Raw genomic sequence first — 60,948 nt, 5'->3', positions numbered from 1 at the left:
GGGCTTCTTACCCTTGCTTAGGTCATGGATCCCTTTGGCAGTCTGACCATACCTCTGGACTCTTTCTTATAGTAATGTTTTTAAGTGTATAAAATGAAAAACATGAGATTACAAAGGAATATCATCATAGTGTTATCAAGTTATATTTTTAAAAGTTCAGGGTTGCAGGTTAAGAAGCCCTGTTGGGGAAATATAACCAATACAGATAGGTAAATAAAGGATGAAGTGAGGGGTGGGATAGAAGCACTAATCAGGGGTGGCAGAAACCAGACAAATACTTCCCTAAGAACTGGAAATGACTTTAGAAATCCAACCTCCCCTTTTCATAATGGAGGAAACTAAGCTGTAGATAGTCATGTGATTTCCTTAGGGTCAGACATATAGAATAGTTAAGTGGAGGTGACTTGAACCCAGGTCCTCTGACTCTCTAGCCACTGCTCCTTGCTGACTCCTCACTGGGTACCTACATCATCTGGGTGGCAGCATCCAAAGAAGTTTGAAGTAACCAACAATCTCTGACTTCAAAGAGCTTGAAGGTTAGCTGGGGAAATGATTGGTTGACTGATGTCTTTCATCAAAAAGGACCAAAATGCTGTCACTAAATTGGGGTCCAATGTGTTCTACTGTGACTGATTTGAACAACTTTTGAGGAAAGAAGGCAGAAGTAAATGTGTAAAGAACTAAATAATTTATGGTCACACACATTTCTGGCCTGTCCACGATGAATTACCATTTAAATAGCAAATGCAATAGGACTTCAGAGGAGGGACAGATCATCATAGGACCTGAGGACTAGGGTAAAGCCACTGCAAGTCATTTCCCTTGTAAGCCACAATTTCCTCATCTCTTAAAAAAAAAGTTCTATTTTTTGTGAACCACACTGCTCAATTTCTAAGGTCCCCTTGAGTTCTAACACTCAATGAGAATCAGCAGTCTGGTGGTGAAATTGAATCTAATCAAGTGACATAAGCTTCTAGAAAACATAAAATTTTACATCATTTGTAGAACAAAGTAGAACTAAATGACATAACAGACAACAAACAACTGAAAAATGCATTTGATCTATTTTCCTTCTCAAGTCAGTCAGAGATTGTGTTATCTTTGGCTCTGTGTGTATATCACACACATGTATACACACATATAGAAATGTATTAACAATGAATTCACATATGTGTGCATACACATATACAAATGTTTCACACACACACACACACACACATATATATATATATATATATATACATACATATATATGCATGTGTGTGTGTGTGGATACATATCAGAACTGAGATGAATTTTCTTTGGGGGAGGGGGAGATTTCCTTTTTTAACCAAAACTGTGTTTTCTTTTTAATTAATAGAAGCCTATTTTCTTTCCTTCTGACCTCATTGGGAAAAAAGAAAGAAAAACAAAATCCTTTGCAATAAATATGTATCATTAAGCAAAACAAATTCTTTCATTTACTATATACAAAAATATATCTCTTATTCTATCCTGTATATCTGTCATGTCTCTGTAATGGATAACATATTTCCTCATCAGTTCTCTAGATGATGGATCTGGAAGCACGGATGGTCATTATATTGATCATAGTTGTTTGTCTTTACAAGGCAGATACTATTGTAAAAATTGTTCTGGTTCTGCTCATTTCATTCTTTATCAGTACATAAAAGCCTTCAGAATTGTTCGTTTTTATAACTTTGACACTATAGTGTAAATTTATGTAAACGTAAGTGGACTCTTTTTGGACTGCATTTCCTTGGTGCAGGAAACTGCTTGAGAGGAAACTACCTCCATAACTGCATTTGCTCCAGAACTTGGGAGTCACAGAGAGTTTCCTGGGGCACTTGTGTAGAAGTATCTTGCATAGAGATAAGAAATTGTGGTGACAGAGATTCAGTTATCCAAGGGAAATTAGAATTTCCCCCTCCCAGGAACAGAGGGAGTTATTAACCTTTTAATATACCTTAGTGATCATTTTCATTTTTCAAAAAGTGACAAAACCAACAAAGGGAAATTGTGTTCTGGATCTTTTTACTAATGACAGAAAGGTATGGTTGCTGTTAAGGAAACAATGGGAAACTTGAGTCTCCATCTTAGAGTTTGAACTAAAGAGGGAGAAAAAAAGTATTATTAGTCTTGACATGCATGCTACATTTGGGGAGATTTCAAAGGGTTCAGGGAAAGGAAAAAGTAGATACTACAGCCTAACATTTTATGGGGCTGACCTACCAAGGGGGATGAAAAGTTCTCAAGAAGTTCTAAGGAATGAAATTCTGAAGATATAGAAACAATTTAACATAGAGAAAAAAGAGGCTAATATAACTTTGAAAGAGGTCTCTGGTACATAGTATTGTATTTACCTCTGCCCAATTTAATAATATAATAACTTCTCACTCTCTTCCTTAGTTTCCCTCACTCCCATATCCAACCAACTGCCAAATTCTGACATCTCTACTTTCACAGCAACTTTCACATGTAGCATCTTTTTTTTTTTTCTATTCACATACTAAGACAGTTGCTCCTTATCACCTCTTTTTGTTTGAGCCTTTTCTGTTGTCTCCTAACTGGTCACTTTATCTCATATTTTCCTAACTCCAATCCATCTACTACACAGCTACCAAAGTGATTTTTCTTAAACTTAGATCCTACTATGTTACTCCTCAATTCAATAAATTACAGTGACTCCCTGTTGCCTCCAGAATAAAACATGAGCTTTCCACTTTGGTTTTTAATGCCTTTCACAACAGAGTGCAAATCTATGTTTCTAGCCTTAGCCACACTTTACAATCCAGAAAAACTGGTCTTTTCTCTGTTCTTCACATAAGCCACTCTATCTCTGGTCTCTTTGTCTTTGTACTATAAAGGCTTTACATGCCTGGAACTCTTCCCTCACTCCCATGTTATAAAATCCTTCAAATCTTTCAAGATGTAGTTCAGGTTTCGTCTTTGACTTGGGCTCTGACTCCTGTCCCAGTGCTAGTGCCCTCCCCCATGACTCTTTTATTTAACTGCATTATATTTGTAATCTGGAGCTCACTATTTTGTTTTATTCTAATAAATATACTCCAATATATTTACTCCATGTTTTCTCCTTCAATAGAATGAAAATTCCTTCGGAAGAGGGATTATTTTATTTTTTGTCTTTACATCCCTCGCAACAAATCCTATGCAGAAATTGTTGTAGGTGATTCTTAAATATTTGTTTATTGATTGACTTGGATAAAAGTATAGATGGCATTGTTAAGGAATTTGTCAATGACACACTGGTCTCAAAAGTATCAGACTAGAATATTGGGTCAAATCAAATAATATTACATTTAAAAGAAACAAAAGTAAAGTCTTATAACTGGGTTCAAAAAAATCAACCTGGGGTATGTATGGATAGGAAGCTGCTTATATGAAAAAGACCTAGAGATTTTAGTAGACTACAAATTCAATAAGATTCAACAGCATAATATGGTGATCAAGAAAACCTATCAACATATACTACGTGTTAAGAATGGCATGGCACTAGGAATACGAAGGAAATATTGTCCCATTGTACTCTCTCCTGGCCCAGTCACAACTGGAGTATTGTATTCCATTCTGAACACCATTTTAGAAAGGACATAGATAAAAAAGGAAGAAATCCAAAGGATAGTAACATAGATATGAAAAGCAACTTCATACCATATGAGAATCATTTGAGGGAATGGGATATCTATATATCCTGGAGAAGAATAAAAGAGCTGTCCTCAAGTAGCAGTCTTGTTCTCTTTAAACATAGAGAGTAAAACGAGGAGTAATGGATAAAAATTGCAAAGAGGCAAACTTAAGTTTTAGATAAAGAAAAACTTAAAAGTAATTCCCAAAATGTGGTGGGCTTCCTTGGAAGAGAGTTGAATTTCCTTCTTTAGGAGTCTAAAGCAAAGACTGAATATTCACTTGTCAAGTACAATATATGTGTAAGCTGCAGAGCAGAAGCTGATAGGAAAGGAGTTTCCCCACATGAAGTTTCCTGTACCAAGGAAACTGTAGATATGATCCAAATGTATTGCATAAGAGTTTCTCTTCTCAGGTCATCTTCTACCTTTCAGGTAGATTGTCATGGAAATCCCTTCTAATACTGAAATTTTACAATTCTGTGATGACTCTTTCTTTTTTAATTTATTGACAGTTTCCTAGATTGAATGAATGAATTAAAAAATAGCCAAACACTAGTATATGCAAACAGAAAAAAACCTAAGCAGCCTTTTATTTCAGATAAAATAATTGGGGGGTGAGTAGAAATGGGAGTGGGAAATAAGGCTTAAAGGAGAGTTCAGCTTCAAGGAGACTAGAAAAGCCCCAAAATCTTAATAGTGTAGCTATAGGGCTCAGGGTTCTGTGGGGTATTAAATATGTTTAAATGGATTTACTTTGAACAGCATATTTTCTGGGATTTTAAAAATTCATTTATGAGTTTTGTTAGTTTGTTGAAGAGTTTGATTTAAAATAAGTTTACAATTAACATAACTTGTTAAGTTTGTATTTTCTTCTTTTATCCCCCCCTTTCTTTTTGGTGAGGCAAATAGATCACATTTGAACTCAGTCCTCCTGACTTCTGGGTTGATGTTCTCTCCACTGCATCATCTAGCTGTCCCTAAGTTTGTATTTTCTTCAGTACATACATGCCATGGCATCACCTCCTTGATGTCATGCTCCTCTTCAAGAAACAATCTCTTCAGTTCTTCCAATAGAGAAGATATAATTAGGCTTAACTGTACCACTATAAACAAAGTTTTGTTTTATAATATTAACTGATCATATTAAATGATATAATATTATCATTTTCTCTAATTGGACTTCTCACTTGTCAATGATAAGACCTTTACTTTGGAATTACTCTATCCTCTTTTTCCTTTCCTCTTTCTGTCTTTCCTTCCCTTTTCTTCTTTTTCATGATATTATATCACTATATCACTATATCATTCTATATCATTTAGTATTTTAGTCAGATTTTGTCCACAACTGCTTTATCTTGATTTGAGAAGCATGAATTGATTGAAACACTTTTGATTTTGGCTCAGGGGCTTAATTATTATTCAAAGTTCTCCTTGAAGTATATGCAAGGAGGATTTTCAATTTTTTGAATTTGGATTTTCTCTGTAGGATTTTCAAATTTTGTTTCTCAAATGTCCAGCTCTTGTCTTCACTATGTATAGGGAATTTTACTGAGTAGAGAATTCTAGGTTTTAGATCAATGCCTCTTAATTTTGTCTATACTGTGTTCCAGTTTGTCTGATTGTCTTTCATCTTCCCTGAAAAAATCTATTGTGAAAATGAGTAATTTTGATTGTATTAAATTTTAAAAGTTTTTGTACAGACAAAACCAATGCAGCCAAGATTAGAAAGAAAGCAGAAAACTGGGGGGAAAAATTTACATCCAAAGGCTCTGATAAAGGTCTCATTTCTAAAATATATTGAGAATTGACTCAAATTTATAAAAATATAAGCCATTCTCCAATCAATAAAAGGCAAAGGATATGAACAATTTTCAGACAAAGAAATTAAAGCCATTTCTAGTCATGAAAAATGCTCTAAATCGCTATTGATTAGAGAAATAAAAATTAAGACAATTCTGAGGGACCACTACACACCTCTTAGATTGGCTAAGATGACAGAAAAAGATAATGACAAGTGTTGAAAGGGTTGTGGGAAAACTGGGACACTAATGCATTGTTGGTAGAGTTGTGGACTGCAATTTGGAGCTATGTCCAAAGGACTAGCAAACTGTGAATACCCTTTGACCCAGCAGTGTGTCTACTAAATCTGTATCTCGGAGAGATCATAAAAGAGAGAAAAAGATCACATGTGCAAAAATGTTTGTAGCAGCCCTTTTTATAGTGGCAAGGAACTGGAAACTGAGTGGATGCCCATCAGTTGGGGAATGGCTGAATAAATTATGATATATGAATGTAATGGAATATTATTGTTCTGTAAAGAAACAATGAGCAGGATGATTTCAGAAAAGCCTGGAGAAACTTGCATAAATAGATGCCAAGTGAAGCGAATAGAACCAAGAGAACATTGTACACAGAAACAGCAAGATTATGTGATGATCAACTACAATGGACTTGGATTTTTTCAACAGTGAGGTGATTCAGGCCAATTCCAATAGACTTGTGATTGAGAGAGCCATTTGCCTCCAGAGTGAGGACTATGAGGACTGAATGTAGAACACAACATATTTTCATCTTTTTTATTGTTGTTTGCTTACTTTTTTCCTTTCTAATTTTTTCTCTTTTTGATGTTTTTTTTTTCTGTTGTGCAGCATGATAAATGTAGAAATATGTTTAGAAGAATTTCACATGTTTAACCCATATTGGATTACTTGATGTCTAGGAGGGGTGGGAGGAAGGAAGGAAGAAAAATTTAGAACACAAGGTTTTGCAAGGATGAATGTTGAAAACAATCTTTGCATGTATTTTGAAAATTAAAAACTATTATTTAAAATTTTTTTGAATTTCAAAAAAAAATCACTGTGAGTAGGAACTGAATGTGGACCACAACATAGTATTTTCACTTTTCTTTGCTGTTTGATTGCATTTTGTTTTCTTTCTCATTTTTTTTCCTTTTTTGATCTGATTTTTCTTGTGCAGCATGATATTTGTGGAAATGTGTATAGAGGAATTGCACATGTTTAATATAAATTGGCTCACTTGCCATCTGAGGGAAGAGGTGGGGGAAAAGGGAGAGAAAATATTTAAACATAGGGTTTTGTAGGGCTGAATATTGAAAATTATCCATGTATATATTTTGAAAATAAAAATCTTTAATTAAAAAAAATCTACTATGATCTACCTTACATCTCTTTCTAGTCACAGTATGTGGATCCCATTTCAGACTCATATTGTCTTCTGTCTTGGTTGCTGTTGCTGGTCTAGCAGCCTCTAGTCAGTTTGCCTTAAAATAGCTTCATCACTTTATTATCTATATAATATCCCTCATGTATTGCCTTGATCACAGTCACTCCTTATTCAAAAATTCATACTGGCACCCAAGTAGAATATAAATTGGCCTTAACATTGAATCTGTCCAAAATCTAGTTCTAGTCTACCTTTATTAGTCTTACACATAGAATTCTTCTGTACTTTTTAGATAATGTTTTTTCACTATTTTCACCCTCATCCTCTGCTCTTGTCCATCTCCAAATCTTTGTCCATGCTATCCCCTATCCATGAAGTGGATTTTCCAAGCCAGTCTTCCCATATCTGTCTAGATGACTGGCCTTCTTGCAAAACTCAGTTCCAAGGATTTTTTCATTGAAACCTTCTTTGAGCATCTTAGTTAAAAAGTATCTTCTTTCTCCTTTGTATATCCTCCTCTATTTCAGTCCCACATATGCATATCTCTCGCTCTACATTCAGCTGTAAGATTTTTGACTTCATGGATTACGTTATAACCATATGTATTACAAGTACTTCACACAAAGGAGAATCATAGTAACATTTTTTTAATGGCATAAAGTGTCAGTCATAAAAATTTTTTCATCTATAAGAATTCATGGGGGCAGCAAGATAGTGTACTGGATAATATCAGCCTTGAAGTCAGGAGGACTTGAGTTCAAATCTGGCCTCAGTCACTTAACACTTCTTGGCTGTGTGACCTTGGGCAAGTCACTTAACCCCAAGTGACTCAGCAAAAAAAAAAAAAGAAAAAAAAAGAATTCATGAATTCAAAAAATGAGGTCACAAGAGGCAATTTAAAATGAATTACTTTATTAATAATATGTTGGGAAAAACATTGCTTTGCTTTTATGTCTAATAAAAGCAATTCATAAACAGTTTAAATTTTAAAAAAAGGAAAAAGAAAAGTCCACTGTGATCTTATTTTTCTTTGGGAAGTGAGTTTCTTATTTCTCCTGATAGTTTAAAGTATTTTTCCTTTAACATTGGGATGTTTAACCATAATATTTCTTGATGTTTTCAATCATAGATTATTTTTTGTTGTGGTCCTATGGGTTTTTTCTATTTGTGTTATAATTCTTAATTTTTTTTAATTAAAAATTTTTTCTTAAAATTTTTCTGGAATATGATGTTCATATTCTTTTATTTTACTAAATTTTCTAAAGTATTAGAAATCCTGAGGAAAACCATCCCTGAATGTGTATGTTTTCTAGGTTTTGGATGATTTTGTTATTTTTGAGCCTGTATTTTCAATAACCTTGTGTTGTATGTAATCCCATTCTTTGATTGCAGTATGTCTTTTGTTGCTACTTCTGTTGGATTTCTTTTGAAGTTTTCTGCCAAATTCTATATAATGCTTATTTTCTTCATCATTTCCTAGATGTTTTTGCTTTTTAAAAAGTCTTTTAATATTCTCCTGTAAATAAAAAAAAAAACCCACTTTCCTTAAGATCTCTTTTTAATTGTGATTTTCTTAGTCTTCCTTAAGATCTATTTTTTATTGTGATTTTCTTACTCTTGCCAATTCTAATTCTTGCCAAATAAATGAGCTGTTTATCCATTTGTAATGTCTTTTTGTATATTATCTTTTTCATCTGTACGGTTCCTCATCCTTTGTTTTTTTTTTTGTTTTTTTGTTTGTTTTGTTTTGTTTTTTTGCTTCCAAATGTATATCGGATTAGTATTTTTCTTAACTTTGCTCATTCCAGTTTTCATTTTCATTTTCACGTACATCTTCCCTTGTTCAGTATTTCTTTCTATTTATTGTTTTTTCTTCACTTCTATTTTCTTCTCTCCTCCCCTCTTCTCTTTTTTCATTTGTTCCTTTCTTTTTCCTTTCTTCTTCTTTCCTTTGACTAGTCCTTCCTTTCTCACCCAGGTTGGAAGTGCAGTGGCTACTTGTTCATGGGCCAGATCCCACTATTGACTATGAAAGCTTTGACTTCTTTTATTTCCAGCCTGAACTGATTTACCCCTTTTTGGATATCCTGGTGCCTCTCTGCTCCCATGCATTCACTATATTGGTGATGGATTTAGTGTAGATGCCCATTTGTTTTTAGTCCTATGGGAGCTCTGAACTTTTGAACTAAAGCAATCTGCCAGCCTTAGCCTTCCAAGGGGTAGGGACTACAGACATATGTTATCCCATCTGGGTCTATTTTTATTTTTCAGCAGTAATGTGAGTGACTAAAATGGAAATATGTTTAACATGAATGTACATGTATACCTATATTGGATTACCTGTTGTCTTGGGGAGGAGGAAAGGAAAGGAGGGAGGGAGAAAAATTTGGAACTCAAAATCTTATAAATATTAAAAATTATCTTTACATGTAATTAGAAAAGAACTATTATTAAGCACAAAAAAAAGTAATGTGAGAAGCTCCTTTTGAACTTGGACACATTGCCAGGAAAGCCTCTTTACTCTGTTGTGTCATCCTTCCTAAAACGAGGGTCATCCAATCCTGTGTTAAGATATTTGGAGACACCACTGTTTCCCAGAACTAAGACCGAGCAAGCAAGCTGTGAGCTAAGCTTGGCATAACAACAATCCTTTGTGTTCTGCATAATCTCACCATATGGCAGTGTATTGCTTTGATCAGCATCAGGTGTTCATTGAGGGATTTATGCCCCCTCTTTCCCAGGACTTGAGAGTCAACATGCAGAAGCCTAAAGATATCTTTCACCTCTCTTGACATGCTCACAATCTTTTGCTTGTTAAGTAAACCGAGCCAAGTTCTGCATTCCTGTTCCCAACACTCTTAACTCTGGTTCTGTTTGTGTCTGTGAGACAATCAACTTGAAGACTGGTCCCATAGGACCTAGGAACACCCGCATTGTCCATACTTGAGCCTGCTGTGGGAAATGCTACTCAAGACTTGAGAATGATTATGTCATGATCTAGCCCACTTGTGGTTTTATATATGTACAAAACACTACCTTGCCTAAGGATGTTAAGCTCTCTTTTTGGGGAAGAGGGAGTGGAGATATATTCTGGTTGCAAGTATTTCTTCACTTTGAAATTAATTAAACTTCTGTTTATGTCCTGACTCTTCCGTCTCTAACCCTGCTCTTTTTGGTTCTGGCCATTCCTAGGTTAGAGGCTGGTCTAGTGGATGTATGCCTTTCTTAATTATGACTCTTACTGTAATTAATATGAAATAGACTTATCTTAGTAGAATGTAAACTCTCTAAAAACAAGAATTATGATACTTTTTCTCTTTGTATTCCTAGAACCCAGCACAATATTTTTTTTTCCAAACCTATGATTTTATCAATCTAGGGGACTCCCTGTGTGAAAATATTTTCTGTAATGCAGATGTGCCTAGTAAGTATTGGTTGATTTTGGAGAGCAATTTTAAACTATGCCCAAAGAGCCACAAAACTGTGCACCCCCTTTGATCCAGCAATATTATTAGGAAGTCTATATCTCAAAGAGATTTAAAAAGAGGGGAGGACCTATTTGTGCAAACAATATTTACAGCAGTTCTTTTTGTGGTAGATAAGAATTAGAAATTGAGAGTATGTTCATCAGTTGAGAAATGGCTGAACAAGTTGTGGTAGTTGATTTTGATGGGATACAATTATGCTATAAGAAATGAAAAGCAGTTAGCAATAAGAGAAGTAAAAGAAATTAGAATATGTAATGAGGAAACAAAATTATCACTCTTTGCAGATGATATAATGATATATTTAGAGAATCCTAAAGAATCAACTAAAAAACTACTAGAAAAAATTAACAATTTTAGCAAAGTAGCAGGATACAAAATAAATCCATAATAAATCATCAGCATTTCTATATGTTACCAAGTTCAGCAGTAAGAGATACAAAGAAAAATTCAATTTAAAACATCTGTGGTTAATATAAAATACTTGTCAAGACAAAGTCAGGAATGATATGAACACAATTACAAAGCACTTTCCACACAAATAAAGTTAGATCTAAACAATTAGAAGATTATCAAGAGCTCATGGGTAGGCCAAGCTAATATAATAAAAATGACAATTCTACCTAAATTAATCTATTTATTCAGTTCCATACCAATCAAACTGCTAAGAAATTACTTTATAGATCTAGAACAAATAATAACAAAGTTCATCTGGGAGAAAAAAAGGTCAAGAATTTCAAGGGAATTAATGAAAAAAATGCAAATGAAGGTGGCCTAGCTGTACCAGACCTAAAACTAAATTATACAGCAATGATCGTCAAAACCATTTGGTACTGGCTAAGAAATAGATCAGTGCAATAGGTTGGATTCACAAGACACAATAGTCAGTGACTATAATAATCTAGTGTTTGATAAGCCCAAAGAATCCAGCTTCTGAGATAAGAACTCACTATTTGACAAAAATTGCTGGGAAAATTGGAAAATAGTATGGCAGAAACTAGGCATTAACTTACACCTAATACCCTTTACCAAAATAAGATAAAAATGGGTTCATGATTTGGACATAAAGGGTGATATTATAAGCAAATTAGGAGAACAAGGGATAGTCTAACTCTCAGATCTGGAGAGCAATTTGGAACTATGCTCAAAGGGCTGTCAAATTGTGTGCATACCCTTTGATCCAGCAATTTCTCTGCTGGGCCTGTATCCCAAAGAGATCATAAAAAAGGGACCCCCACATGTGCAAAAATGTTTGTAGCAGCCCTTTTTGTGGTGGCAGGGAACTGGAAACTGAGTGGATGCCCATCAGTTGGAGAATGGCTGAATAAGTTCTGGTATATGAATGTTATGGAATATTATTATTCTGATAATCAGGAGGATGATTTCAGAGAGACCTGGAGAGACTTTCATGAACTGATGCTGAGTGAAGTGAGTAGAACCAAGAGAACGTTGTATACACCAAAGGGAGCTGCCATCATAGATCCAATCTTCCAAGCAATTTTTTACTGTCCACACAAAGACCCCTAACCTTCCTCTCTTTCCTTTCTATGTATTACCAAGTAGCCTGCTCTCCCCAGCATAAAGAAGTCAAACCAGTCCGTCTCCACCCAGACTGATCAGGCAGGTTTGTCTACATAAGTAGGCAGCTGTGTTAAGACTGGAGGTCCTCAGCTCTGCCTCTGCCTCTCTTGGACCAGAAATCCAGGAATCCCAAAGACAGGGAAGCTAGCCTGTGGGTCTGTTTGCTCCCCAGAGCTAGATAACAGGATATCAGGAGCTCCAGCCTCTCTCGGTGGCCCATGTTCTTGAAGGGGACCCACCCCCCTAGAAGAAAAGAGCCTCAAGAGGAACAAGACAACTATAGAGATGAGTCAGGGTATGGGGCCCAGCAGGGAGGGAGCTGCCAGAGTCATGTGTTGCTCATTCAGAACCGTCATCGTCATGGTGCTTGGATGGGCCTGCCCTCTTCCTTGATATGTTCTTCTCTGCCCATCCTTGTCACAATCCTCTGAAGCACATAGCAGCAGTACTCAACGTCCTTGCTTCCGAGAACAGGTACAATAGATACTCTGCTGGTTTTTCAGTGGGGTTGTGGTTTCCTCTGAGTTATTGAGGGGAATGGGGAGTTTTGGGGGAGAGAAGGAAGGAAGGAATATTAAGGGCAGTTTGCTTACGAGTTCTTTCCAATTAACTAGTAGTGACTTGTTTTCTCGAGGGGGGAAACCTAATTATTATTGGGTATTGTCTTCCCTATTCTTGGGTACTTTTCTTAATAGAAACTTGAAACCTTTTTGTTTTGTGGTAGAAATATACTGGACTAAGGCTGGAGAATTGGGTTCAAGTCTTGACTCCTCTCCTGATAAGCTGTGTGATCTTGGGCAAGCCATTTCATGTTTAAAGGTCTTGATTTCTTCCTCTATAAAACAGGTTTTAGACTGGCATCAGGGCTTCTCAATCTAGGTTATTATATGAACTTGTTTTTTTTAATTTCATAACTATATTTGAATGCTTTTGTAATTTTACAAAATTTTACATGCTATATTTTATTTTATGTATTTAAAAACATGATTTTAAGAAAGGGTCTGTGGTGACTAAAAACCATTACATTGAATTCCCAATCCCTATATTTATGCACACCTGCATTTTTGATTTCCTTCACAAGCTAATTGTACAATAATTCAGAGTCTGATTCTTTTTGTACAGCAAAATAATGTTTTGTCATGTATACTTATTGTGTATCTAAGTTATATTTTAATATATTTAACATCTACTGGTCATCCTGCCATTTAGGGAGGGTGGGGGGTAAGAGGTGAAAAATTGGAACAAGAGGTTTGGCAATTGTTAATGCTGTAAAGTTACCCATGTATATATCCTGTAAATAAAAGGCTATTAAATAAAAAAAAAAAAAAAGAAAGGGTCTGTGGGCTTTACCAGATTGTCAAAAGGGTCTATCACTCACACACACACACAATTAAGAACTTTTGAACTAGATTATCTCTAATATATTTTGGGGTAGCTATTTGGTATTTAGAGCACCAAGTTTAGAATTGGGAAGTCTCATCTTTTTTTAATTTAGCTTTTTATTTACAAAATATATGCATGGGTAATTTTTCAGCACTGATAATTGCAAATCCTTTTGTTCCAATTTTTCCCCTCCTTCCCCTCCCCCCTCCCCCATGACAGGTAGATCAATACATGTTATATATGTTAAAGTATAAGTCTCATCTTTCTTCATTCAAATCTGGCCTCAGATGCTTTTTACCTGGATGATTCTAGGCAAGTCACTTCTCCCTGTTTGCCCCAGTCTCCTTATCTGTAAAATAAGTTGAAGAAGGAAATGGCAAAATAACTACAGAATAATTGCCAAAGAGTCTTATATGATTGAAACAGTAATATATCTTTGGACTTAAATGTTCTGTGTTCCAAAGGACCTTCCATATCTGACATTTGATGTCTTAAGGTCCCTTCCAGTTCTCATGTTCTATGTTCTAAGTTCTTACTAATGACTTTTCTGCCTCTGACATTCTAAAGCAATCCCCTTCTAATTTCACCAGTGTGTTTACTCAAAAGAATGTGAAATTTCTCTCAGATGTATGAAATTAGCATTCTCTTTTAGTCCTAGAAAATTAAGGGGACCCTGACTATTAAAAAAGTTATTTCTAAGATTAATTTCTTTTGGGATGATAAGTCAAGATTTCCTTCTCCCAAATCTTCTCTATGCTAGTATCTTAGGTGAAATCTTTGGGTTTCTTGGCAAGAACTCACCAATACAGCTGATAAGAATCTCAGAGAGTCACAATATCTTAATATTCAAAGTGACCTCAGAAGCTATTAAGATGGAATCTACTCTATGGTATCCCTAACACAGGGTCATCTAGGGTCCACTCAGTATTATCTATAATATTTTAGGAATCTTTATAAGAAGACTCATCTTCCTGAGTTCCAATCTGACCTCACATACTTCCTAGCTTTCTGACCCCGGGTAAGTCATTTAACCCTGTTTGCCTCAATTTCCCCATCTGCAAAATGAACTAGAGAAAGAAATGGCAAACCCCAGTATCTCTGCTAAGAAAAATCCAAATGGAGTCAGGGAGAATTGGATACAATGAAAGAATGATTAAACAAGAAAAATTTTAGAAAGTTGAGTATAATCTTCCTTTCTACAGCTTTTACCCATTTTTCCTCATTCTGTCCTCTGAGATAAAATGAAACGATCTTGCTTGCACATTACAGCCTGTAAGACACTTGAAAACAGCCATAAGGTTCCCTGTAAGCTTTCTTTTCTTCAGGTTAAATTTTTCTACATCTTTCAACCAGTATCCAGGACAGGAAGTAGCTTCTCTTTAGCAAAGGTCATCAGGAAATGGCAAACTTCTCCAGTATCTCTGCCAAGAAAATCCCAAATGGGATCATGAAGAGTCGGGCAAGACTGAAATGACCAGAAAACAGGAACAAAAAGGGACTGGATAGGTGGCTGGATATCAGGAACTCCAACTTCTGTGTTCACTTTTGTGAGGCCCATTGGGTATCCAGAGGGTCAGGGGCATGTAGGAGATATGGGCCGGGTAACAGGACCACACATATCATGAAGAACCAGATTTTAAGTGGAAGAGACTAGCATAAGCAGAACAACTCTCTCATTCTGTTCCTTAGACATTAAATGATTGTTCTAGATAATAGAGGCAAGAGGTAGTAGAATCGGGATTTAAATCAGGATGCTCTTCAGATCCAAGTCACCGAACTAAGGTGCTTTTGTGGCGTAAATTTAAGTTCTTGTTATCTTAGTGTGAATGACTTAATTGATTTATTTGGTGGTGTAGGGAAAAGAATTCTAGGTATCCAAGACTGTGAGGACCCTGAGCAAGTCACTGAAAAACAGCTCAAAGAACTCTATAATGTAGATATCATAAATCTTATTATTCCCATTTTTTTATCACTGGAAAAACAGACTTAGCATGGTATGATGATTAGAATGCTGGAATTAGAAGTAGGAAGAACTGACTTCAAAACTCACTTGAGAAATTTACCAGCCTAAATTTAGAGATAGAAGGGATCTTAGAAGTCACCTAATGCGCCCTCCTCATTTTACAGATGTTAGAAATAAAAACTTCAGATCCAAATCCTTGGAGTGAGTGGAGGAAGGTTATCATGTTTCTTGCAAGAAGCAGGCACCATCCTCCTTTGAGAAGGCAAACGCAGTTCACAGAGGCTAAAACCAGCAGTTATATTCCATAATCTCTCCCTTGCCTCCTCATCCCCTTTTCAGAATTAGAGAAAACCCTTCCAGAATCTATATTTCATTACATTCCCACTATATGCAGTCCTTGATGTTTTCATGTTTCCCCCTCCTCCTCTTACCATCATATGTTCAAAGATGGTGGATGTCTCCTCCTTAAGGGAGGAGCAATTAATGCACATGCGGCTTATTAACCAGCCTCATTTAAAAATTTAGCTTGCCCAGGGCATAAATCTAGGTTATTTGTACTCAACCAGCACCTGTGGTTACTGCTGTTAACTTTAGACTTTTTTTTTTTTTTACTGAGGCAATTAGGTTTAAGTGACTTGCCCAGGGTCACATAGCCAGGTCTTATTAAGTGTCTGAAGACAGATTTGAACTTAGGTTCTCCTGACTTGAGGGCTGCTGCTCTATCCACTGAGCCACCCAGCTGCCCCAACTTAAAGTCAATCTTTAATTCTTTTCAGCCAGAGTGTAGGACCCTGAAATTTATATCACAATCTTTTCTACTATGGCAACAGGGAGGGAGGCTGTGAAACAGTAACTTTTCAATTGTGGAAACAATACTTTATAATTTTACTTCTCCCATAGATAAAGAAATTGAGGCTCAGAGAGATTAAGTCTCTTCTTGAAGGTTACAAAGTCAGAATTTGAACTCAGGTCCTCTAAATTCCTGGACAACAAAGTAGAATAGTTTATAGAGTGTCAAGCCTGAAGTCAAGAAGAATTGCCTTTCTGAGTTCAAATGTAATCTCAGACACTCACTAGCTATGTGAACTTGGGCAAGTCACTTAACCCTGTTTGCCTCAGTTTCCCCATTTGTAAAATGAGTTAGAGAAGGAAATGGCAAATCCCTCCAATATCTTTCACCAAAAAATCCCCAAATGATGTCACAGAAAATCTGACACGACTGAACAACAACCTCTGACCTCCAAATCCAGCACTCTTTCCAAAGAGCTACTTAATCTCAATTTCTCCATATAGAGAATGGGAATAATGATCCCTAAAGGATTTTGATTATAGGAATGTTGTGGACATCTAATGAGACAATAATCCTTTGCAAACTTAAAGTGTTATATAAAAGTTATTTAAGTATTGTGTTAACTTATGGTTAGCATTGCTCAAAGTCACATAACTGGTAAATATGATAATTAAGACTTGAACTCAGGTCTTTTTTAGCTCTCAAGTATGGCGTTCTATCCATTACATACTAATGGAGTCAAATACATGAACGGCAACCCTTTTTAGTGCTGTAGAACTAGATTAAAACATAATTGGGGATCTTATGATGAAGAGAGCCATCTGCACCCAGAGAGAGGACTGTGGGAACTGAGTGTGGGTCACAACATAGCATTCTCACTCTTTTTGTTGTTGCTTGCTTGCATGTTGTTTTCTTTCTCATTTTTTCCTTTTTGATACGATATTTCTTGTGCAGCATGAAAATTGTGGAAATAGGTATAGAAGAATTGCACATGTTCAATATATATTGGATTACTTGTCACCTAGGGGAGGGGATGGGAAAAGGGAGGGAGAAAATTTGGAATACAAGATTTTGCAAGGGTGAATATTGAAAATTACCCATGCACATGTTTTGAAAATAAAAAACTTTAACAAAAAAAACATAATTGAGAAATATTGAACAAAATAAATCAAAATACAATGGAACATAAATAATGTCACTGTGATTTTCTAAGTCAGTGAGGCCCACTGGGATTCTTATGTATGGTTTAATGGCCCCATTTCTATTGTGGTTGACCCAAGACTATTCCTCTTTCCCTGGCCTCCAATTCTTCATTCATAAAAGGAATATAATACTTACCTTCTCTAAATCCCAGGGTGCTGAGGGAGGATCAAGTAAGATAACAGTATGTCCTTCTTCTGAACTGTATAAACTGCATGGCAATGGGGGGAAAAAAACCCAAAGTGACATTTGTTTTGTTGCTGTTAAGTTATTTTTCAGTTCTGTCCGACTCCTCATGACCATGGTTAGGGTTTTCTTGACAAAGATACTGGAGTATTTTCCTATTTCCTTCTCTAACTCATTTTACAGATGAGGAAACTGAGGCAGACAGGGTAAAGTGACATGCCAAGATCACCATGAATCCTAGTAAGTGTCTGAGATTAGATTTGAACTCAGGAAGACGAGTCTTTCTGATTCTGATTCTGATAGGGGTTAATTTGGTCCACTGCACCCTAACAGTTGAGATAGAATTTAATAAAAACCAAGGGATAAACCTGGTTTCAGGGGATTATGTTCATTGACTCATTAAAAGAATATTCATGGAGCCTCACCTTAGTGCCTCTGAAAGGAACAGAAACTACATAGGTTGTAGTTGGAATAACTTTGTTTTTAGTTTCTTTCTTTTGTGTATTTAGTAATAATAAATGCTTGGTTGATTGATGATTGAAGAGGGCTGGGTTGACTGGTCAGTTAAGAGCTTAGACCCCAACTCTAGTTTAGCCCCTGCTGTGTGATTTTGGAGAGGCTGATTTATTTCTTTCCTCACCTCTGAAACATAGGAGTCAGACTTGATGAGTTTCCAGGGATCCTTTTGTTCTGCAATTGAGGATTCTATGAATCCTCACTGTGAAAGGGTGAGGAAGAAAGAAAAAGAAAATTAGGCAGTAAGCCCCTTCATAGTGAGGATTATTTCATTCTTTGTATTTGTATGTAGGAAGCCATTGCTTGCCCTTGGGACCAAGTTTCTAGTTTATCTACTGCCTCTGGAAGGACAGATTGGCATTTGGCATCGGAAAGCAAGCATATATTAGTGGGATGCTAAGCACTTTACAGCTGGATGGCACAGTGGATAGAGTGCCAGGACCTGGAGTCAGGAAGACAAATCTGATCTCAGATCCTTCCCAGATGGGCGATCCTGGGCAAGTCACTTCAGCTTGTTTACTTCGGTTTCCTCACTTAAAAATATATATATAGCAGGAGAAGGAAATGGCAAACCATTCTAAGTATCCTTGCCATGGAAACCCCACATGAGTCACAAAGAATAGGACATGACTGAAAAATGACTGAAAACAACAAAACAAATGTCACTTTGGTTTTTCCCATCTGCCACACAGAGCAAAAGACTTTGTACTGTTCAAAACAAGGTCAGATTGTTATCTTACTTAATCCTCCCCCAGTACCTTGGGAGTCAGAGAAAGTAACTCTTACATTTATTATATGAATGAAGAAGTGGAGGTCAAGCAAGGGGATCCCATAAAGATAAATATATACAATCCCAGTAGACCTTAAGGACTTAGAAAATCACATATTTAATTTTCCACAACAATTCTGGGAGAAAGGTACTGTTATTATCCCTATTTTACACTTGAGGAAACTAAGAGAGACAATTAGTAACTGTCTGTAGTTGAATTTGAATTCAGGTCTTCCTAACTCCAGACCTATGTCCCTATTCACTGATCCACCTGCTACCTCTAAGTATTTGGGATAGAAAGAATGCTAGAAGATGGGAGACAGGCCACTAAAGGAGGTGGAAGTAGGGAAGGGATAAGGGGCCAAAGACAAAATTCTCTAACTTGGAAATTTTGCAAAGACCCCCGAATACATGTAATTTTAGATTCTTAGAATCCTGGAAAACTAGAGTTGGAAAAGACCTTGGGGATTTCAAAATCAAAACCTTCATCTAGAAGTCAACTTTTCTATGGAAGTATCATGGATGTGGAGGAGAAAGACCTCAGCCCCCATCTTGTCTATCCTTTGCTTTTACACACGAGGAAATATAAACCCAAAGATGAAGTGACTTAGCAAGGCAACAAAAGCATATTGGCAGAACCAGGATCTGAAGCAGAAATAGTCACTCCAAATCTCTCTTTCCCCAGTCTTCACTGCTGTCCTAATCTATGGATTAGTTGCTTGACATGTGGGGAACCTGCCTAGCCTACTGACACATGAAACATGAGGAAGCATTTTGAAACAGATAAAGTGCTACATGAATGTGACCTATTATTAATTATTAAAATTATCAATTATCCTTAGTAATATTATTAATATTTCCCCTTCTATATGTCTACTTCTCTCCTTTAAAGGGTAATATAAGGACCAGGAGGGTGAAAGGGAAGACTTCTGCAAAAATATATTATTTATTCAGAGCTGTCCCTGGTCTTGTCAAACTGAAGTTTGGTGTTCGGTTTGGGTTACATGATTCTTTAAGGACGATTTTGATAAACTCTCGAGTACTGGATCTGGGAAGGGTCTGGAGATCTTGCCAGATCTGGAGAGTCATGGAGGAGAGAAGATTTGAACGTTTGAAGAACCGTCCCAGAAAGAAGGCATTCCATTTGTTTTGCTTGGCCCCAGAGGGCAGAACTCAGGAGCAAGGCAAGGAAGTTAGACTTGACATCAGGGGTGAAAAATTTCTTATTGGTGGAGCTGTCCAAACATGGAGTTTATCTTTAATAATTTATTTAATAATTTACCTCCATCTTAGTCCAGGTGCATCCTGGTGGCAAATGCTAGAACTGGATCAAGTTCAAGGTTTGAAAAAATTAATTCAGCTGGGCAAATTGACAGAAACCCTTTTACTCAAAATAAACAAACTCAGAGAAAAGCAATATAAATATTCAACAAGTGAAATAAGTGCAGCTCTGCAGGGTCTCTCCCTCTCCCCACCTCCCCTAGGACCATATATAAAAGTCAGTAACAAATGGTTTATTCCCAGTGGGAATAAACAACTGAGATTTGGAAGGGTTAATTAAGGCCTCCCTCCTCCACCCTGGTTTCTAATGATTCCCTTCCAAAGTGGACCTTAGGCCCTTCCCATTCTTGATTCTGTGGTGACCAAGGGCTACTCACATACTTTAAGTAATTAAAGCTTCTTAGTCTAATCACTCCCTTATGCCTAAAATCTGGGCTTAAAAAAACAAAAACCTCTCCCCCCACATAATCACAAGTGTGGCCCTATGTAGGATTAGTCAAAAAGAGAACTGGACTTGGTGGTGCGTACAATTTCCATCAGTTCTCAGACTCCAGGGTTCTTTGGGGATAGTCCCGACTTCTAGGTTATCATTGAGCTTCTCATGGAGACATAGGCAAGTGCTTCTCCCCTTTGAGCCCACTTGTTCATGCCCGAATCTCGCCTGTCTCCAGGGGAGGTGAGGGAGTAGAAGTGGGAGAGGTCTTTCATGCTATAATAATTTCCCAGCATCCTTGGGAGAATCTATAGAATGGGGATAATCTCCTATCTATTTTAAAGACTAGCTGTGAAAGTGGCAGTTTTTATAGATTATAAAGCACACTGTAATTTAGGCTTTCAGGAAAGCCAGGAAAGTCTGGACCCAGATCCTGTTGTGATCACTCACTAAGGCTGTGAATATGGGCAACTGTCTTTGCTTTTCTTAAGCTCCTGATCTATAATAGGAATATACCTGTAACACTCACCACAGTGGGTGAGACTCTAGAGAGCACTTTGTAAATCTTGACAAGCTCTCTAAGGGTGAAAACAAACGAGTTTTGTTGTTCAGTCATTTTTCATTCCCCTCTGACTCAGATTTTCTTGGCAAAGATATTGGAGAGGTTTTCCATTTCCTTCTCCAGCTCATTTTACAAAAAAGGAAACTGAGGCAAACAGGATTAAGTGACTTGCCCAGAGTCACACAGCCAGTAAGTGTCTGGGAGGCAAATTTGAACCAATGAAAATGAGTCTTCCTGACTCCAGGTCTGGATCTCTAACTACTGAATCACCTAGGTGCTCATCAGAGTAACTGAGCTATGCCTGTTGTCTCAGAGCTAAAAGGTACCTCGGAGAGCATTTAATCCAGCTCCATCATTTTGCATTTAAGAAAAAGGAGCCCCAGGAAAAGGAAGTGATTCTTCAAATTTACCTAGTGAGTTTGTGGTGGAACCAAATCTCCTTGACCTCTTATAAGACCTGTAAATTTCCATTGCTCTTTCCATTACCTGGAAGATAGCATGGAATTGCAGGATTTGAACTATCTATCTCTATTTTCTCTATCTTTATCCATCTTTCTATCTGTCTAGATTTCTTTTTATCTAGTATTTATCAGTCACTTTTTATCTTTATATTTGTCTATTTCCCAATCTTTTGCTATCTGGTATCTATTGACCTTTATTTAGCATTTATCAATCTGTTATATCAAACTATTACTTCTCTCTCTCTCTCTCTCTCTCTCTCTCTCTCTCTCTCTCTCTCTCTCTCTCTTTCTCTCTCTCCCTCCCTCCCTCCCTCCCTCCCTCCCTCCTTCCCTTCCTTCCTCCCCATTTCTTTTCTTTAACATTTTCTTTTCCCTATCTTCCTTAAAAAGTAAGTATTTCAGGGATAAAGAAAGCATTTAAGTCACTCAAAATTATCAGGTCTTTTTATCTTGGTGGGAGAAAAAGTCCTAAACTCTTAGAAGAGGAGGAAAGGCCATTGAAAAGCAGGATATAGGGCAGAAAGTGAAGGTCACACTATTAATCTCCTAGGCACTGGAACCATGTGTTAATTTTTTTCCACACCCCTAGCTTCACATGACTCCAGTTAGAGAAACTAAATCCTTCAGAAGCCTAAAATAGCCCAGGAGTCTGAGGAATGTACTATTAAATCTGAGAGAGCTCCATTAGCTTCCCTTGTGTCATTGTCAAGGTCTAATTATATCTGTTCTATATATGTCATGCATAACTGTAATTACTGTTTGTTACCTACCATACTTGGCTTGGATCTGCTCCCCAGTGCTCAGAACTAGAGGACAAGAGTTGGGATCTCCTGGAAGAGCCCCCAACATGCTGGTCAATGTTTGGTGCACAGTGGACTAATCTTATATGATGTGGCTTAAGGGAATGAGCCTAGAAAGATGTGGGGGGAAATGGATCTGTAATCTCTTAAAATTGCATGTTTCCTTCAAAACTCGGCTCAAACCATCTTCCACTTACAAGAAGCCTTTCCTGATTACCCTTGCTGCTAGTTCCTTTGTGCCCAAAATTACCCTGTATTTATTTATCTTGTTTATATTTTGTGTGCATACACACATACACACACACACACACAGAGAGAGAGAGAGAGAGAGAGAGAGAGAGAGAGAGAGAGAGAGAGAGAGAGGAGAGATTAAATCAGTCGATACTTGAAGAAATTAAGCTCAAGCTCAAATAACTTTGGCCACAGAATGAGAAGAAAGAACATATTGGAAAAGATTCTGATGTTGGGGAAAATTGAATGCAAAAGGAAAAGGGGAAGGCAGAGGACGAAACAGATAGAGAGTGTCATGGAAGCAACAAACATGACCTTGGACGGACTTTGGGTGATAAGGGAGGACAAGAGGACTTGGCGTGGAATCATGAAGAATCAGACACAAATGAACACCATACATACACTTATATACATGTGTTTGCCTCTGACAGAATGTAAGGTTCTACAAGGCAGGAATTATTTCATTTTTGATTTGTATCCTCAGTGCTTAGCAAATGTTAACAAATGTTTCCTTAACAAAATGATTGATCCTGGATCCTGGATCATGAGAAGAACCTCAGAGGACAATGGGTTACCTGATCTTGTCATGAACCCCTTTGAACATCTTGGCAATCTAAGGGCATCACTGATTGACCGCTTGAATATCTATACACAGGGATATTGCAATTAAACTCACTTGAGAGGCAGATTGATAACTGTAGTCGTTTCAAAATAGTGATGAGCGTAATTGATATTTTGACTCATCAGCAGCAGAGTTATGGAAATATCTGTAATTTCTATTTTGACAAAGTCACCTGATGGTACTGCTAATACAATTAAGTTTGGTTGTCTGAATTCCAAATTGAAATAAGTACTAAATTTTGGTTAAAAGTAAGAGAAAATAAGGATGCATTTCACCTGTCCTATATCTATAAAGTTCCTTGGACCTCATATTAATTTAAGATCCTATTGTCTACTCGAAGACATATCTTGGAGATGTTCTTTTGTTTCCATTCACACAGTCCCCTCCTCACCTCCTTACCCCTAAATCAAGCCCATATCATCTCACTCCATCAACTATTATAACTGCCTCTTAATTGGGCTTTTGCCTCCGATCTCTCCCCTCTCTAATTCATCCTGCATAGTGCTGCCAAAGTCATTTTCCTAAAGCACAGGTCTGACAACATCACTCCTCTCCTCAAGGAATTTCAGTAGTTCCCTATTATCTCTAGGAACTCTATAAACTTTGGCATTTGACGTACTTCGTAAGCAGGCCTTTTCCTACCTTTCTAATCTTTTTACATATTACTCCCTTCCATAACTTCCGTGGTCAAGATTTGGCTGACCTATTTAGTATTTTTTAAACCTCCAAGCCTTTCTTTGGATTGCCTGCTCTACAGGCAGGCACTCCTCCTTCAGACTTTTAGAATGCTTGAATTCCAGTTTCCACTTTCTCTCTAAAACTATTTCCATCTACTTCATTTATTTACAAGTTCTATCCCCCATTAGAATGTAAGCTACTTGAGGACAAAAAACTTTGTGAGTTTTATTTTCCTTTCTTTGTATCCTCAGAGCTTAGCTTAGTGCCTAACAGGTAGATGATAAGTCCTAAAAAATGCTTGTGGATAAATCAATTCATCTATTCTGACATTAGTTCATAGGAGAAAAGGGAGGTCTAGGGAGGCACTATAGAAATGCTAGCAATGATGAATGTTTTTAGCATTTGTGAAAATATTTTCCATGACGGTATAATGTATATACAATTATTATATATATGGTGTGTACATATATACACATAAAATATATCATATATACATATGTGTGTACACACATACATATAATTATATATGTATAGACATAAAATTACATGCATATGTATACACACATATATTACATATATATATATATATAGGCATCGAATTGCTTGCCTTCTGAATGAATGGAGGAAAGCTGGAGGAAGAGAATTGGAATTGAAAAAATTTTAAATTAATATTAAAAAACATTTCTAGCTTTGAGTTCAATGAAAACCCAGATGACCTGCTTATTACCTTTATGTATGATATGAATCCATGATGTAGAAAGGAAGAAAGCTAATGTGTTTGGTGACAAAGTAATCATAGCTTACATGCATATGACCTTCAAAAATTGCCCAGAACATTTTATCCATTTCCTGTTTTTGGATCTTATGAGTTAGGTATTACAGGACAAAATGCTATGGTCCCCTCAAGGAGCTTACAGTCTAATGAGGGAGACAACTTGTGAGCTAGATGAAGAATGAAGAAAAGATAATAGAGGGAAGGCACTGGATTTAAGAAGGGTTAAGGAAGCTTCTTGTGGAAGGTGGCATTTTAATTATGGCTTGAAGGAAGCTAGGGAAGCAAGCAGGCAGAGATAAGGAGAGATGAGAACAAAAACATCACTCCAAGCATGGGGAAAAATCAGTGCAACTGCACAGTGAAAAACTGGAGTGTCTCATGCGCGAGAGTCAGGAGGCCAGAAACACTGGATTGAAAAGTATATGGGGGAGAGTAAAGTATATGAAGACAAGAAGGATAAGAAGAGATGGGGTTTTGGGTAAATGGAGAATTTTATACTTGATCCTGTAGATGATAGAGAGTCACTGATGGAGGATGACCTGGTCAGACTTGTGCTTTAGGAAGCTTAATTTGACATCTCTCTCATTGATCTGTGATCCTACTCACCACAGGTGCTTCCCCAAATGTCTTTTATCCCTTCTCAGGCCTCCTAAAACTCCCCTTGCTTTTACCCTCTTAGCTGAATACTTGAAGCCCCTCACTAAGAGCTTCCTTTTCTTCTCCTTCCCCATCTCCCTTCTCTGAGATTCTCTTTTGCCATTAGCTACTCTTCCTGGTCTCACACAATGACCCTACTTGACAAAGCAAATCCTTCTATATTTACAAGTGATCACATACCAGTCCATCTTTTGTAGATGGCCCCACTCTTAGTATCCATTCTCTCTCATTGAGTCTCTCTCTCCTTCTCTATATGCTGCTATAATATAATACAATATGATATAATGTAATGTGATATAATATAACATAACATAATATAATGTAATATGATAATACAAGATGATACAATATAATATAATAATAATTAATAACTATAACATAATAACCTTCTGGATGGCCTCCCTGCCTCAAGTCTCTCCCTATTCCAATCCATACTTCCTAAAATGTAAGGGTAATAACCATGTCACTATTCAATAAACTGTGGTGGCTCCCTATTACTTCTAAAGTCAAATATAAAACCTTATTTGGCTTTTAAAGCCCTTCATAGCCTGGCCCCTTCCTATCTTCTCAATCTTTCTCTAGTTTATTCCTTTCTATGCCATTTACAATCCAGTAGCCCTGGGCTTCTTGCTTTTTCTTGAACAAAACAATCCACCTCCACATCCAGATATTTTCACCAGCTGAACCCCAGCTCAGGGACTCTTTCCCTCCTCATCTCTGCTTGCTAGTTTTTTTTTATTTCCTTAAAGTCTTAACTAAATTTGCATCTTCTGCAAAAAGACTTTCATAGTCCTTAATCTTTGCATCTTTTCTCTGAAATTACTCTTAATTTATCATATATATATATATATATATATATATATACATAAATTTTTTTTATGTCACCTTCCATTGTATCCCTAGTACTTAGGACAGTCCCTGACACATAGTAGTAGGTATTCAATCCATGGTATTTGACATCTAAGTGTAGGATGGATTGGACTGGGAAGAAGGGAGGGAATTACAATTGGTGATGGAGGCCTGTGCCATAGTGATGGCAGTGTCCGAAGAAAGAAGGGGGAATGTATCAAAGAAGCTACAGATTGGATATGGGAAGAGACAGTGAGACAGAGTCAGGAGTCAAGGATAACAACTAGGTTTGATGTCTTTTTGACCAAGTGGATGGTGGTTCTCTCAACAGTCATAAAGAAGCTTGGAATAGGAGACATTTGGGAAGAAAGATAATGAACTCCCTTTTGGACATGCTGAGTTTAAGATATCTATAGGACATCCAATTTGGCACGTTTATTTTACATAAACTTTTATTTTATTGTGTACTCCTCATTTGTAGATCTGTACTATTGGCATTATTATCCCCATTCTATAGAAGAGAAAACTGAGGTCTACTCTGTAATGACAAGGAGATCTTAGAATCATATTAAAATTAGAAATGATAATTAAATCTATGGTAGCTGATGAGACTTCCCCAGATAGCAAGTATCAGGCTGGAAGCCAGGTTTATCCTTACTCAAACTTTAGCACTTTCCCCATTGCTCCATGTTGTCTCTCTCAGGAATACCAACGACAAATTACAACCATAGCTGACATTTATATAGGGTTTTAAGGCTTATGAAATGCTTTTAGAGGCAGTTGGTGGCACAGTACACAAGTGCATAGGGTCTGGAGTCAGGAAGATCTGTATTTACAATTGGCCTTAGACACATACTAATTATGTGACCATGAAACAATTGCCTCGGTTTCCAGAACTCTAAAACAGGGCTAATAATAGTACCTACCTCCTAGAGCTGTTGTGAGGATCAAACGAGATTCTTTTTTCTTATTATAGCTTTTTATTTACAAGATACATGCATAGGTAATTTTTCAGTATTGACAGTTGCAAATCCTTTTGTTCCAACTTTTTCCCTCTTTCCCCCCACCCCTTCCCCCAGATGGCAGGTTGACCAATACATGTTAAATATATTAAAGTCAAATGAGATTCTATTTGTAAAATGCTTAGCACAGTGCCTGGCACATAGTAGGTGCTTAGCACAGTGCCTGAGATATAGTAGATGCTACAAAAATGCTTATTCCATCTCTACATGTGTCATCTAACTTTTTCTCCCTATACAGGGGAAGGGACTTGCCTAGGTCATAGGGATTAAATGTCAAAGTTAGGATTTGAATCCATTGTCCAGTATTCTTCCTTCTAAAGATTCCAGATGGCATTGCATAGCACTAAACTGAAATGAAGACTCTAACATAACTCTATCATTGTTATTCTTCAGAGAAGGCCATGGCTACTTCAGGAACACCCCCTCCACCTTGGGATGAGCACGATCCCCTCCAGGAAGACTCAGAACAACCAGGTTAGACCAACCATATCTACCTCTGATCTCCAAAAGACAAAGGCCACATAATAGGATTTTTGGAGAAAGGAGCTCTTTGTTGGGGGGAATGGGAAAGGATGACTTTGGCCCAGTGTCTTTCCACTGCCATTGACCCTAGGATCTGAAGGCTGTTCTCCTTTACCTAGTTCCTTATGAGTTCCAGATGCAGATATTTCCTGGGCTCTAATCCATATCCCAGGATGGAATCTTGGAGCTCCTCAATGGGTTGGGGCTGGGATAAGTCTAGACAAAGAGGGCTCACTATGGTTCAGGAATAGGGACTATTGGAAAAAAATTGTTCTGTTCCCTTTCCCTTTAAGGGAAATAAGGCCAGAGGCTATAAGATTCCCCAAGTCTCATTTAAGTACTTATCTAAGTATTCTCATAGTCCTTAGCACAGTGCTCTGCCCACCATGCATGTTTCTTAAGTATTTGTTGGATTTGTCATACTAAACAACCAACTGGTGAAAATCACGGTGGAATGGATCAAAGATTTGGGAGTACAGGTGGAAATAAGGACTTAGAACTATCTGATGGGAGATTATTGGGAATTCTAAGTCAGAGCCATGTCCAGGGGCTACTATTTCACTGTTTGCTCACCAGAGTTCCAAAGACTCTTAAGGTCACGTAATGCATTGTAGTAGTGGACAGAAACAAAAATGAAATAATTAGTAAGCTAATTATTCTTCAGATTCTTGGGATTTTAGAAGTAGATCATATAGTATAAACTCATTTGTAGGTCTGTACTACTGGCATTATTATTCCCATTTACAGAGGAGGAAACTGAGGCTTCCTCTGTGATGGCCTCTCCTCACCAAAGTTCAAGAGAACTCCTGGTTGGATGAAAAAGCCAGAAATAGTCTAGCAATCCCTGATTTCTGATGTAAGAGGGTGAGGATAGGTCTGACTAAAGTCTGCCATCTTACATATTTCACAGATAAAGAAACCAAAGTCCATGAAAAAGAAAAGGAGTACCCTCTTTCAAAAGGAGAATATACAAATGATACTTCTTCTTGCTTTCCACCTCCACCACCACCACCACCACCACCTTCATCATCATCATCTTCATCATCATCATCATCATCGTCATCATCATCAGGTAAAACAATTTTCACTTTTAATCTACTTTTCAAAAGTTTTTATTGATATTTTCTGTTTCTTACATCACCACATTATGTCAATTATCCCTTCCCTAGCCTTTGTTATTGGTAAATAATCCTTTGTTTGGAATACTTAAGCTTTGAGCATAGTTTGCTACTTGAAAAGGTCAATATTCTCATTTATTCCATTCCATATACCTCTTGCCTTGTGTTCTTTGTCTCCATCTTCTTCAGGAAAGGTTTAAAGTCACTGAAATATAGCCCTGATGTTGTGGTTGTTTAATAGTAATTTTGTTCTTTTTATTTTAACATTTTTATTATTTTTTAATTTTAAAAAGTTTTATTGACTTTCTGTGGTTATTCTCAAATCTGGACTCTGTTCTTATAGACAGCAACAGTGATGATGACCAACTCCATGGGATCGACAGAAAACCCCATCCAGGTGAGCTCATTACAAGTGGTGTCAAAGTTGACCTGAATGGAAGGGGAAAATCGAAGCCCTAGATTAGGATTTGGAAGTGGAGCTATGGCTGTGATACTGCACTAGGTAGAGCAGCAAGTTTATCCCATTTCAACTTTTTAAGACATTCAATTGGGAGGTGGTAGAAGAGTAGGGAAAAATCGCTGGTCTTTAGACAGAAGTTACCATATGGGGAGAGACCCTAGCATGCTGGGCCATTGGTGGGGTCCTGGAAGCTACTGGGATGGCCATCCCCTCAGGCTACAAGAAGAAGATCCAGGTCCAAGATTCACCTTTTTTTTGCATAATATTTTTTATTTAAATAACAATAAGTTTGCATAATAAATGCCTCTGTTCTCATCCAGATATTGTCAAAGATGAACCAGTGATTAAGAAGGATGAACTTCAGCTCTATGGAGGTAACTCAAATCAACTCAACAGACAATTCATAAGATCATAGATGGAGGGACAGCTAAATGGTGCAGTGGATTGAATGCTGGCCCTAATATCAGAAGGACCTGAGTTCAAATTTGACCTCAGATGCTTAACACTTCTTAGCTGGGCAAGTCATTTAACCCCAATTGCCTCATGGGGGGAAAATGATCATAGATGAAGAGCTAGAAATGTTCTTGGAGACCATCAAATTCAACCCCCTCATTGTATAGGCGAGGAAACCAAGGTTGAGACAATAAGTAATATGCCCAGAGTCCCACAGTTAGAGTAAGAAGAGGTTGGATTGGAATTCAGGACTTCTTAATTCCAAGTCATATATGCACTATATATATATGAATCTCAACTCAGACATTTGCTAGTGGTAAGACCCTGGGCAAATCATTTAACTTCTCAGCCTCAGTTTCCACATCTGTAAAATGGGGATGATAATAGCACCTCATCCCGGGATTGTTGTGAGGATCAGATAAAGTAACACATATAACCTCAAAGTGCTACATAACTGTTATCCATGATTATTATTTGTATTTTATACAGTAATCTCAAGTTTATAATATGTTTTATATATTTTGTAACAGTAAATTCTTAATAGCATCATTTTGGAAATATAGTAAGAATGACCAGAAAAATGCCTTGTTTCTCTGGAAGGAAAAGTAACAAAATTGAGTCTGATGTCCCAGAAAAAGCAACCTATTCATGTAAAAAAGAAAATGAGCTTTAATTTCTCTTTGAACTCACTGCTTCTCAACTTAATAGTAGCATAATCTAGGCTTTTGTTATCTATTAGACTCTAAAAATAATTGTTTTTTCTTGTTCGAAATCCTGCATCAATCGGTTCTTTGCAGTTAGACAGCTTCCAGTAGTCATTTTATAGGAAGTCTAAGCAATTTTTATAAGAACCTAGGTCTTCATGCTTTTGACAACTACTCACTGCTCATCAATATGTGTGTGTGTAGGTATAAAAGTCTTATGTTTCCTGAATAGTATGCTACTTAAAATGTTTTCCTTAAAATTAAATGCTATGGATGAATGAACATGTTTCCTTTTAATACCTAAAAAAAAAAAAAGTGAAAGTAACAAAACCACCATATAAATGTCTATTTATACATACTATAATAATAAGATTAGATGTAATTATAATTCATATCTAGAAACCATGAATAATTTAATCAAAGGTGGATTTGGCCATCATTGGGTGTTCCAATAAAATATGAATATATATGAAAGTGCTTTCATAATTGTTTATATATTATATGGAAAAAAGCATAAAAACTTTTGTAGTTTCCCATTTCCACTGTATTTCACTGCAATCTATTTTTGATAGTTTGTATAAATTTTAAAATGTAATAATATTAGCTAAATACTAATAGTTTTTATTTGTTTTGGGGACGGGATAGATACATCTGGAGAGAAAAAACCCTATGGTGAATTAGGTAAATATCCCAGTTACAAGTTTGTCATTATTGGAGAAACAAATGTATTTTCCATATTGTTGTTTGATTGTGGGAGAGCAGAAACTAATGTTTAATTCCTTTTTTTACAGAGCTCAGAAGAAGAGAAGTTTCACCAACAGAAGGTAAATATATAAGTTGTGGGGGTTTTTTTGTTGTTGCTATTTGTCTTTTGTTCTCAAAGAAGACCATGATATGGTAACAGATGTGGGGTAAAACATTGCCAGAGACGTTCAAAGGCTGTGGGTAGCAAGTAGCACAACACCACAGGGTGATCTATAGATAGGACTTACCTAATGGGATTTGAGGTACACTGGGAAGAGGTCTCTGTCCCTTAAAATATCTCCTTTCCTACCTGATAATGTCTGACATACTGCCAGTCCTTCACTTGGATCTTTAAGGGTTCTTGGGCAGTAGTGTTAGTCAAATGTGATTTGTATTTGAGTCTAAGTCTTTGCTCTATCATCTGTTAACTGTATGACCCTGGACAAATCACTTCACTTTTTACTTAGTAGCCATTTCATGGATAATGATATTATGAAATAATAAATATGAGATACTCTTTTAATTGTAAGGTATTATATAAATGGCAGCTATTGTTGGTGGTGATTCTTTGTCTTCAAAGAGGAAAAATGACATTGAAGTGATTGCTATAAATCCCCTTAGGAGTGACCACTAGAAGCCATTATTAGCCATCTCCTTATCAGGAGAGTTTACAGAAAACAAGCTATCTGGGGAGCAAAAAGGCACTAGGGAAGAAAGGGAGATAGGAAGGCATCAAAGTCAAACCTTATAGACTCCTGAAATTTTGCCAGCTGCAGGCTAGTCTTTGCAGTTTAATCATTTGCTCAACACTTATCGAACACCTACTGTATATAGAACATTATGTTAGGGGCTAGAGGAAATTAACAAAAATTAAGACATGGTGTTTGCCTTCAAGAATCTTTACAATCTGTGGAAATGTTTTGTTTGACTCAGAACATATATAATGGGTATTGTATTTTTGGTCTTATCAGTGGGTAGACAAAGGAGTTGAGGAAGAGAGAAATTTGGAGCTGAAAATTAAATATATGTATGTACATGTATAAGGAAACTTTACAGGCTAATATGTGATGCTCTCAAAAGACTTAAAAGGGATAAGTGTTAATGTCAATAAAACTTACCATGGTTTAGTCAACTAAATACTCTATTTGGTGGCTTGCACTCCCTGGTTTATCTCATAATATGAGCTTGCAGATTAAATGAATCAAAGCTATTGCTTTGGCTCAAGAAGAAATATCCATTGCATTGAAAGAGGAAAGTTAATTAGAAAATATTGAAAGAGAAGAAATTAATTTTTCAAGGGAAAACCACTCCCTGAAAAGTCATCGTTGTCTTTAATATAACCATTCATTTGTTTTAAAGAGCCAGAAATGGAAGATACTCAAGCAAGAAGAATGAACATAAAGAAAGATGGTAGGAAACTTTCAACATATCTCAAAGCTTCTTCTTCCTGTTTCATAGTCAGAATTTTCAACTGAGCGGACCACATCCTATTGCGATTTATGGTTCACACTTGGGTAATAAAAATGTGATGGGAACATTGACCACCTTCCCATACTGCTGAGGTATTAGTTAGCTTTAAAATCTCGACAGAATCACTTTTCCTTTCCCTTATATATAAAATGAAGGAGATGGATTAGATGATTTCTAAGACCTGAATTCCCTCTGTGGTCTAATATTTAATGACTGAATAGGAAACTTAACAGAACTATGGAAACCAAAAGATTAGGGGATGGAGAGATCCCTGAGAAGATCTAAAGTTGGAAGAAACTTGGAAAACAGAGTTTTGATGACACATTCTTCAACCCCAAAGGATGGCTATAGTCTGAATTTATATTCAATTCTTTGGTTGGACTAGATCAAGGGGGTCAAATTCCCGAGTAAGCTTTATCTTGGGAAATATTATTTCCTAAATTTGGGAAATGTTAAAGAAACTAAATAAAAATACAATACAACATAGATAATGTTAATTTGTTGTTTTCTTAGTCAATGTACTACCTTCAATTTGAGTTTGACACTATTGAATTAGATATGGTCTTTGCTTACTCTTAACATTCTAAGATTCTAAGGATTCTCCGTCAAGAAAGGAAAATTGTATATGATATAAATAAAATAGGAATGGGACAAAATGTTGGCATTAATTGAAGGTCTGGGCAGTAGATGATAAAGCAGAATTCATAAGCTTGTAGGATTTCATTTAGTCATGATATTCACTTTGAGTTGGAAAAGATGTTAGCAGCCGTTTAGTCCAACCCCTACATTTTTACAGGTAAGGAAACTAAGGCCCAGAGATTCCCAGCTGGAAAATGAGTTCAGATCTAGCCAACATTTATGAAAGGCTTACTGTGTGCAGAGCAGCATGTTAGGAAAGATATAATTTTTAGATATGACATGGTCCCTGTTTTCATGGAGTTTATAATTACAAATACTGGAAATTCCATATTGGAAATACAATAATTCCTCTAGTTATTTGAAGGGATAATTTTTGTTGTCAGGCTGAGTGAGTTGACCAGAGATTAATTTTTGGTTCTTGCCTTTTCAGATGAATTTTTCCATTTTGTCCTCCTTTGCTTTGCTATTGGGTCCGTGCTAGTCTGTTATCACTACTATGCAGGTAAGACCAGCTTGGGGAGCAATGAGGAAAAGCAAGAGAGGTTTGTCTGAGTTCACACAAACACTAACCCACATTCTCCTTTGCTTGATTTTCCAGATTGGTTCATGTCTCTGGGTGTTGGGCTGCTAACCTTTGCTTCTCTGGAGACGGTTGGAATATATTTTGGCCTAGGTAAATAAGACTTTAAGTACTCATGGATGTGGGTGGTCCCACAGTACTATAACTTGGTCTGTGGTAGTCACCAGACACGTAGTGCAAAGGTCACCATGTTATGATACTGGTATTTATTTCCTCATTTAGGATTTATATCATCTCATTTATGTCTAAACAGAATTTCAGAGCACTTATAAAATTGAATAGAATAACATCAAAAGGACAGCTTAAAATGAAAAAGGAACATAGAAATAGATGTCAAGAGATACCTGAAAAAAGTTAATTACTGAAGTTAGGCACAGTGTGTAGCTCTGAATTTCTTGGCAATTCAAAAATCCATTAATTCATTCCCTCAACAAGTATTCATTGGGTTCCATTTGTCAAGGTCTCATGTACTATGGGGGAGACAAAGATAAAGGAAATATAATTTCTTTTCTCCAAAGTTGCAATCAAGCATGGGAGGTAAGGATATGTGCATAGATAACCATAATACAATGTATAATGTGCATGAACAACAAGAGGATCCCACAATATTAATGGAATAGTAATAATGCCAAACTAACTTAGAGCCTAGATTCCCACTCTAGAATTGGACTGATTTTTAGACTTTCTTGCTTGGCAAAATGTCAGACCTGTAGGAAGGCTAGCATCCAAAAGCCATCACCAGGGGTTTATGTTTATTATAAATGAGTTTTTCAGAGGCTTTCCTGATAGCAGACTTTAATATAGAACAAAAAGGAGAGAGCATGAGACCAAAGTCAAGAGAAGGGTATTAAGGGGAAGGACAGAAAGACACTCAACACAAACTTTCCTTTGTGTTTTGAGAAGAATACTAGACATGTGGCTGTAATCAGGTCACCCCGTACCGTTGCTTCTAGCAGCTACCTAGAAGGTGGGTCCAGAAGCAGAAGAACTTGCTGTCTCACTCCACACTAAAGAGTAAGGTCAAGTGACCTTTTTTTAAGGCCATGACTAGGAATTCTTGCTTCTGAGGCAAATTCAGGCAAGTGAATAATTGGAGGGGCAGAATGGCGGTACAGAGAATGGACTGCCTTGAGTAGATGGAATTGCTCTGGGTGATAGGGAAAGATGTGTCTAAGGAAGCCAGGTCTATGAATCTGAAAGTACTTTAACCAACAGTTCCTGACTCCCAAACTCCTGGAGAAAGTGGGGTAAGAAGAGATAGCAGCAAGCAGGAGATAATTGTCACAAAAAAAGAACTGGAGTGTAACACCCTAATGAAGTTGCCCTGCAGGGATAGAGGTTTGTGGGGGACAGTGAGGAATTGGGGGCAGTGGGCCAGAGCAAAACCACAGGGAGAAAGTAAGCTGCCTCATAAAGATTGGTGCCCTATGACAAAGTTCCAGTCACCCTGCCCTAATTATAGCTCTGCCTTTATTGCCACAGAAAGCTTAGGGAACATCTCAGAGACATGTGGTCCTAAGGGAATAGGGGACCCTGGACTGGTGAGAAGGTCACTTGTCTTAATTATAGTGTTATACTCTATACCTCTTAGTATCCTTCTAGTTTTAATTCTATAACTATAATGATTCCTGCTTTTGTTTCTCAACAGTGTATCGGATTCACAGCGTCCTTCAGGGTTTCATCCCCCTCTTTCAGAAAATAAGACTAATAGGTAACTAAAATTTTTCCTAAATCCTATAACTCCTTTGCTTTTTCATGTTTGTATACTGCACTGGCAGAGTCTTCTCATTCTAATAATGGTAATCCCTATCTTACTTGGTATGTACAAGCACTTTGACATCCATAATCTCATTTGTTCTTTATAACAACTTTTGGGGGGAAGAAGGAAAAGAGTTTATTATTCCCATTTTTAGGTGAGGTAAGTGAGGCTCCAAAGAGTAAAATTTGTCACCCAACATCACATAACAATTTAGTAACAGATCCAGCATTTGAACCCAGGGCTCCTGATTCTTCCCTTATAAGCTCCAGCATGGTGGCAAAGTGGACAGTGTGATAGTACTGGAGTCAAGAAGTGCTAAATTTGAATCCTTTCCCAAATAGTGATTAGATGTGTGACCTTGGACAATCCAACTCATTTCTCTGCTTCCTCTACTTTCTCAGCTGCCAAAGAGAGGGTTAGTCTAGACAATGATTTAGAAGTTACCTTTCATTTCTAAATCTGTGTACTTCAAATCCCTCCTCGGACCCTTACTAGCTGTGTTGTTCTGGCCAAGTCACTTCTCTGTGAGGATAATCATACCCGCAACATCTACTCATGAGCTTGTGGCATAGTTCAAATGAGGTGATACATGGAAACATTTGAATGGCGGCTCGGATGGTTTTATCCTAAGAGTTGATTCCTTTTTAAAGAGTCTTTCTGTTAAAAAGAAAACAAAAGAGATGTGTGCTGGTAACAATTTAACAACCAGGTTTTTTGAAAGAAAAAAAATCTATACAGATATTGAAATTTAATCTGCCTTATTAATATTTTCTTAAATTTATCAATAAATAAAAAATAAATATAATCAACAAAATAAATCAAGTTTGATTTGCAGATAGAGAGAAAGAAAAAGAGAGAGGGAGGAGAAGAGAGAGAGAGAGAGAGAGAGAGAGAGAGAGAGAGAGAGAGAGATTTCTTTTATGTATTATATGAAAATGGAGGCTTACAAAAGCCTTGGGAGGTGAGCAAGGTTGATATTATCCCTACCCTCTCTCTCTCCTTAACCCTAACAGGTCTAAAGCACAGTCTAAGTATGTCACCATTAACAGCTTCATGACAGCAAAACTGACTCCATCTTTCTTTCTACTTTCCTAGCATGATCTTAGGTAGCCATTCTCTCTTGCTGCTAAGCAGCTGAAAACAGACCAATTCCATGGAAAGACTGCTACTTTTGACATTAGAGAGCCAGATTTCAAACCCTTGTTCTACTGCTTACTACCTGTATGTGGTTTTTGTTTGTTTGTTTATTTTGTGCTGAGGCAATTGGGGTTAAGTGACTTGTCCAGGGTCACACATCTAGGAAATATTTAGTGTCTGAGGTCAGATTTGAATTCAGGTTCTCCTGATTTCAGGGTTGGTTTTCTATCCATTGGGCTACCTAGCCCAATGTGATTCTGAAAAAGTCACAAACTTAAAAAAAATTTTATGATTTAAAAAATTTTAAAGCTTTTTATTTTCAAAACATATGCATAGATAGTTTTCAGCATTCATCTTTGCAAAACCTTGTGTTTCAAATAAAAAAAAAACACTTAAAAAAAAAAGGCAATTGGGGTTAAGTGTCTTCTCCAGGATCACATAGCTATTAAGTATCTAAAGCTGTATTTGAACTCAGTTCTTCCTTACTCCAGGGCTGATGTGTGATCCAGCACACCACCTAGCTGCTCCCCATTTTTTCAATTTTTTTACAGTCAAAATCTGTAGAATATCCTCATGGTTACTCTCAGCTCTCTGACATCATTTTCTTCATCTGAACAGTGCTGAATGGGATGAAAGGGGTTTTAAATTTGTTTAGGTTACGAACCCCTTTGACCTTCTGGGAAAGCCTACAGACTCTAAGATAATTATTTTAAATGCATAAAATGAAATCCATATAACTGTAAAGAAAATCAATTAAATTGAGATACAAGAATTTTTTTTAAAGTTGTCTAATTTCAGATTAAAGATTCTTGGATCAGAGGATATCTAGGGGCCTTACAGATCTGGCTCTATAACCTACAGGGGAAATCTCTGCATGTTAACAAAATATCAGAAGAATACCAAATATGATGAATTCAGGTTTATATGGAGTTATTATGCTACAAAACAATGAAGCAATTAAGGATTAGATCCAATTAGTTGTAAGAAAAAATAAATTGGTCAGATAGGACATCTTGGAGAAAAGAACACAAGGCAATGTAACTGTTCTCTTTAAAATGGTGTAAAAGATAAAGAGGAGCTGTTTTAATCAACATCTCTTCCCATTCTGCCTTCCCCTTACAGGTTTCCGGAGGTCAGACTGAGAAGTTGGTTTTAGGGAGACAGCTGGCATCAGGTTGGATTTGGGATTGTCGATCCAGAAATCATAAATCAATCATCCCACAACAACACCATAAAGGAACCCACGACCACCAACCCATGCCTTGATTAAACTGCTGGAGAATACTTTGTCCTTTAGGATCACCTAATGAGTCTGAGTATTGGACCAGCCATAGTTGTCAGATCCTAAATTTAGATTGGTTTTATTCTAAGGAGTGACTTAATAATGAAGGGGAGGGAAAGGGAAATAGGTGGGAGTGGAAGAAGACCCATGTCTTCCCACCTGACTGGTTCTGATTCTGAAGAAGAGAAGATTTCATTGGGAAAGCCTTGGGAGACAAATGGTCTTGATAAGAGTGTCATCAGCATTCCTCCCAACTTTGGTCTGATCAAGGCCTTGACCATGACCTTCATCTTCAGCTTCCTCTGTGCTAGACAATCTTCAACCAAGTGGCATTTGTTGATCTGAACTGAAAGAAGAAAGAAGTTGGCTGAAAAAAAGAGTTGGCCAGGCCCAGAACCATCCAAGCCAGAAGGGATGGGACACTTTTATCAAACTGTTGAGTCAGACAGAGATCTATAGTTTCTTCAATTATTCAAGCTGAAAACTATGACCAATGGCTACATAGGAAGAAATATATCATGCTGGGAGAAGAAAGAAATCAGAATAAATTGTTTATGATCATGAAAACAGTTGTTTGTGTCTTAAATCCTTCCCTTAGATTCAGTCATGTTACAGCTACTATTGACTTGATCTGATTCCAAGTACATTTCTCTTTTTCTCAGATTTGTACAACTTACTATATTATTCCTTTGTACTTTTGGGTTATTTCCTCAAGGAAGGATCATTCTTTCTACCCCCAGCTAGCCTCTTAAAGCCAGCCTCAGATAATTACTTGTATAATTTTATTTATTTATTTTATTATAGTAACTTTTTATTGACAGAATCTATGCCTGGGTAATTTTTTTTTTTACAACATTATCCCTTGCACTCACTTCTGTTCCGATTTTTCCCTCCCACCCTCCACCCCCTCCCCTAGATGGCAAGCAGTCCTATATATGTTGAATATGTCCTAGTATATCCTAGATACAATGTATGTGTGCAGATCCAAACAGTTTTCTTGTTGCACAGGGAGAATTGGATTCAGATTTACCTGTATAATTTTTTTTATATATTTTTTTAAATTTTATTTTTATTTTTATTTAATAGCCTTTTATTTACATGATATATACATGGGTAATTTTACAGCATTAACAATTGCCAAACCTCTTGTTCCAATTTTTCACCTCTTACCCCCCCCACACCCCCTCCCCTAGATGGCAGGATGACCAGTAGATGTTAAATATATTAAAATATAAATTAGATACACAATAAGTATACCCGACCAAAACGTTATTTTGCTGTAGAAAAAGAATCAGACTCTGAAATATTGTACAATTAGCTTGTGAAGGAAATCAAAAATGCAGGTGTGCATAAATATAGGGATTACCTGTATAATTTTAAACACTAGCTATCTGATGCTGGGCAAATCACTTCATTCTGTTTGCCTCAGTTTCCTCGTCTGTAAAATAAGCTGGAGAAGGAAATGGCAAACCACTCTGCATCACTTCACATAGATCTTTCTATATTTATTCATTATATACATATTCATTTCATACATAATTTCTTATGACACAGTAACATCATATGTATGTACTACTATTTATTTAATCATTTCCCAATTGCCATTTAATTTGTTTGCAATTCTTTGCTGCCACAAAAAAATGTGCTATAAATATTTGGTAGGGATTTTCTTCTTATCAATGACCTCCTTGGGAATATGAGCCTAGTACTGAAATCTCTAGGTCAATTTATTTGCATAATTGCAAATTGCTTCTCAAAATAGTTGAATTGATTCACAACTCCACCAACAATGCACCAGTGTGTATATCTTCCTATAGTCCCTCTAAAATCAGATATTCTAATTTTTGTCATTTTGCAGGATAAGAGTTAAAATTTCAAGGTGATCTGCATTCCTCTTTCACTGGTGATTTGGAACATTCTTTCTTATAGTTGTTAAGAGTTTGCAGTACTTCGGAGAACTGATTTGTTCATATCCTTTGACCATTCCTTACTGGGGAATGCCAACTTATTCTCAGGTTCTATTTTCTGCAGGAGGTCTTGCCCATTTTCCCCAGATGCTAAAATCTTCCCTTTCAGATCACCTTCAACCTTATTTATTTGCTGCCTCCTTCACTAAAATATAAACTCCTTGAGGGCTTATTTTTGTGCCCAGAGCTTATTAAAATATGTGACATAGAGTTAAGTGCTTGATAAATACTTGTTGATTGATTATAATTATAATTATAATATCCTATGTTTTAAGGTCATTCCAGATCTCATATTTTATAAATCTAAGATTCTGTTTGCCTACTAAGTATTTATTGAATGACTAAATATTGGGAATGGGCAAAAGGGTGGGGCTTTAAGCATATTCAGATATAGGCAATCATACTTCTCCTTCATTAGCATATCTACCTGGCATACTTTGGTCCATATGTGTTTTGCATATAGAGATGTTTCCTTTCCCTGTTTGCCTCCCAATTCTAAAGGACAAGTTTGTCAATCAAACTATTATTATGAATTCTGAGGCCTTGACAGATAGAAGGGAGAAAGGGAGAGAGTAGTCCATACATGGAGGAGCAGGATTTTACCTATCACCAGAGAGAAGAGCCCAGGGCTTCCTCAGAACTCTGCAGTTGGACCAACAAATTTGGGTGAGTGTGGAGCAGATCCATTCCCCTTCCTTGCACCTTTTTCTGTCTCAAAAGAGGTAAAGGCAATTTTTTTTTTCGATTTCTGTTCCATAGGTTTAAAAAAATGGAATTTTTCAAAAATGACACACCAGTGAAGGGGAAAAAACCCAAACCAACAATAAAAGTATAATTTATAGAATGTCTGTTTTTACTCTTAACTGCTCAGCCCTAGCTGCCACAGCCTTGTGGGGTTCCCTGACACTCTTGCCCTCACCCTACCCCTTAAATCCTTTTTGGAGAATCTTGTTCCCAAGACAATACATTTCCTAGAACTTCAGAATCCCCAATGGCTGTGGCTGGTGCAAACTGCTATTTATAGTCTAACAGACCACCTCCAAGTAGAGCCACTAACTTTTCCCAGAATCCTACAATATTAGAACTGAAAAAGACCTTATAGATCATCTAGACCAGGGATTCTTAAACTTTTTTCACTCTCAACTCCTTGTCACCTGAGAAATTTTTATTTAGTTCCAGGTATGTAAGTATATAAAACAGGTATACAAATGAAACATTTGCTGATAATAAATTATAATGAAATTTATTTTAAAACAATTATAATTTTATTATTTATTAAAGATGGAAGCAAATTTGCATGCTAAAAGAATAAAAGAAGAACTTCAGAGTTCCCCTTCAATGGAAGTGATCAAAGTCCCAATTAATGAACCACTTTACTCAAATTGAGATAACTTTTTGTGTTTCTCTAGTGGCAGCTAGATGGCGCCATAATGCATAGCGTGCTGGGCTTGAAATCAAGTACATCTCTGTCTGAGTTCAAACCCAACCTTAGACATTTACTAGCTGTATGATCCTGCTCTCTGTTTGCCTTAATTGCTCATCTGTAAAATGAACTGGAGAGGGAAACGGCAAGCCACTCCTATATTTCTGCCAAGAAAACTCTAAATCGGTTCACGAAGAGTTGAACAGGACTGAAAAGTCTGAAAAACAAGTCAGTCAGTCCTTATGGATCCTTGGGAGCCCCTGGAAAAATTAATGTCAAGCTGGAGCCTAAAATTTAGAAAATACTTACTTTGGAGAGACAAGAAAAGCTATTTTAATGAAACCCCAAACCAGCAAGTAGAAGGTGGTGGGATGGACTATTGGATCTCATAAGGCAACTTCCAAGAATCATGTTAGCTGGGGGAGTCCTAGTTCTAGACAGAAAAGAAAGGGCAGGGAATAGTTGGGGGAGAGGAGTAGACAAGCCTCATTAGGATTTTTATAGGTTTTTGTTTTAATACCAAGGCTCTTTCTTTTGATAACTTCTTTGAATGAATTCCTCTCAAATGCTTCCTTCATATTACAGCAGCAAGTGATAATAATAACTTACATTCTAGAAGGCAGCACAGAGCTTCAAATATCAGCTGTCCCTATGATTCTGAGCAAATTACATAATTTTTCTGGGACTCAGTTTCCTCAACTATAAAATGAGGTCCCTTCCAGCTCTAGATTCATGATCCTATAATTTTATAATTCGTCGGTCCTTTCCAGACCTATATTTATACTTTATAGTTTGATGCAGAACCTCTAAGTTGGAACATCAAAGTTAAAACTTGGACCTGCCAGGAATCCCTTCCCATAATAATAAAAGTAGCTAGTATTATGAGAGAAATATTTCTTCTCTGAGTTGATAACAAATAAATATTTACTCCAAAAATTGTAGAAGTAGAAACACAGGTTTTATTATTATGCTCAAGCATGAGTTTAGGTTTCAGAGAAAACCTGAATCATTATCAAAAGTCTCACATTGCATCAGAATAATAGAAAAATAATTTATTTGTTCATTGTAATCTTAAAATTTTTTCTCGGGCCATAAGAACTAAAGAGAAGATGAAACACAATCCTATACTTCCTTTAAGGTCATAAAATATGATCAGATTTACTCAAAAAGGTTTATAATTTCATACAAAGCAAATCTCTTTTAAAAAAAAAGAAACCCAATTCTGTAGATTGTCAGGTTACAGACTTAACTATGTTTAGTGAATTCACAAATCAAACTATCTAAACGTAGTTTAATCTGTAATCTGACTAGTATACCTGATTGAGGAAGAAAATTTACATGTTGCCAAGAAATCAGGAGTTGAGATTTTCCTTTGGCTTCTTATCTAAGGAATACTTAAGAGTCTTAAATAAATTTTTTACATTCCATAACACAGATGAAGTTAATATTAAAACGGATTTTTAGTTAACCAAAATTTGTAGACATAATTGCTCTGTCTTGAATAATAAAAGGAAATTTTATTCCTTATTCCCATAATACTAGTATTTATGTAGTGGATGAGGTTGACACAAGCTCTCTTATTTAATCCTCATGCAATCCTAAGAAGTAAGCATTATTGTATCCAATTTCACAGATGAGAATACTGAGGCTGAGAGTCTTGTCCAATAGCTGAATAATTAACTGAGGCAGACTGTGAACTCATATCTTCTTGACTCTGTTCTCCCAATAAATGCTGATTCAGCTTTAGCCTGAAGACTTTAAGTGAGAGGGAGTGCACTGTTTAGGAAGATGGATCATTTTACTATCTGTAGGAGTTTTCCTTACTTGGAGTGGTCTGTTTTTCAAACTCTTCCACAGGTAACAACTCATGTTCTGGCACCTACTTCAGAACCTAGAGCCTTCTGGAGCCAAGTTGAATTAGTCTGATTCCTCTTAATTCCATCTTCACAACAGACCTGTGAACCACATGGTATTATTATCCCCATTTAATAGATGAGAAAACTGAGATTCAGATGGGTTAAGTAGCTAGCCTATGAGGTCACATGGATAGTAAATTAGCCAGAATTGTTGACTCAGCACAGTTCTCCTGACTACCAACCATCTAGACTATTAAACTATACCAATTTTCTATTATTGTAATTGCAAATATAGTCAATAGTCCACAGAATATCATGCAAAATAAATTGGATGCTGTCCTTGGAGTCAGGGAGACTAAGATTTTAATTCTGCCTCAGAATTGAATCCCTGTTCTGCCACTAGCACTACCTGGGTAATCTCAGACGAACCACTTAACTTTTTTCTCTGCCTCAGAATCCTTATCTATAAAATAAAAGAGTGAGGGCCTGTATGATCTCTCCCTTTTTCTCCAACTCTAGATCTCCTATCCTAATGTCCTGGGATCCTATTTACTAACTGGGCAAGTTAACTTAATTTCTTTTAGCCTCAGTTTCCTCATCTGTAAAATGGGGTTAATAATACCTATAGCAATTATCCCACAGGCTAGGAGGATCTAATGAGGTAATGTATACGGTGTATTTTGTAAACCTTAAAAGGATTCCATAAAATGTCAGCCACTGTTATTAATACCTTATAACCAAACAGTCCCATAAAACTGTGAAGTTTCTATTTAAACATCCTGTTGTTCCTCTTGAGCTAACTGCTCCAGAATAGCTTTTTGCTTACCTTGGGCTTTTGCTAAACCACTTTAGAGCATGAAGTAGGTATATTTTGTGGAGTTGTACTTTCTTACCAAATACAACTATTTATTATCTCATGTAAACTCTTCTGTGACTTGTCCAAGGGGCATACCGGGTAAATAGTATTTACATTCAGGGTCACCCTGTTTGGGAAGGAAAGCTCGGCACTGTTGAGTGACTTTTCTTTCCTATGCTTTCCTGGTTCTGGATGGGCAATTTCATCAGTGTGGACATTCTCCCAATACATGTGGGCTTCTCCTTGGGGAGAACTTGTAATGTCCTTCCAGAAATTCTTCCTAATGGGAAATCCACTTGACCTGATAGAATCTTCCTTTATTTTTTAAAGATGTTTCAGTAGGAAGACTGATAACTGTGGGATCAGAAGAACTAGGTTCAACTTCATGTCCTACTACCCTAGTGCCTTCCCTCTGATGATGACCTCCAAATTATTCTGTTTCTGTTTTTCACCTAGTGTTTGCAAGTTGTCTTCCCTATAAGACTATAAACTCGTATAGGGCAGGGACTGTCATTTGCCTTTTCTTTGACTTTGTTAGTAAACAGAAGCATTTCACAATATCAAGAAAAACAGAGATGAGGACTTAACAGTTTGGACTTCTTTTAGGTTATTTTGCTTTTTAGTTCTACATTTAATTTAACATTGTAATAGCAAAGTTGTCCTGCTTGTCTATCTTGTCCAGAACTTTAAATGCTAGCTCTTTTGGTGATGGCAAAGAATTGGAAACTGAGAAATGGCTGAACGAGTTATAATTGTGATGGAATTGTGCTATAAAAAATGAGAAGCAGAATGGTAACAGAAATAAATGGAGAAAACTTTTTATGAATTGATGCAAAGTGAAATGAGCAGAACCAAGAGAACATTGTATACAGTAACAACGATGTTGTAACACTATCAACTGTGAAAGACTTAGTAACTCTTATCAATGCAAAGATCTACCAGAACTCCAAAGACTAATGATGAAAAATGCTATCCGAGATAGCAGAGACTCAGAAAGATTCAGAGAACAGATTGAGAATTGTTTTCATTTTACTTTTTTCATTTTTTTAGCAACATGGCTAATATAAAAATACATTTTGCATGATTTCACATGCGTCATTGATATATTGCATGCCTTCTCAACGGGTGGGGAGGAGAGAATTTGGAACTCAATTTTTTTAATGTTGAAAATAAATAATAAAGTTATTTAAAAGAAAAAGGCCCTTAAATGTCAGAAACAAATTGGATCCTAGAAATAAGAGATAATAGGGAGTCACTTTTACTGTTTGAACAGGGAATAATACAGGGAGACCTATATTTTAGGAATGTCACTTTGGCAGTCATGACGATTTATAATCCCATTTCATGGATTCATATATGACCATTTCACGAGCAATAGAACAACACACTGCTATCCATTTGTTTTCTTTTGTTCTTGTTACATTACTGGCCCACCTCCTTTTCCAAGAATAATTTCTAAATGATATCTTTTATGCTCCTTTGGGGCACTTACTATGTGACCCTAGTCAGGATTTTTGGCATCTGTCAAATGGGGGTAATAATAGCACCTACTTCCCAGGATTGTTGTGATCAAATGAGATGATATTTGTAAAAACACTTTGCAGCTTCTGAGTCTGGTGTATATAGTAAGAGCTTCCTAAATGATTGTTTCACCTACAAGTGATCACTGGTGATAGCTACAACCTATATTTCCTGATCATATTTCTTTCTCTTGCATGCCCTCTTAGATGGCAGTATTTCATGAACTGCAGTCAAATAGTAATATAGGAAGACTACTGGTGATCAAAGTTGGACTTTGGGTCAGGGAATGATTTGAGATTATGGAAAACAGTGAACAATTTTCTAAATACATACATATATATATAAATTATTAGACTAAGAAAAAGTGAAATTTAAGCTTTTGTCTGCCATCTACTGTCAATATGAGGCAACTGTAACTTTCCATTCTTCACATAAGATCATAGAGTATAGAATTTCATAGCATATTAAGAAGAGTTGCAGGAGACCTTTGGGATCATCTAATACAACCCTACCATTTTGTAAATGAAGAAACATTTAAGGATTAAGTTTCTACAGTAAAGGAAAATGCTCCCTCAATTTCCCCCTCATCCCTTCTCTCCTCCTTGATTCTGTGATTGCCTGAATGGGTGGGATGGGAAGGGAATGGAGACAGCAATGTCTCTTTCAGGAAGACCTGTAGAATTAAATGATCTCTGGACCACCTTAATCCATCCCTAGGATCATAAGACTTTAGAGCTGGGAGGTCATTTAGTCTGAGTTCACAAACATATAGGTTATATAACTTGTCCAAGGCCACGTAAGTAGAAAAACTTGGATTTGAATTCTGGTTCCAGTTTTCTGTTTGTTTGTTTTTTTTAAAGGTATTTTGTTATTTTTTTACCCCATACCACATGGCCTCCTGCTTCCTCCAAATCCACCAGAAATAATATTGTGATTTGAACAGAGTCACTGGACATTCTACAACTAGGTGTTAGAACTGAGAAAAGTTAGCATAGTCATGATTAAAAACTGGAACCCAAGAGACATAGGGGCTTACATATTCATCTCATGGAAATCTTAGGAGAAAGGCCTTGAGCACAGCATGTCAGAGCTGGGAGAGACCTTAGAACAGAGAATGTCAGAGTTGGGAGGATCCTTGAACTTAAAATGTCAGAGTGAGAGGAATCTTACAACTCAGAATGTCAGAAAGGGCCTTAGAATTCAGGATATCAGAGCTGGAGGGACCTTAGAACATATAATGTGAGAGCTAAGAGGGGTTTTAGAATTCAGAATGTCAGAGCTGGAAGGGGCCTTAGAACAGAGAATGTGAGAGCTAAGAGGGGCCTTAGAACAGAGAATGTCAGAGCTGGGAGGGCTCTTAGAATATAAAATGTCAGAGCCAGCAGAGACCTTAGAACAGAGAGGGGCTTTAGAGCAGAGAATATCAGCTAAGAGGGCCCTTTAAAGGAGATTAGGGCTCCAGAGAACACAGAATGTAAGAGGATTTGAGAGCTTCTCTAGTTCCATTGGAAGGGAAATGTTATCCAATAAGTTCCCCAGGTCACTAGTAGCAGAGTTGGCATTTGAATCCTGCTCCTTGGATCCCAAATCCAGGTCTCTCCACCATGGTCACAGGGAGCATACATTTCACACCGACTACTGACCCAGGACCTTCCTTCTTCCCCTCCCCAGGTCTCAGATGAGTAAAGTCGAGCCTCTTGCCTTCTAGGCTGCTGCTGCTTCCTCTCACCAGACTACCTCTGCATTTGGACACAGGTGGGGCAGGCAAAGGGTAGCCCAACTACATTGCCAAGCTTGAGTCACTTGGCCTCATTCCAAGACTGGTTAAATCATCTAAGCTGGGGTGGCTCAGCTTGTTTTCATGTGATCGGGAGGTGGATCCTAGCTTCCCTAAGAGACTAAGGGACCTCAATGGCCTGGACTGTTGCAAAGGCCTTCTAACTGACCTCCCTGGTCAGTCTCCCCCAGACATCTTCATTCTTTGCACAGCCGCCAGGTTGATATTCCTAAAGCATAGGATCTACCAGGGAGCCAAAGCATCAGTGGCTCCCCATTGCCTGGAGGATAAAACCCTAACTCACCTGTTGCGTACTGAAAACCCTTCACAATCTGACTGACCTATATTTCCAGGCTGATTACTCACTTCCCCATACACAACATTCTATCTCTTGCTTCTCTGTATCTTGGCTTGTGTCTGAAACATTCTCCCTCCTCCCCTCCTCCCTTCTGCCTCTGAGAGTCTATTAGCTCCCTCCAAGGTGCCCATCTCCTTAAAGAGATTTCTCTCAACTCCTCTAGCTGTTAGTAAATTCTTCCTGCTCCTTCCACTATGTATTTCACTATGTATTTATTTTGAATCTTTCCCGTGAATAGATTGTGTCGTACCTGTCTCATGTTCTAACCTTTGTCCAAGAAGTTCCCAGTGTCTGAAATACATTCTTAGCTTAGCCCTGCCTTTTGGAACATCCAGCTAATATACAACTTTAAAAGGAGGGCTTTCTTATCCCCCCAATTAATTATAATAGCCAACATAGCCAGGGACTCTGATCAGCACTTAAATAATCATTATTTCTTTTATCCTCATAACAACCCGGAAAAGTAGGTACTATTTTTAATCTCCTTTTCACAGGTGAAGAAATTGAGTCAAACAAATTCATAGTGTTTTCTCCTTCTTGAAATTATTTTGTCCTGTATCTAGAGAAGCAGGATGGTGAGCTGGCTTCAAAGTGAGAAAAACCTGAGGTCAGATCCCAACCCTGAAATATTTAGACTGTGTGAACTTGGGCAAATTATTTACTCTCTAAGAGCCCTAGGCCTGAGGGTGTCAAACTCAGATAGAAATGGGGGCAATTAAACCTGCATAAGGATTCCTGATGCATATTGGCTTTAAAACCACATATCAGCATCATTTATGGTCAATTATATATGTGTGTATGTATGTTATATATATATGAAATTATACTATGTATATCAATTATATATGTGTGTATGTATGTTATATATATATGAAATTATACTATATATATATATATATATATATATATATATATATATAGTATAATTTCATTTTGACCTGGTTACGCTTGGCTTGGCTGTATTTGACACCTCTGCCCTAGGCAACCCTCTTCAGAATACACACACACACACACACACACACACACACACACATATCTATACACCTTATCTATATATATACATATACATCTATCTTTCCATCTATCAATCCATCCATCCATCTATCCATCCATCCTTTCATCCATCCATCCATCTATCCATTCATTGCAGAGAAAAAGCCAATCTATTTTAGTAGACGGAGTTTCCTCCCTAGGACATCCTACACTGATAAATCTCTAAATACTTTGTATTCCTATGGAAGATTACAACCTCCTTGGCAAAGACTAGTTGCTTTTTGTTTTTATAATTATAGTACCTATCCCAGTGCCTTCCAGTTAGGCCATTAATCGATATGTCTGCTGCGGAACTGAATTGAATTGTGCTCAGGAAAAGTTTAAAGTCAGTGAAATTTGCCTTTGATGTTCTTTCAGAAAGCCTCATTGAAGTTTGGTGCCTCCATCTTGCTCTTTTCAAGCCGCCAGAGCCACTGGGGTATTAGTTTTATCAGTCAATCAACATTTATTAAGTATCTACTATTACTTTTTTTTTCCATTTTGGTCCTCTTCCAGTACAAAGGACAACAACCAACTATTACTCTATTAAGAAGCATTGAGTTAAATTCTGGAAATACTGAAAAGAGACAAAAGTCAATCTCCATCTTCCAGGAATTTATAATCAAATGCTCCTAAGGGAGCTTCATCTTTACCCTTTTGTGTAAATCCTGGCCTGGTTTGGTAGTCAGATGAAAACTATTTTTAAATATACAAGATGGAATTTACAAAGAAAAGCAATTATATTGAAATACACTTATCAAAAAAATTTTTTTAATGATTTCATAGACCTTAGTAAAAGAACCCCAGCCCTAAGGGCTTCCATGATTTCAAGGTATTATAATAATAATAATAATTGTAAGGGTACAATAATAACAATTATTGTTTTATCTTTCAGTTGTATAGTACTTTTAGTTCTTCCAAGATCTATGATTTCATCTTGTTAACCCTCACAAACAACTCTATCTGGTAGACAGGGTAAAGGTTATTAGCCCTATTTTTAGAGATGAGAAAATTGAGGTTAAGGGACATAAATTGAGATTTGCCCAAGATCACACAACTCGAGCTGGGACTGGAACCCAGATCTCATTCTTGGGGAGCAGGGGGTTTTGGCCTAGGGCACCATTCACATTCTCTGCTAACTAGGTCAATTTCTTTCCTTCCCAGACTTCAGCATACCTGGGTGTACTCAGCTTTTTGTCTTAATTACCAAAGTGCCCTAATTAAAGTATTTTCTTTAATTACAGAAGAGATTATTTGCTGCCAAGTTGACTTTCCAAAGTGTGTTGTTTACACCTGAAAATATCTCTTAGGTGTATACATTCCCCCACCCCCACTCTGCTATCCTAAATAGAATATGTCCCAAACCAAATTCATCCTCTTTCTTCCCAGGCTAATCTCTTAATTTTACTCATTTTCATCAACAGTAACTCCATTTTCTCAGTCACTCAAGGCTTGAAAAATTTGTATCATTTTAGAACCCTCCCCATTCATCATCAGTCAGTCACCAAGACTATAGATTCTTCTCTTCAGTGTTTCTAGCATACATCCCTTTTTCTGAAATCTGAATGCTTCCACCTTAGCCCAAGCTGTCATCACCTCACACCTGTATTTCTTAAATAGTTTTCTAACTGGTCTCCCTGCCTCCTGTCTTATCTTCCTGAAACTCTGTTCACCCCCATCATCTCTTCAATCAAGTCCACACTTTTTTATTTAAAATTTTTAATTCAATTTTTATTTTTATAATAATAGCTTTTTATTTTTCAAAATATTTGCAGATCATTTCCAACATTCACACTTGTAAAACCTCGTGTTCCAAATTTTTCTCTCTCTTTCTACCTCTCTTGTTCCTAGACTTTCCAGACTTTTCTGAAATCAGCCTGCTCTTTATTTCTTATGGGACAATAATATGCCATTATATTTATGTACCATAACTTATTCAGCCATTTCTCAACTGATGGACATCCAATCAATCAAGTCCAAACTCTTAAATTTGGCATTTAAGACCCTTTACAGGCTAAGTCTTGACCACTACTCCATCTTTATCTTCTACCAGAATTTTCTATATGAACCATTCCTGTCCCTTCTCATTTCCTCCTTTCACTATAAGTACATACCATGCTTACTTTGCTTCTAGGTCTCTGCTTATTCATTCTTTCCTACTCTCTACCCATCCCTAAACTCCCTATCCATCAGTTTCTATCCCCAGGACATGTTTCCTGGTAAAGCCAATTAACATTATTTGATCTGATTGGAATCACCTGCACACTCAAGTGTGACTCTAGCAGATGATGAATTTGATTCCAGAAGCAAAACTGTGCTCTGACTTGCCCTGCCTGTGTGACCATAGGCTAGCCACTCCCCTTTTGTGGGCCTCAATTTTGTCCTCTGCAAAAGGAGGGGATTTGATTAGATGATCAGTCTCTAAATTTCCTTCCAACTCTAACTCCTAAGACTGTGCCTCCTGACAATTCAAAGCATTTGTGGTATCCATCATACATTTTTTTCACTCAAAAATCATCAATTTAGCCCTTGATTTTAGTCAGTCACTATTGCTTTATCTTAAATTTTTCATGTGCAATAAATAGTCTGATCTCCCCAACAAGACTGCAGTATAATTCAGTTCAATTCAAGTTAACCAAGTCTATATGCTCAGAAAAGCATGCAACATGTCTTCTGTCCTCAATGAGCTTGTTTTCCCTGTCTTCTCCAGAATATTGCCCTAACATCATGATCCGCTCCTCCCCTCTCTCTATTCTTTCTCTCTGAGTGTTCCTCTTCTCTCCCTTTCTCTTTTTCAGTCTCTTCCTCCTCCTCCTCCTCCTCCTCCTCCTCCTCCTTCTTCTTCTTCTTTTCTCTCTCTCTCTCTCCCCCAAACAAACACACATACACATATAGCATGAGTACTTTAGAATTGTCTTGAACCATTAATAGTGTATTATTGAAAATAGCAAAGTTATTCACGATTAATCATCATGCAATATTGCTATTACTGCATACAATGGTCTTCTGGTTCCACTCATTTTACTTGGCATAATTCATGAAGTCTTCCCAGGTTTTTCTGAAAGCATTCTGCTTGTCATTTTTTATAGCATAACAGTATTTCCATCACAATCACATATCACAACTCGTTCAGCCATTCCCTGATAGATTAGCACCCTCTCAATTTCCAATTCTTTACCATCACTAAAAGAACTACTGTAAATATTTTTGTACATAAAAATCCTTTTTCCCCCTTTGATCTCCTTAGGATGAACTAGTAGTGGTATTGCTTGATCAAAGAGTATACACTATTTTATAGCCCTTTGGACATAGTTCCAAATTGCTCTCCAGAAAGGTTGAATCAGTTTACAACTCTACCAACAGTACCTTAGTATTCCAGTTTTTCCACATCCCCTTTAACATTTGTCATTTTCCTTTTCTGTCATAATGACCAATCTGATGGGGGTGAAGTTGTATATTTAAATTTGTATTTCTCTTATCAAGAGTAATTTATAGCATTTTTGTGACTATAAATGGCTTTGATTTCTTTGTCTGAAAACTGCCTTTTTATATCTGAGCATTTATCAACTGGGTAATGCCTTGTATTCTCATAAATTTGCCTCAGTTCTCTATATATTTGAGAAATGAAAGCAACTTACTATAAAAATTAACTTCAGTTTGCTATTTCCCTTCTAATCTTGGCTGCATTAGTTTTGTCTGTGCAAAATCTTTTTATTTTGATGTGATCAAAATTATGTATTTTATATCCTATAAGAGATAGAGAATCTCTTGTTTGTTCATAAATTCTTTCCTTCTCCATAAAACTACAGGCAAAATATTCCATTTTTCCTTTAATTTACTTATGATATTACCCTTTCTATCTAAATCATGTACCCATTTTAACCTTATCTCAGCCTAAGTGTGAGATGTTAGTTTATAATTAGTTTCTCCCAAACTACTTTTCAGTTTTCTCTAAAATTTTTGTTAATGATTCTTGTCCCCAAATCATGTATCTGTAGGTTTGTCAAAGATTAGATTACTATGATTATTTATTACTGTGTAATGTGTACCTAATTTATACCATTGCTCCATGAATCAATTTTGATCTATTTTTTAGTGTACTGCATTGGTGAAGATGTTTAGAGTTTTGCCTTTATAATTATTGCATTTCATGTACTTCAATTCAGCCCACCATCCTAGCCTGTCAAGACTTCCTAATGGTGTCCCTCCCAGCTTTTTAGTCTATCTGCAATTTGACAAGCATGCCATCTCTGCCTTTATGCAAGTTGCTGATAAAAATCATTAAACCATATAGGGCGTACTTCACCATTAATCTTCTGAAGTCATATTGACCAGTGTATTGATTAAAGTTCCAAAATCTTTCAAAGTTATTTTCCTTTATATTATTGTGGTTGTCACATAAACTATTATTTGAGAAATCTCTTGATTTTGATCTCCAATCATTTCTCCCATTTGGTTAATTTAAAAATATTCTCCCTCTCTAATGTTGAAAAGTATTGAATTTATGTTTCTTCCAGTTTTTAAAGTAATTTTTTAAAGTCACTTCACTGATACAATTAGAGTCTAATGTGGTGTGCGGTTTGAGATATTGATCCAAATAATTTAGTTTTCCCAACAGTTTTTACTGAATAATGGTTTCTTTCCCCAGTGCTTTTTAAGGAAGGCTGGATGAAAACACAAACCTTTTATATACATTTGGCTTGAATTCTGGGTTCCTTATTTTGTTCCATTGATCTTTTCTGCTTTTTTTTTTCTTACTGGAACCAGAGTTTTCCCAATTATGTCTTTGGTTCTTGTCTACTTTGATTGTTTTTTTTTTCCCTTCCACATTTCTTTATATTCTTTCCCATTATTCTTTCATGTGGATTTCATTATGATTTTACCTAGTTCTATTAAATAACTTATTGGCAAATTGGTACTGTGCAAAGTTTGAAATGTAGGAAAATTAATGTTTTGAATATGTTTGTATAGTGATGAGGAAGGGGTAACCCCAAATTTATTCATTTCTTCTTTGATATTGGTACACTCTGAATTATAATGACCAATGCTGGCTTGCCTGAGAAGTGTTGAGAAAACATACCTTTTTCCCTTCTATGAAAACATGAAAGCCTAGAGGTAGGAGATATTGCACATACTGTCAGACTTGGGTGATGTGTTAGAGTTACTAATTTGCTTTTCTCTCTTTTTCTTTGTCCTTTAATCCAAGGAATAGTTCTTTGGGAACAGATAGATTACATTTGGAAATAAAGATAAAATAAAAACAAAAGATACTGATAAAAATTGTTTCTAAAAGAAGACAGTTGGACTAGATTTGGGTTTCTTAACTTTTTTTATGTCATTGACCTCTTTTGCAGTCTGGTGAACTGGATCCCCATGGATGCCTTTTTAGAATCATGTTTGTAAATGCATAAAGTGAAATATATAGGTATATAAAGGAAATAAATAACAATAATTAGCATTTTAAAAGCCCCTTATGGCTTATATAGTGCTTTGAAAACATCATCTCATTTTATCCTCATAGAAATCCCATTTCATAGATGGGGAAATTGAGACAGACAGAAATTACCCAGGGTCACCCAGCTAGGAAGTGTTTAAAATCATATTTGAACTCAGATTTTCCTGACTCCAGGAAGAGGAAATAAGTTTTATCCAAACATGTTGAATAAATAACATTGAATACAATTATCAGAATATATACATATATATGTGTGTATGTATGTATTTATGTATGTATGTATGTATATGTAAAGCAAGCAAACCAATTCATGGACCCCAGGTTAGTAAATCCTAAAGTCTCAGGAAATCTCGGGGATCTCCAGTAATTCCCATTCTTCCAGGTCTGTTCTCTATCTATAACTAGTGCCCTCAGGCTACTGCCTGAAATCCTTTCTCCCAAAAGTCCTAGCTTCAGAACCTGAAGATAACAATCTATGGACATTCTGGAGGTTCTGAATCTGATCAGATTTCTTGTCCTTTGCCGCTACCCACAACCTCCACTTCCAACAGAAGCTTCAGTAGGGATTCTTGGGTGTTGGCAAGCCCCCAGATGTAGCCCCGTACAGCATGCTGTGCGTGGCCACCGTGCCCCCATGCCAGCAGAAGCTGGGGGATCTGGTTACATTCTTCGGCAGGCCACAGCCAGGCTCCTCTTCACCACTGACAATCCTAGAGTCTAAAAATAAAAGCTTGGAGTCAGGGTTAAGATAGTGCTGGCTGCAAAAATGGAAGGAATGAGAATGAGAGCTGCTGGGTGCAGGATGGTGGGGGGCCAAGGAAGGGCTGAGGTTCCTCCCCCTGGCTTCAGGTAGCACAAGGCAGGAGCTTCTTCCTGACCAGTCCTGGTGGGTTTCTGCTGGGTGGTTTGGGGAATGAGCAGTCATTTATTACGTTCCCACTGTGTCTTAGAGAAGTTAGCTATATAAATATATGTGTGACTAGCTCTGTGCTAGGGGTGGTGGTAATGGCACAGAGGGAAATGAGAGAGAGTGAAGAACAGAATGAGTGAGAAACAGAAAAAGAAGGAAGGGAGAGCCTTTTCTCCAGAAGTGGTGGATTATGGGTGTGGAGCGGTCCATACACTATTAACCTCAGTTCATGTGTTGATTTATATTTTCTCCTCTTCCTTTTTTATTTTTTCTTAAAAGGACCTCTGAAGAAAGGAACAAGAGATATTTGGAAATGAAGGTGATTAAAAAAAGAACAATAGCAATAAAAATATTAAGAGTAGAAAAGGTAGGGGGAAAGGAAGAAGGAAGGAAAAAAGCAGGGAAAAAAGGGAGAGAGATGGAGAGAGGAACAGAAGGAGAAAAGAGGGTAAGAGGAGAGAGGAGTCAAGAAGGGAAAAAGGAAGAGATATAAAGCAGATGAGCTAGAAAAAGAGAGTTATGAAGGGATGTGGGGGGGGGAATAAAGGAAGGGATAGAAGAAGAGAAGAAAGAAGTGATAGATGTAGGGCAATAAAGGAGGAAGAGATGCAAGGAAGGAGAAACAGAAAAGAAAGGAAACGAGAGGGATTTGGGAAGGAGAAAGAGGATGGGAAAAAAGAATGCAAAAAAGAAAAAAATGAAAGGAGAGACACTAGAGATACCAAGTAACTAGTGAGCGACCAGTCAGGCCAGTTCTTTATGCCAAGAGTTCAATGTGTGCTCACTTCAATTGTATTATCCTCAGTTATAAGATGATCTAGGATTTTACTGGTAAAGGCAACTCCCAAGTAAATAAACTCCTTCTGTTAGTGCAGGATAGCACCATCTCATATTCAAGAGTTGCTTAAAGCATTGCGATGTTAAGTAATTTGTTCAAGGAGAGAGGAAGCCCTGAAATTCAGACCTTTTTTTGCTTTTAGTTCAGTGTTCTCTCTGCTGTACCATATTGCTCCTCATTCTCAGTCATATGTCATGTTTTAGCTTTTTTTTTTAATTAAAGTTTTAATGTTGGCAGCCCTAACCCATATGGTAACCCACATGGGGATAGCAGAAGGATATGGCATCCTCAGTTCCTTTGTCTTACATCCTTCTCCAACTCATCTGGTCCAGTCTCCAGGTCCAGACCAGCTGTGGGCAAATTATCCATAGTTTTCACTTAGAAAACATTTTCTTTGTAAGGACTTTGTGAAGTAAGTCATACAAGAACTACTAACCTAATTTTATAGTGAAAAATAAAGACTAAAATTGCTTACACAAGATGACAAAATCAAAAAGTATCAGAGCCAAGATTTGAACCCAAATGTGCTAGTTTGCAGCCCAGCCTTTTTTTTCCCATTTTGCCATGTCATGTCTCAACAGACTTGAATCACAGCATGTTAATGGTTAGAGAGGAGGAGGAGAGCTGGATAAGCTAGATGATATAATAGAAAGAGCACCAACTTTGGAATCAGCAGGACCTGAGTCAAGATATGGCCTAGACGGCATAAAGAATGAAATTATTAATAAATTAGAGGAACATAGGATAGTTTACCTCTCAGACCTGTGGAAGGGGAAGGTTTTTATGACCAAAGCAGAACTAGAGATCATTACTGATCACAAAATAGAAAATTTCGATTATACCAAACTGAAAAGTTTTTGTACAAACAAAACTAATGCAGACAAGATTAGAAGGGAAGCAATAAACTGGGAAAATATTTTTACAGTCAAAGGTTCTGATAAAGGCCTCATTTCCAAAATATATAGAGAATTAACTCTAATTTATAAAAAATCAAGCCATTCTCCAATTGAAAAATGGTCAAAGGATATGAACAGACAATTCTCAGATGAAGAAATTGAAAATATTTCTAGTCATATGAAAAGATGCTCCAAGTCATTATTAATCAGAGAAATGCAAATTAAGACAACTCTAAGATACCACTACACACCTGTCAGATTGGCTAAGATGACAGGAAAAAATAATGATGATTGTTGGAGGGGATGTGGGAAAACTGGGACATTGATTCATTGTTGGTGGAGTTGTGAACGAATCCAACCATTTTGGAGAGTAGTTTGGAACTATGCTCAAAAAGTTATCAAACTGTGCATACCCTTTGATCCAGCAGTGTTACTACTGGGATTATATCCCAAAGAGATTATAAAGAAGGGAAAGGGACCTGTATGTGCACGAATGTTTGTGTGCAGCCCTTTTGTAGTGGCTAGAAACTGAAACTGAATGGATGTCCATCAGTTGGAGAATGGCTGAATAAATTGTGGTATATGAAAATTATGGAATATTACTGTTCTGTAAGAAATGACCAACAGGATGATTTCAGAAAGGCCTGGAGAGACTTACACGAACTGATGCTAAGTGAAATGAGCAGGACCAGGAGATCATTATATACTTCAACAACAATACTAGATGATGACCAGTCCTGATGGATCAGGCCATCCTCAGCAACGAGATCAACCAAATCATTTCTAATGGAGCAGTAATGAACTGAACTAGCTATACCCAGAAAAAGAACTCTGGGAGATGACTAAAACCACTACAATGAATTCCCAGTCCCTATATTTATGCACACCTGCATCTTTGATTTCCTTCACAAGCTAATTGTACAATAATTCAGAGTCTGATTCTTTTTGTACAGCAAAATAATGTTGTGGTCATGTATACTTATTGTGTATCTAAGTTATATTTTAATATATTTAACATCTACTGGTCATCCTGCCATTTAGGGGAGGGGGTGGGGGTGGGTAAGAGGTGAAAAATTGGAACAAGAGGTTTGGCAATTGTTAATGCTGTAAAGTTACCCATGTATATATATCCTGTAAATTAAAGGCTATTAAATAAAAAAAAAAAAAAAAAAAAAAAGATATGGCCTAGACACTTATTAGGTATATGACGCTAGGCAAGTCACTTCATCCTCTCCCCAAAAAAAAAAGTAAAAGAAGGAAGGAAAGAAGGAAGAAAAGAGGGAAGAAAGGAAGAGAGAGATGAAGGAAAGAGGAAATGAAAGAAGGAAGGAAGGAAGAAAGGAAGAAAGAAAGAAAGGAAGGAAGGAAGGAAGGAAGGAAGGAAGGAAGGAAGGAAGGAAGGAAGGAAGGAAGGAAGGGAAAGAAGAAAGAAAGAAAAAAAGAAAGAAAGAAGAAAGGAAGGAAGAAAAGAAAGAAAAGAAAGAAAGAAAGATAGAAAGGAAGGAAGAAGGAAGGGAGAGAGGGAAGGAAAGAGGGAGGGAGGGAGGGAAGAAGGGAGGAACAGAGGGAGGGAAGGAAGGAAGGAAAGAAGGAAGGAAGGAAGGAAGGAAGGAAGGAAGGAAGGAAGGAAGGAAGGAAGAGAACACTTTGAAGAAGATGCTTTGAAAAGAATTAGATAGCTGGACACTGCTTGGGATCTTTCCTTAGGAAAGCATTTGAGATACAAATTAGTATACAAGCAAGGTATGGGAACAAGAATAGGTTTTTTGAGATGGCTTACAGCTTGTACAGCATTCATTGATTTAAATATGTATTGAGTGGCTACTGTGTGCCAGACTCTGTAGGGGAACAAAGATGAAACAAGACATGGTTCCTGCTTAGTGACTGATAAAGAGGAATCAGTTAATCAATAAACATTTATTAAGCACCTACTATGTGCCAGGCACTGTGCTAAACACCGGAAATATAAAGATAAAGATAAAATATCCCCTGCCCTCAAGGAATTCACATTCTAATTGAGTAGGACTTGTACACAAATCCTTAACATATAAAGCTGTTCTCTGCACATAGTAGGTACTGAAATAGTTGCTCAATGAATGTTCCATACAAATATTATAAATATATTATAAACATATATATGTATGCATGTATGCATTTCAGAGAAGTGAGAGAACAGATGTGACACAGTGTAGCTGATCTCATATTAGATACAAAGGTTTAGAGTCCCAGGTTGTTGAAGTGGGTTGCAAAGGACATTGAACAGCACACTGAGAAATTTCAATAATTAACTAGTTGTGTGACCTTGGATAAATCCCTTAAATCATAGAAATTGGAAATCATCAATTATTACCTAGCTAGATCACAGTCCAGAACTCCAAAATCTCATATAAGATGACAATTCTGTTATCTTCCTTCTCTTTCCACACCCCACACTTCTTAAAACAGAAGTTCATAACCTTGGACAATCCAGTGAAGACTATGGGAGGCAACTACGTGATTCAGTGGAAAGAGTGAGGGTCCTGGAGTTAGGAAAACCTGAAACCTGAGTTCAAATCTTACCTCAGACACTTACTAGCTGTATGAACCTGGGTAAATCATAAATAATCTGTCTACCTTGATTTCCTCACCTGTAAAATAGGGACAGTGTTAGCACCTAATTGTCAGGCTTGATATGAGGATATGAGATAATATTTGCAAAGTGCTTTGTCATTGCACAGTAAAGTGGTGTATACACACACATATAAATGTTAGTTATTATAATAGACTTCTAAGAATAATGATTGTTTAAACTGGGATAACATTTTTACATTCAAAGGTTCTGATAAAGGCCTCATTTCCAAATTATATAGAGAACTGACTCAAATTTATAAGAAATCAAGCCATTCTCCAATTGACAACTGGTCAAAGGATATGAACAGACAATTATCAGATGATGAAATTGAAACTATTACCACTCATATGAAAGGGTGTTCCAAATCACTATTGATCAGAGAAATGCAAATTAAGACAACTCTGAGATACCACTACACACCTGTCAGATTGGCTAAAATGACAGGAAAAGATAATGATGAATGTTGGAGGAGATCTGGGAAAACTGGACACTGATGCATTGTTGGTGGACTTGTGAATACATCCAGCCATTCTGGAGAACAATTTGGAACTGTGCTCAAAAAGTTATCAAACTCTGCATACGCTTTGACCCAGCAGTGTCTCTACTGGGCTTATATTCCAAAGAGATCATAAAGGAGGGAAGGGACCCATATGTGCAAAAATGTTTGTGGCAGCACTCTTTGTGCTATCAGTTGCCTATTAGTTGGAGAATGGCTGAGTAAGTTATGATATATGAATGTTATGGAATATTGTTGTTCTGTAAGAAACAACCAGGAGGAGGATTTCAGAGAGATCTGGAGAGACTTATATGAACTGATGCTGAGTGAAATGAGCAGGACCAGGAGATCATTATACACGGCAACAACAAGATTATACGATGATCAGTTCTGAAGGATGTGGCTCTCTTCAACAATGAGATGATTCAAACCAGTTCCAATTGTTTAGTGATGAAGAGAATCAGCTATACCCAAAGAGAGAACCATGGGAAATGAGTGTGGACCACAACGTAGCATTTCCACTCTTTCTGTTATTGTTTGCTTACATTTTTGTTTTCCTTCTTGGGTTTTTTTCTTTCTTTCTAGATCCAATTTTTCTTGTGCAACAAGAGAACTGTATAAATATGTACATATATATTGTATTTTATATATACTTTAACATGTTTAACATGTATGGGACTACCTGCCAGAAATCTAGGGGACGGGGTGGGGGAAGGAGGGGAAAAGTTGGAACAGAATGGTTTGCAAGGGTCAGTGTTGAAAATTTACCCATGCATATATTTTGTAAATAAAAAAACTATAAAAAACCTTTAAAATAATAATAAATAAATAAAAAAGAATAATGATTGTTGCCTTCATTCACAATTGAAAAATGATAAATTTCAATTAGAGATTAATGAAAATGAAGATGTAATTTTTGTTCCTTATCCATGCTCAGGGACTCCGGAAATCTATCTACTAGCCTTGGAAGTCTGTGGATCCTTAGTTAAGAGCTGCATTTTTTGTACCCT

General features: G+C 36.8%; 1 protein-coding gene across 2 annotated transcripts; it reads left to right on the top strand.

Moving 5' to 3' along the window:
- The first annotated feature begins 433 nt into the window (after positions 1 to 433).
- TMEM40 (transmembrane protein 40) lies at positions 434 to 38,509 on the top strand. Of its 2 annotated transcripts, none has more exons than XM_023498203.2 (12): positions 434 to 536; positions 27,468 to 27,548; positions 28,507 to 28,668; positions 29,058 to 29,111; positions 29,495 to 29,548; positions 30,977 to 31,012; positions 31,123 to 31,155; positions 32,435 to 32,485; positions 33,615 to 33,686; positions 33,783 to 33,857; positions 35,413 to 35,475; positions 37,783 to 38,509. In XM_023498203.2, exons 2-12 carry the CDS (start codon positions 27,476 to 27,478, stop codon positions 37,800 to 37,802), a joined length of 693 nt encoding a protein of 230 aa, XP_023353971.1. In that variant the 5' UTR covers positions 434 to 536; positions 27,468 to 27,475; the 3' UTR covers positions 37,803 to 38,509. The 2 variants fall into 2 exon arrangements, with proteins under 2 accessions (XP_023353971.1, XP_012399100.1); XM_012543646.3 differs by lacking the exon at positions 434 to 536 and adding an exon at positions 11,992 to 12,370.
- Positions 38,510 to 60,948: the final 22,439 nt, after the last annotated feature.

Source organism: Sarcophilus harrisii, chromosome 1, assembly GCF_902635505.1.
Source record: "Sarcophilus harrisii chromosome 1, mSarHar1.11, whole genome shotgun sequence".
Lineage (NCBI taxonomy): Eukaryota > Metazoa > Chordata > Mammalia > Dasyuromorphia > Dasyuridae > Sarcophilus > Sarcophilus harrisii.
The sequence above is the reverse complement of the archived record's forward strand: the minus strand, read 5'-3'. Positions and strand labels throughout refer to the sequence as shown.

Excerpts from the sequence above, each read along its gene's own strand:
- TMEM40 (XM_023498203.2), top strand. The coding sequence starts at position 27,476 with ATGGCTACTTCAGGAACACCCCCTCCACCTTGGGATGAGCACGATCCC. Across the intron at positions 29,112-29,494 it reads CGACAGAAAACCCCATCCAG|ATATTGTCAAAGATGAACCA; the intron begins GTGAGCTCATTA and ends GTTCTCATCCAG. Across the intron at positions 35,476-37,782 it reads TCAGAAAATAAGACTAATAG|GTTTCCGGAGGTCAGACTGA; the intron begins GTAACTAAAATT and ends TTCCCCTTACAG.